Source organism: Spermophilus citellus (assembly GCF_964194105.1).
Source record: "Spermophilus citellus genome assembly, chromosome: 8".
NCBI lineage: Eukaryota > Metazoa > Chordata > Mammalia > Rodentia > Sciuridae > Spermophilus > Spermophilus citellus.
The window spans coordinates 123,233,476-123,305,564 of NC_138189.1; positions in this window are offsets into that span (position 1 = coordinate 123,233,476).

Below are 72,089 nucleotides of genomic sequence, written 5' to 3' on the forward strand. Positions count from 1 at the left end.
GGCTTTTATGTGAAAAGGGAATTCATATGTATTAAAGGACTACAGCATGTACTAGGCACAGGAATTATACTAGGAGCTTCAAATTAAAACACAGAAAATATCTGTAGTCACTATGAGACAGAATATCAGATGATACATCACTTTAATATTTTCATGAGATTTGAGAGTAATATGAAAAAACTCATGAAATAGGCATTTTATAAGATTTAAAGATTCTTTTGATGGTAGGACACAACACACTGACACAAATAGATGAAAAGCAAAGAACCCTTTGTTATGTCCAGCTCCAAAGCAGAGAAGGCTGCCTATCAGGCCAGACAGAGGGCTGCACACAGTGCTGGGGTAGCAGCCAGCTGGAGTGGTACAGGATATTTTTGCATGACAAGCAGGATGAGTTAGCCAGGATTCCCAGGCTTCCTGTTCCCTGGTTGCTGGAATAATTTCATGGGCTCTGGGACAATGAGGCTGGCTCTACTTGTCTGGTATCTGGCCACAGAGAATGAGACCCCAATAGATGAAAGAGGTAGTCTGAGGGTATGCACACTGTTCTCTTGAGAATTGGAGCCTGATAAGAGAGAGAAGTGATTAGAGATGGGAACGCAGCAAACCGCTTGTGAAGTAAAACCAAGAGTTTTAGTTAAGACTTCAAAACTGGGTCAACTTAGTTCCGGAGAAGCATAGCATTAAAATTGACCCCTGGATGTCTTTTCTTTTCCACTATACTTTTATTGGTTCTTTTTAGTTATACACAATATTGGGATTCATTTTGACATAATTGTAAAAGCATGGAATAAAATTTATTCTAATTCAGTCCCTAGTACTTCCCCTTTCCCTCCCTTCCTCTTTCCCTTGTTCCCTTCCCTCTATTCTACTGAACTTTCTTCTATTAACTTGTAGTTTGTTGGTTTGTTGGTTAGTTTTAATTAGTGTTATGTGAATGCACATGTGATGGTGAGTTTCACTTTGGTATATTCATATAGGTACACAGGAAAGTTAGGTCAGATTTATTCCACTGTCTTTCCCTATCCCAACCCTCCTTCCTTCCCTTTATATATCAGTTTTCAGCTCAATTATTTGAGGCACTAGAGTGGCCTGAATAGTATAGGAGACTTCCAGAGTATTTATTATTTTACAAAAGCAAAAGAAAATCATAGTAAAAGTAAGAAGCACATAGAAGCATGAAGGACCACCAAAACTCAGTTTTTGTTAGGCTCCTATTGGTTGCTAACTGGGAGACTAATTCAAACATGGCAGAGAGCTCCAGGAGTATTTGGGTAGAATTATGAAGTAGGTTAAATTCACAGGCTATGTTTCTTATGGTGATGTTACAAACACCTCTTTGAATCATTGATAAATAAACAAGTGCCAATTTATCGTTAAAATTCTCTGGTCCTAATTATGTGAGGCAGGTATTTGTTGTACTTTAGAATATGAGGTACTAGACCTGGGCCTTTATAGGTTAGAATCAATGATTCTTGATTGCTAAAATGGTCCTTATGGTAGTTCCATAAATCCTAAAGTAATAGAGAGTTCTAATACCGTGTATATGAATGTAGCACATCTCTGACATTTGTTCAAGGATGAGGAAGAAAGAATAATGTTTATCTAAATGCTAAAGTCAAGGTCAAGGTCAAGAAAGGCCCAACTGCATTAATGCAGTGTGTGTCTTGAGAATAGAAAGGCAAGGTGACAGGATGAGTGCCCTGTTTGTTGGTACTCAACATAGCCCTCTTTGGTATTATCTTAAGGTTTAATTGTTGTATCTCATTACTGGATTTTAGGTAAATAGAAATTATTAAAGAATGGTACTGGAGGACAACAGTAGGTTTTTTGTTTTGGAGGGGTTCTTTTGTATGTAGGTTAAAAGTACAGAGTCCTCTATTAGTAGCTATATGCTATTATTTTTTGCTGTGAGGGAGCAACCATGGTGCAAAGGAGACAGCAGTTTGGAAGAAGTTTCCTGATATTTTCCACCTCTGGAACACGTATCAGCTGTACAAAATGATGAGCTCTGTAGAACAGGCTGATGGAAAATCCCCCGGTTACAGATAAGATGGATGAGAGACTTGTTCAGTTAAATGCAAATTACACAGATGAACCTCTGTGTAAATATCAAAGGGACTGAATCATGAATTTATCTTTTGGAGGGCAAGAGGCCTAGGTACTGCTCAGATGGGAAAGGCTGAAGTAATTCTAAAGTAGTAAAACTTCAGCTTCCCAATTTAGCTTCTCATCAGCCACTCGTCATTTCAGATCTTCTGGGTGATGGAAGGAAAACCTCCAATTTCAAGTCTTTTTGTCCACTTCAGAAGAGTGAGGATTCACATAGAGTCTCATTGCCTCCCTCTAAGAAAAGGTAATTGGTCCCTTAGCACAAAGAATAGCCACTTTTAGCATGTTGGTATGCAGTGGCGCTTAGTGCCCATGAGTGTTTAGCATTGGTTTTCTGCTGTTTGAGTAATTAGATCACTGCTCAGACTAAAGTTTTGGGGGATTCAGGATGTTCATTCTTTTCTCCACTCTATAAATTAGACAGTGGACTTCAGTAGTGTGATCCATGATGTCCCTGGGAGCCTGGTAAGCAAAAAGTTCTCTAGCAACAGCAGCAAGCTATGCATTAGCAAATAAAGCAAGTGGAAAATGTTAGTAAGAAGAACATTTCTCTAACACAGGGACATCCAACCAACACTTACTTTCACAGGAGTTTTTCCAAAATAGTAATAAGCATCAATACCAACAAAGGAGTAGAAGACTTGTGGTATAGATCTCTGCCAAACAAAATCTGTGACAGGCTTCCAATTCTGGAAAGCATGGCTCAAGTAGTGTATTGCTCCAATTGCCCTAAGATAAGTCCCAATCTGGAGAAATATCCAGTTCCCAGAATATAGCCAATCAACCCTATTCATATTAAATATTCATATGCCAAGGAAATTCAGGTATGGAGGACTATTACCATCACCAGCAAACAGAACCCCAGACAGCACTAGCTATGGGCAAGCTTACTGATGGGCAGCAGTTTCATCCAAAGCTGCTTTTGCTCTGATCTGGACTCAGCAAACCAAAAGCAATCTGCTTAAGAAGCTATTCAAACGTAATTGTCATGGTCATGCTGTCCTGCTGACTTCACTAACTGTTTTATAATATTTAAAGATTCTTTTGGTGACAGAACACAATACATGGAGAAAATCATATAGAAAAGGCAGAACTCTTTGGTTACTTGTGGCTCAAAATGAAAAAAAAAAGAAAAAAAAAAAAAACAACTTCCAGTCGTGCCAAGGACAACAGCTTGGAGAAATCAGCTTCTGTATGCAAGCTGAATGGGGCTAGCTTGTGTCCCCAGACCCTTTGTGGATTGGCTAACTTGTGTAATTTTATGGGCTTTATTGCACCATTTGTCCTAGTTGTTTGGTGTTTGGTCCAAAATGCAGGATCCTACTAAAATGAGTTGGGTGGGGTGTATGTAGAGAGGTGCTAGAGAGTGGGAGCCTGGCAAGGGAGGTGATTGGAGCTGGGGACTCCGCAAACCACTTGTAAAGGAGAATTGAGAGTTTATAGCCATGGCTTCAAAAGTAGGCCACCAAATAGCAATTGAAACCTTTTATACTGAAATAGCTGCCCTTGATTCCATTATTCTATCAATTTCAGTACATTAGTGAAGCCTTTACTAATGGTACAGATCTGGGAAAAATGATACATATTCTCTGTTTCAATTTTAAAACATGATTTTCCTCTTCTCATGATTTCAAAAGATGCAGAAGGTAAATAATACAAGGCAACCAGAGGAGCATATTTTTTCCTAGTATTTTTTTGTTGAGTACCAAAATAATAAGCAACTTCTACTTTATCAGGAATTGTATCATTAGATCATTAGAATCAAATTCATTAGAATTTGGGTTTTGTGGGCTGGGGATGTGGCTCAAGCGGTAGCGCGCTCACCTGGCATGTGTGCAGCCCGGGTTCGATCCTCAGCACCACATACAAACAAAGATGTTGTGTCCGCCGAAAACTAGAAAATAAATATTAAAAAATTCCCTCTCTCTCTCTCTCTCTCTCTCTCTCTCTCTCTCTCTGTCTCTTTAAAAAAAAAGAATTTGGGTTTTGCTTATTTTTTTTCCAGGTTTACTCCATGAATCAGTTGTAAATATAGTTACTTTTACTGTTAACTAATCTTGCTTTATTTGTTGGATTCTATCAGATCAAATATTTACATAGTTCTATCTGGTCTCCTTCATTTAGGACTATTATTGTCTTATACTGTACAGAATATTATCACATTATATTTTAAGTTTGTAGGTCAGATATTATAGAGTACAGCATTCTAATACTGTTGTTTTCATTAAGTTGTTCATTCACATTATATTATGTTTAATTTTCAGGGTGGCACTATTTACCATCAAAAGATGGAAAATTAAAATGTCTTTCAATGAGGGAATGAATAAATGAATTAGAGTATAACTCTGTAACTGAATGCTATTCAGCAATAAAAATACCACTATATTTGGATATACCTCAAAAACGTTGTAAACTGAAAGAAGTCAGACAAAAACGACCACATTTTATATGTACCATTTATGTGAAATATCCAGAGTAGGCAAATAGAGAAAGTGGATTGTGGATTTGTAGGCTGGCAGTTGGAAGCAGGAGTGACTATAAAAGGGCAGGACATTCTTTGTGTGGTAGTGAAAATGTTCCAAAATAAGATTGCGGTGGTAGTTGAACAATTCTGAAAATATGTTAATAGTAAATAAATTATTTTACTAAAAATGGGCAACTTTTAAAAAAATTATTTACTTATTCTAATTTGTTATACATCACAGCAGAATGCATTTCAATTCACAGTACACACATTGAGCATAATTTTTCATTTATCTGGTTGTACACAAAGTAGAGTCACACCATTCGTGTCTTCATACATGTACTTAGGGTAATGATGTCCATCTCATTCCACCATCTTTCTTCCCCCATACCCCCTCCCTCCCCTTTGCCCTATCTGTAGTTCCTCTATTCCTCCCATGTTCCCCCCAACCCCATTATGGATAAGCACCCACATATCAGAGAAAAAATTTGGCTTTTGGTTTGGGGGGATTGGCTTACTTCACTTAGCATGTTCTCTAACTCCATTCTGCAAATTCCATGATTTTAATGCAGAGTAATATTCCATTCTGTATATATACAACAGTTTCTTTATCCATTCATCTTCTGAAGGGCATCTAGGTTGGTTTCACATGGTATATTCATGGTATATTTAATATAATTATTGTGAATTGTGCTGCTATAAACATTGATGTGGCTGCATCACTGTAGTATGTTGTTTTTAAGCCCTTTGTGTATAAACCAAAGAGTGGGATAGCTGGGTCAAATGGTGATTCCATGCCAAGTTTTCTGAGTAATCGCTATACTGCTTTCCAGATTGGTTGCACCAACTTGCTGTCCCACATGCAATATATGTGTATGCAACTTTTATAACCCTAGATTTTAGCAAAACAGTTTAAAAAGAGTTATATTCTAGATCTGAATAAATAAAACTATACAAATAAATGATAATTACCTATATTATAGTAGTAATAAGCTGTAACAAAAAATAATAAGTAAAAACAGACATGTTATCTGCTTTACTGGAACTTATTGTTTGCTTGGAAAATATCGACACAAATACATCCAAATGTACCACCAACACAGAGCTATGCCCAAGGGTATTTTGCCTTGTATGTGTGAACTACCAGCCCCTGCATGTTCTGTCCCTCTTTGTATATCTCCCGTCTCAACCTGCTTTACTGTTTATGTTTCAGAAGATAATAATTACTTATTTTTCCTTGGGATATATTATGTGCTATAATTTGAATATACCATGTGCTATAGTTTGGATCTCAGAGGTCCATGTGTTAAAAGCTTGGTCTCCAGTGTAGCATTATTAGGAGGTGGTAGACACTGAAGACATAGGGCTTAGAGAGTGGAAACTAGGTTACTGGGGAAATGCCCTCAAAAGGGGACTGTGAGACCCATGTCTTTTCCTCTTCCTCATTCTTGTGTTCTGGCCATGAGGGGAGTGGATCTGTTTTGCCATGCCTTCCTGAGATGATGTGGCAGGCCCCAAAGCAAAAGGCTGATAAATTATATATTGAAAGCCTCAAAACTGTGAGCCAAATAAATCTTTTGTAAGTTGATTATCTCAGGTATTTGTTTTAGTGATGGAAAGCTGACTAAAAATAATGTATCTTATTATAGGCTTTTATTCCTCCTCCAAATTTTATTCACTAATTTCCAACTTTAGCCATTTTATTGATTTGTATACGATAAGATTGAGCACATTTTGTGTGCACATTTTGGGGAGCTGAGTCAAGTCCTTCTTGTCCCCTCTTCCCATTGCATATCTTACCTACCCTTTTACAATACGGTATTTCACACATAGCTTTGAAATGATTGGCTTATATTCTATTGCCTTTCCTACTCTGTTAGCAGCTTATCTCTCATTCATGTTGATGTTCTCTGTTTAACCCAATACCTATGAAAGAGTTGATACATGTTAGAATCTCCAACGTGGGATATCCAAAATACCACTCTCCTTTGCACTTCCTAATATTGAAGAGGTTAAGAAACAAAACTAAGAAAAAGGATAAGACCAAAACGTTGATCTTTATTACTTTTATGACCTTTATTAACAAACTTCAAGTAGTCAGGTGCTTATATATACAGGCAAATGGACTTCACTAATACAAAACTCCTAAATGAGACATATATATTCAGTCGTAGGAAACACTGGACGGCAGCAGATCACTGTAACCTTAATTATAAAGAATATGAAGCAAGCCTGGAGTTACACTGATTGAACTTCACTCACAGAGTGAAAAAGCCATGAGTGGGAAGAAGCCTTCTCTATTAACAGGGCTCAACAATTGTGCTGTATAATTGAAAACAAAATAGTGTAACTTGCCTTGAGGAAAAAGAAGACTTACAGCAGGGAAGAGAAACAAGGTTATTAGAAATTATCATATAAGGATACCATCAACATTTCATTCCATTAGGTACTATTAATTTAAAACATGTATTAATATATTAAATATTAATTTCTTAAAATGACTTTCATTCCCCCACATAAATTGAATTTCTTCAGTGATCATCCATGTATAGCAAATGTAACCTTCCAGCAGGCTTACACTTAGAGTAATTATTTAATTTTAGGCTTCACAGTTTTTACTTTGGTTTCTAGGAACCCATAGGAAATTCTGTTAACAATAAACAGTTACAAAATCCTGAAATTATGGACACAGCAAAAATTGCCTAGCAACAATCCAATACACTGAAGCTTAATTTTGGGATCAGTTAGCCCTGAAGGAATTGCAGAATTAATTTTTCTTACTAATAATTTTAATTAATATCTTTTAAAAGTGACCAATGAATGTCTAAAATGTTTCTCCTTTCTCAGTTATCCAATCTTTCATGGCTTCTTCAAGCACCAAATTATGCTTGCTATTTATATATCTCTTAATATTTGTTACAAAAAATAAAAATTTTATTGTTTTATTCCAAGTGACCAGATTATTTGAGTAAAATCACATAGTTATGAAGAAAATCTTTTAAAATATGACATTTTTCTACTAAAGCATTTCATAGCTAGAGAGGATGTCAAGAAATAGTTCACTAAAGGCTAATATTGTGTTATTTCCAACACAGGCAGAGTTCAGCATTTTACATGAACATCTTTTTTGAAAAACCTCTCCCTTCCATTCTTGCAGTGACATTGCTCAGAAAAATCACATAAAGTTGTAGACATTTATCCAAACCCACTATTTTAGCTGTCAAAATGGTAGTTACCAGAACAAATTCTCCTTTCTTGACTTTGAGTGATGGTAAAGAAAAAAAATGTTTCTATTTTGTTCATTCCACCATGAAAATATAAAAATGAGAAAAAAATCACATTAAATTTTTGACCAGCTATAAATCTATAAAAGTGATAATGTATAAGAAAATTACTAAGGCATTTCTAAAATGGCATTAGAAATCCTTAAAATTTGGATAAAAATGAATTTATGTATCAGCTATGCAAAAGTACATATACATTTACGTGTCTATTAAATAAATGTAAAAACAGCATTTTGAAGTCATTGAAAATCTATTATTGGGAAGATTGTACTACACAATGCATGTAGTATCATAGTGGTTTGCTTGAAGACAATTTCTAGATCTCAGTTTAGTTTTCAACTTGAAATCAAAACTATTTTAATAAAGTGTTTAGCATTGTTATATGGAGTTTCTAAGAAAAAATGGGAAATAAACTCCCTCATTAATAAATAGTACAAAAATAGTTGAATTCTTGGCTAAAACATTGTTGGAATTCCATTATTTATGGGATTCTAATACAGAGAGCAAGCCCCTAGTGAGAGTACAAATTAAAAAGACAGTATAAAAAGAATTCAGTAACAAAATGAAATTCTGGATAGACAGCACATTTTATCTGCCAAATATATCTATCTTTGCATTTGGGGGGATGTGTTTCACTGTTTCTCAGGAGTCTAAAGATGGAGCTATATGTTCCTCCTGTAATGAGTCCTAATATTTAATCTGCTTTAGCTTAAATATGATCAAAGTTAATTTTTACTCATACCAACTTTCCCTTATTATAGTTTCATTTTGCTTCAGCAAAGCTTATGGGATTCAGCTTAATGCCCAAAGTTTGCTGAAGGAACTTTCTGTTTATTGGTTTCTGCTTGTTATGAAAGTAATGCATGCTCAATTTAAAAAAATCATGACAAACAAAAAAGTTAAAAAGTCGATAAAGAAGATGTTAACCACAAGCCAAACACACAGGGAAAACCATGCAGTTTATTGGAAAACTTTTCATGGCTTCCCTGTGCATGGATTTGTATATTTATGTTATTTAAAAAAAAAAGATCCAACACAACTCCTTGACAGTATTTTTCTCTTAATAAATCATACACGCAAGAAGTATTTGTGTTGAAGATAAACTTACTTGCTGTAAAATATTCCATTATATATGGTTAGATTTCCCTTGATAGTTGAAGTATCTAAGAAAACCAATGTAAAGGAAGAAATATTGCTTTTGGCTCATGATTTCAGAGATTAGCCCACAGTCACCTGGTCCCAGCACTGTGGAATTATTGTAAGTCAGAGCATCATGGTGGGGAACTTATGTTGGAATAACATTGTTAACTTCATAGTACTTGGAAGCACACAAACACAGAGAAACAGACAGCAAGATCCCAATATACCCTTGCTTCAAGGGCACGCTCCCAAAAACCTTTCTCCCATTAAGCCCCATCTTCTAAAAGTTCTGTAAAAGTAAAATTTCTAAGCTGATTCTAAGCTGCAAGAGTCTGAGTTAAAGTGTAAAAGACTGGGCATTGTAAAGTTTCTAAATTGAAAGGCTTGGGCTAAAAATATAATAATAATAATAGACCAGGTATTGTTAAAATTCCTCTGCTACCCCCGGAACCTGTAATCTCTGTAGTTGTTAGGACAGTACCTGAACTGCCCAGTAAATATTTCCATTGATTCCCTGGTTGTTTATTAGCTAAGGGCTCCAAGTAGCTCGGCACGTAAGCATCCAGGCTCCAAAACCAATCAGTTTAAATGTGTACTCCGCTTAGGAGTGACCAATCACCCCTGCCCAGTCTGTTCCCGCCAATGAATGTACTAATCATGGCTCAGAGTTGTTGTTCAATTTTCCCGCTCCTCAAGATGATTTGTTCTGATGTATGCAAAGCCCCCCACCCTCTCCAAAAAGTGTACTTAAGCTCTGATTGACCTCTGCTCTGGGCTCTGGGCTGCTCTCCTTTCTCGAGTGGGCTCGGAGCCCTAGCATGCTGGTTCAATAAATCCCCTTTTGCCAATTGCATGGAGCTAGTCTCTTGTGGTCTCTTCCTCCGACGTTTCACCGGTCCCTTACAGTTCCATTACCTCCCAATAACTCCATCAGCTGGGAACCCAGCTTTTAGCACATGAACTTTTAGGGCATTTAAGCTCCAATCCAAAGCATTCTGTCTCTAGCCCTCAACTGCTGAGGTCCATTTCTCAATATAAAACACATTCAGTACATCTCCAAGAGGTCCCCAAGTCTTAATAGTTCTGACATTAGTAGAATTCCAAACTCAATGTCTCCTCTGAGATTCAAGGCAAACTCTTATCTGTGCAGCCCTATAAAAATTAAAACAAAAAAGTTATATACTTCCAACTTATGCACATGATAAATTCACATTCCAAAAGAGAACAATAGAATACCAAAGCAAGATTTAATTACATCAGGGCAAACTTCAAATCCTGCAGCCCATACTCAGAATCTGGGGAATGTGGTGGCATGATGCAAGTTTCAAAGGACTTGGGCACTGCACAAACTGTGGTTTTGCCAGTTACAACCCAAAGGTCCACTCTCTGGGGATAGGTGTGCTTTTATTCTGTGGCTTCCCTTGGCAGGTGTACCTCACTGCAGAGATTTCTAACTTCCTGGGGTCTCCATTGCAGTTTGGATTTCATTCTCATAGCATCACCCTCTCAGGGGATGACCACAGAGGTTTTAAGCCTGCCACTCATTGCCAGACCTCCTAGGCCTTCCTTTGAAATATAGGTATATATAAACCTGCAACTACAGCATTCTGCATGACTGCAAAACTAGCATCATATGGATTATGCCAAGATCATCTGTGAGTAGAATCAATAGCTAGGCCCCCTTGGACCTTGCTATTGCAGACAACTCTAAGTGCCTGCATGACTAAAAATGGGGAAGTAAATCCCCACTGAGTGAATAGTGCTTTCCAGAGCTCATTTCAAAAAGCAAGATGTTTCAAAGGAGTTTAAACTTTTTAGTTCATTAGGACCTAACTAAATAGAAGGGTAGACAAAGAGGTAGAGGTATCCTTTTTTTTCTATTGTACTTTTGCAAAGTATTTGGCTTCTTTGTTTGTTTGTTTTCTAGATATACATAAAATATATACCTATTTTATCATATTATACATACAAGGAAAAAGTATAACTTGTTCCAATTAGTATCCCATTATTATGGTTGTATATGATGTGGAGTTACATTGGTTATGTATTCATATATAAGAATAGGAAAGTTGTATCTGATTCATTCTACTGTCTTTTCTATTCCCGTCCCCCTTTCCTTCAATACTCTGTCTAGTCCAACGAACTTCTAATCTTCCCCTTCCTTATTGTGGGTTAACATCCACATATCAGAGAGAGCATTCTGTCTTTGGTATTTTTGGAATGGTTTATGTCACTTAGCATGATATTATCCAGTTCCATCCATTTACCATCAAATGCCATAATTTTATTCTTCTTTATGCCTGAGTAATTTCCATTGTTTATATACATCACATTTTCTTTATCCATTTTTCTACTGTAAGGCATCTAGGTTGGCCCCATTCCCAGCCCTTTTTTATATTTTAAGTAGAGACAGAGTATTACTGAGTTGCTTAGGGCCTCATTAAATTTCTGAGGCTGGCTTTGAACTTGCAAGCCTCCTGCCTCAGTCTCCTGAGCTGCTGGGATTACAGTCTTGTGCCATAATACCCAGCCTTGGCTTCTTTTTAATGGTGCTAATCTCTTCATAAACAACATTTTCCTTGGCCACAACTTTAAATCATTACTTTTCTGGCCAAGCTGAAAGTTTTAAAAATATTTCTGCTCTGATTTTTGCTCATGATTATAAATCTGGCTAATAGCATACACCAATACTCGTACCACAGCCTGAATAATGTTGTGCCTTGAAATTTCCTCTGTCACATTAACTAGTCTATCATTTTTAAAATTCAGCCTCCTATAGTGTCATGGACAAAATGTAGACATTTTCTTTTCCAGATTATAACATGGGTGGCCTCTAATTCAATTGTCAATGGAGTTCTCATTTCATCTGAAACTTCAAAGGCACTACCTATAGTGTCCACATTTCTATCAGCATTCTGGTATTCTGAGCTCCACCAGAATTCCCCATTAGGCTTCACTTATAGCATTTAAGTGCCTCTCTAGCCTGAATCTAGTTTCTTCCCACATTTTTAAACTCCTCCCATGAAAAAATTACAAAGACTCTGAACCACATCATCAGATATAAAAATAGCAACAATCTTACTTCTCTTTTCCAATTTTCTGTTAGTCAGTTTTCCATTGCTGTGACAAAATACCTGAGAAAAACAATTTAAAGGACATTTATTTTGACTCATGGTTTCAGAAGTCTCAGCCATAGTGTTGTTGGCTCCATTGTTGTGGACTTGTAAGGGAGAAAATCATGGCAGGGAGCACATGGTGGAACAAATCTGGTCACCTCATGAAGGCCAGGAAGCAGAGAGAGATAGAGGAAAAGGACAGAGGTCTCATTATCCCCCCCCCCCAAGGTCAAGCCCACCCTAATGGCCTATTTCCTCCAACCAGGTCTCACCCCTCCTAAAATTTTTACAACTTCCCTTACTGAAGACTAAATCTTCAACACATGAGCTATTTTTTTTTGGGGGGGTGGAAGTGGGGGCGGGGGGGGACGACAGGGGGGCGGCAGGCTGTGAGGAGGGGGTTAAGGTCCAAACCTAAACATATGGCTATGTCCATTCTATATTTTTAACATAAATTTTAACTACAATATTTTATTATTTTAAATATTATTGGAATAAACTTTCTTTTATATTCTTCACTCACATTGTTATGAAAATTGATTTATTTTTAATTTTTCTTTAATTTTTGTTTTGAAATAATCTTAGACCTTCTCAAAAATTGAAAAGTAGTTCAGTATTCCCAGGTCTCCTTCTATTTCTTATGTCCTTTTTCAGTATCCCCATGTTCCTTTCATCTTTTACCCTAACTATGAATTTTAAATAACCATACAAGATCAAAAGCAGAAAACTGAAATTGATATAACATTAACCAATATACAACTCTTATTCCACTTTCACTATTTGATGCATTAAATGGTCTTTTTATTGTGTAGATTGAATCCAGAATTACATATTTTATTTAGTGGTCATGGATCTTTACTTTTTCTCATTTTATGACAGTTCTTTAATCTTGTTTTGTCTTTAATGACTTTGACCCTTCTAGAGAATAGGAGTCAGTTATTTGGTAGACTACATCTCAATTTTAATTTTTTCTAATTTATACATTTTGTGTAATATAATTCTTTTGAATAAAATAATTCTTAGTTAACTTGAAATAGATGAAAATGTTGGTTGATGATATTAATATAAACCGTAGACAGCAATTTAACACAGAGAAAACTTATATATATAAATGTAACTTCTTAAAAGATTTATCACAAACACAGACACAAAATGTAATGATTTTTCCTGAGTTTACTGCAAAAGTTTACTTAAGGGAATAAGATTACAAGTTATAGCAAATAAATTTTCTGATTTTTCATCATTAAAAAAAAAAAACACGGAATGTAGAGAAGCAATGCAGTGTGATTTTTAGCACATCAGAGGAACATGTAAAATATCGTATTTCTGGTGGTAATTGTGATGCTTTGTTTCATTCAATATCTGCCAGATTTATTAATTGTCAATATATGGCTTTTTCTTTTTACTCATGAGTATCTTGCATAGACCTATTTTGATACTTTGCATAAATGCTATTTCTTATCATACTTTCATTCAATTATTTTTGTATCCATTGATTCTTCTTGTCTACAAAATATCATTGAGGTATTTTTTTTACAGTTATTGCCTATTTCCATCATTCATTTTACATTTATTAATTGGAAATATTCTTTGAGGAACAACTTTTCTCTCTGTCTTTCTTTGTACAGTTATCTACACAAATTTATCCCAATTTTGTGCTACTGGGAGTTTCTTCAATGGGCTTCTGTCTTTTCAATCAGTCCCCATCATCATTTGAGCACCTCTTTATGTTGGTATCAGAATATTTCAGACCCATAGTGGGTCCTCTGCATCAGCTCTAGCATGGATTTCTCCAAGCCAAAAATGTGTGACTATGCATGCATATTGCTACTGTAGTGTCACTCTTTCTTCACCCTCTTAGCAGACAAGATAGGAAATACAGCCATGTGTACTAACACAAATCTATCTAGAATATATATATATTTCTATATTAATCAATCTGTATTGTATACATAACTAAAACCATAAATTTATACCAATTTTTCTAATTCTGATTCAATACAACAAGACTCACTTTATCCAAAATTTTCCCATTCCTTACTTGCAAGTTCTTTGTTTCACTATGATAAACATTCTTGAAGCAACAGAACTTTCTGGACATTTATATTTAAAAACAAATAATTTTTGATCCAATAATATTATTTATAATTATCTCACCTAAAAATAAACTTCTAAAATCATGAAAATATATATTCACAGGCTATTTAAAAATTAAATGAAATTACAAAGTATTGGGAAAAAACAACTGTATGTTTGTGTGTGTGTATTCCTGCATATATTTTAAGTTTGAAATCTTTGTTCAGTCTTAATGAACACAAAGATAGTTTCAGTGTCTAACCAAACCCCTGTTTAAAAGAAGATTCCAAGTGAGTGACTGAAGAACATTTGAAGTTACTGAATAAACTTTAGAACTAAATTGTTAGAAATGAGTCTATAGAGGGAGAGATTAAAATAAAAGTAATAAAAGCAGCCAAGCACTTTTATTGCACATGCCTGTAATCCCACTGGCTCAGGAGGCTGAGGCAGGAGGATTGTGAGTTCAAAGACAGCCTCAGCAATGACAAGGTGCTAAGCAACTTAATGAGACCCTGTCTCTAAATAAAATACAAAATAGGGCTGGGAATGTGACTCAGGGGTCAAGTGTCCCTGAATTCAATCCTCAGTACCCCTCCCAAAAATTAATAAAAGCAAATAACATTAGCAATACACATGTATAGTTTAAAGGTTATTTGTTCTTTTATTTACTAAACTCAGTAATTAGTTTTTATAGGAAAAGGTGGGAGCATGGGAAGAAAAAGAGAGATGTTACTTTTATTTGTCAATTCATTCAATCTAATGGTTAAAATTATACATGGCAGAGTAAGGGGGAAAAGATTTACTTTTCCTCTAATATTAAATATATAATACATTAACTTTCTAATATTTTTAAAATATTAAAATGTCAAGTTGTTATTTGTGTATCTTGAATGATTAGCTTTCTGAACCGATATCATTTTAATAAGAAAAAATGTATTTAAAAACATGTTCTAACCAGAATACTGTGCATTGATGAACATTTCTCATTAACAGCAAATGTTTCTTTAAGTTTTCCAATAAGCTTAATGAACCTCACACATATATACAGTATTATTTTATCACCCCTAAATGCAATCCTGTATCCCAAAGCTAAATATGGGCTCTAAAATTAGAGTTTAAGTAAATCAAATTATTCACTGATAAAATATTTTTCTTAATAGCATGCACATGTATTTTTATTCTTCCACAATATACCTGTCTTTATCCCAAGAGAGGGATTTATAACTATTATGTCTGTTTTTCATTACAGGCTGATAATTTTATTCCTATGAGGGGGTGAGATAATAAGAAGCTTAATTCCTGCTATTATATAGGTTAACAGTAACACATAGACCTCATGTAAATCACTGAATAAGGTTTTATTCATGCATTTGCCTGATTTGTTTTGGTCTTTTAAAGAGAACATTGAAGATTATAGGGAGTTCTAGTTATTTCTTTATTAAGGCATTTGGGAAATGCATCAAAATGAAATTGTTTGAGGATATTCAATACAATGTGATATGTGCATATGTTCATCCAGATTGTTTAAAACACTCTCAGGAAGTTTAGTTTTTTAGGAGGACAGTTTGGGGAATTTGATTTCTAGTTAGTGGAAAGAATATCTTCTCTTTATGAGAGCTAGAATGTAGTAAAATGAGCTTCCTATTGACAAGATGACACCACTGTGGTAACTCCTCATTCCTTGGGTTGTGCTCACATAACTGATATTTTTCTTTTCATGTATAAATTAACATACATTGCAATTCAGTTTATCCATTTTCCTGTTGTTTAATTTTATTGCAAAATAGTATCTTGTTTCTGAGTGAATTTTTAATATACTTTTTTTTTCAATATACTCATTTGAAACAACTGTTTTAAAAAAATGTGATCCAGAGACTCCTTAGAGACCCTCATGACTTGTTTGTGTGAGTTTAAAACTATTTTTTATAATAATATTAATGCATTATCATTTTTCTTGATTCCCTAATGCTTGATGAATTGAGTTTTCAAGAGACTATATATAAAATATAACCTTATTGCTGGAACAATCACTAAAATATGCAATTCTGAACATTTGTGTTTTAAAAGATTCTCAGCCTTAATTTTTAATCTGTAAATAGTGATTGATATAATTCACACAGGATCAAAAGATTTTAGACTCTCAGTAAATTTCCAGAGTATAAAAAGATCCTGAGAATACAGTTTGAAAACCACCAACCTCAAATTTTCTCAATAGCATTCAAGGACAAGGTACCTGTATTAATCAGTTTTGTATTGTAATGCAAAACTGGCAAAAGCAACTTATAGAAGGAAAAGTTTATTTTGGCTCATAGTTTCAAAGGTTTAGTTCATGGTGGGCTGACATCATTACTCTGGGCCCAAGGCAAGGCAGAACATCATGGCAGAAGGGTATAGTAAAAGAATACTGCTTACCCCATGGTAGCCAGAATGCAAAGAAAGAAAGAAGTAGGGCCAAAGGATAATGAACCGTTTCAGAGTACACCCTCAGTGACCTTCCTCCTCCAACCATGCCTCTCCTGCTAACTTTATCACCCAGTTAGTTAGGTCATTTAAACTAGGATGGATTGATTGGGCTTGCATAATCTATTCATTTTTACCTCTAAATATTTCTTTATTAGTATAGAAGCTTGGCAGGGGGATAACTCATATAAAAATTATAACATTCTGCTGCTACCCCTCACAAGCCCATATTTATCTCACAATAAAAATGCATTTAGTCCACTTCCAGAAATTTCCATAGTCTTACCAGTTCCAGCATTTTTCCAAAAATCCAAGTCCAGATTTTCATCTGAGACCCAAGAAAAACTGAGAGTCAAGACAAGCCCCTGTGAAAATCAAAAGCCAGTTACACACATCCAAATACACTGACACAGAATAAACATTCTTACTCCACAAAGAAGGAATAAGTTCATAGAAAGAAGGGATTGGATCAAAGCAAGAACAACCCCTGGGAGGGGCAAACCAGTACTGTAAGTCTGTGTATAGCAGTTTGGACACTTGGTGGCGAGTTGTGCTCTCCAAAGGGCTTGGGCAGATCCACCACTTTGGCCTTGCTGGTTGCAGTACACTTGGCACTTTTAGCCTGTCTCTCTCCATAGGCAGTAGTTATTCTTGGCAGACAGTCCACATTAGTGGCATCTTTTAATTCCTTGGGCCTCTACTTCAGCATTAGCTTCACCTTGACAACTTTATATATCACTCTCTTAGAGGCAGCCTGCAAAAATTCTGACCCAATTACATTGGGCCTAGTCCTTGCTTTGAAATCTTGATGAAAATTATAAGACCTCTTAACTCATCATGCATCCAGTATTCCTGCAAAACCAGCACCACATGGATGACACCAAGATCTGACTCCAGTTCATGGAGCAGCTAGGTTCCTTAGAATCATGGCTACAGCAGCTTCTGAGATCCTAGGTAACTGAGCACAATTAAACAAATTCTAGGACCCTTGTGTAAGAAGGGTGTCCCCAGAATCTCTACTAAAAGTTATTTTCTCTTCAGGACCCTTGAACCTACAACAGTGTGATCTTACAAATCCCCCAATAACCTCAAGGCATTTTTTCCAATTTTCTCTGTGCAAAGTTACTTAACATCTCTTTAGTAAACATTTTTAGAATCCTTCAGCTCTGCTTTCTGCTCCTGATTCTCATAGTAAACCTGGACTAAAGCTTCTAGAAATGTCCATTCAACTGCCTAAATGCTGCACTACTTTGATATTTCCTCCATCAGACTAATTGGTACACTTTTTTTTTTTTTATTCACACTCACACAGAGTCTCGGGTTGTGGGCAAAACAGACGAGTTTTTTCCAGAATAAAACATGAATGGTTTCTAATCCATTTACTACTAGAGACTTCATTTCCCTCTGAAACCTCATGAGCACAGTCTCTATGTCTGCATTCTGATCTATTGAATTCCCACCAGAACTGTCTATTGAGCTCTGCTTTTAAAAATCTAAAGCTTCTCCATCCTTTATCCCAAAACCATGCCAAACTGTCCCTACAAACAAGCTCCAAAGGTTTCTGAACCACATGATCAGGTGGGATATAACAATACCACTCTCATTATCAATTTCTACCCTAGTCAGCTTTGCATTGCCATGAATAAAATACTTCACAAAAATAACTTAGATATGGAAAAGTTTATTTGGACTAAGATGTTCCATTCCACTAGAATGCTTCAACCTCCAGGGATCTCTATAACAGTAAACTTTTACAGGGACGCAAGATGTCAATATTCCAATTTTGTTCCCAGAGGTTTAGTCCATAGTGGCCTAAATCCATTGTTCTGAGCCCAAGGGACGCAGAACATCATGGCAGAGTTTGTGGTGGAGGAACACTGTTCACTTTGTGGGAGCTGGGAAGCAGGCATGGGACAGTGGGGGGGGGGGTAGGAAGCTACAAGGAAGATGAAACTTTCTAGGACATACCTCCAGTGACTCTCCTTCTCCAGCCATATCACACCTGGCTATGGTAATCCAATCTGTCCATTTAAATTGTGATGAGCTGTTAGGTTAAAGTTCTCATAATTTAATTATTTTATATCTGAATATAACTGTGTTATAACAGGAACTTAGGAAGGATACCTTATATACAAAACAAAGAGCCTCACATATTATTTTATAACCAGGTAGTTATAAGCACTATAAAAAAAATCACATTTCTTGTACCAGAACCTTCCCTTGGAAATAGGCTTTTTGGTACCTCAAATTCAAAATAGATTTACATTTCCAAATGTACAGATAACTTGCATGACCCTTCACAATACAAAAGTTTTCACAGTTGCCTCTGTTCTAAGCATTTCTTCACGATAAAAATTTACCATTACATTTTTGTTTGTATTTTTAAAGAATTTGTCTCCACACCCTCATCTAGAGACCTTCTTTTCCCATGATAAATGTGCCCATTTAGTTAACATAAAGCAGACAATATATTCTGCTACTACCTTAAGTATAAATGAATTATAGATAAGAGTTCATAGTTAAATACCTACTACAAAATATCCAGAGAAAGCAGGAAATTACAAGGAATGCAGAATAGTATTCCATTCATCAAGGAAAGAAAAGTCAAGGAGAATATAGGTAAAGAAAATTTAAAGTATTAACTCTGTGGAAACATTAACTTCTAATCCTTAAAACAAGATACTGACTATAAAAACCCACAACAATACCTGAGAATCCTTAACATTTTAGATAGATTCTTAGCCTAAAAAAAAAATCTAATAAATTTAAATGATTTGGGTTAAAATTATGTTTTTAAATACAATGTATCTATACTTATGTGGTAAGAGGATTCTTAATTTTAGCAAATTTTTTCTTATTAGTCATACAAATAGAATTAAATACTGTGAAACTTATTTAGTGATTAAATAATTAAATAAATTGGAAATTTGTTTTTGATTGAAGCTCCTGAAATGCAATGTGTCAACATATGAATGTTTCAATCATATTTAAGAATCCATTCACCTCCAGGTTTCTCCATAAAAGTAAACATTTAAAGGGATGTAGGATGTCAATATTCTCAATATAAATTTCTTCCAGTATAAAACATTTTTGAAGAAAATAGTCAACAGTTAAACAACAAGAACAAAACTGCTAATTATGAAAATCATGACATTTTAGTAATTGGCCTAGAAACCCCAAAAGCCATGCATTTCATCCTAAGCTATTTGGAGAAGGTGTTGGATGAGATTTACCCTTAGAGTTCTTTAGGCCCTACAATTACCTCATGTAATTCGTGTCAAATAAACTCAGACTGTGTCATATAAACGCAAAGGTACAACCTAGTAACAAGAACAAACATTTTCAATCATCCATTTGGTAGCAGTTGAGGATCAGAGAAGGAGCCTTGCTCTAATTTTCATGTAGCTATATCCTCCTTGGAGAATTGGTGGTGCATTAAAGAAGAATAAGTGGAAGCTATTTGGGGGCATTAAGTCCCATTGTACCCTACCTATTGTTTCTATTCTAGTCTTCTTAGGACTTTCTTTTTCTGTCTTTTTAATACCAAGTGTTGTGTCTGAGGACTAATTTTTCTCTCTACACCTTAGTTCAATTATGGATAAATGGATATTGGTATAATATCTTGTCATCTAACTACTAAATTCTATTTCATGGGAACAATTATTGGAGGCAGAAGTGTACAAGAACTGGACTTGAGGAAAATTCAAATTAATATAATATGAGTAGATAAAATGTAAATTTAGGTTAATACCACTGTCTAAGAACAGTGAGATGTGTCCATATTATGAATAACTATGAAGAATAAATGATACAATGACATTTCAACTTGTCACTCTCCAAGCCACTCTCTACTGGAGCACATAGAGATGAATCATTTGTATCATTTGCCTATTGCATTTATATCTGTAAGAGTTGACACACTGTCATCTTTGTTTAAATATTTTTCATTTATCTATTTATTGAAATGAGAAAAGGCATGCTGTGTTCTGAACAAAAGATAAATAAGATTGAGTTATGCTGCAAGTCTGCACATTCTAAGCATGATATTTAGGCTTGGACCTCTAAAATTGGAATTAGGTACAATTTTAACAAAGTGAAAAAAAACAATATGCAGAGGTTACAGAGGTGTAAAAGGTGACTAGTGTGAAGAAGAAATGGTAAAAGATGGTCATGAGGACTAATTCAACTACTGTATTTCAAGTGCAAACTCAAAGTCCTATGTCCTTTCATATTCCTAGTTACAAAGTAGACATCTTATAAATACCAGATTCTCTCAATTGAATCAGATTGGAGTTAGTTAAATTAAACAGTAGGACATGTGTTTTTAAAGTGTATTTTTTAAATATACCAGTAATTTTGTTGAGTACTCACAAAGAATTATATGATTTAATTTTTACCAAAATAGTATGAGATAACTTATCTTTTTCTAGTGTGGTAATTATAAATACGTTTCTATGTTAACTATATGTTGTGTTGAAATTCAGTATTAAAGCCACATTATTCTGTCTTTCAACTCCCATGACTCACATAAAAAGAGACACATAATTCTGTTTCAGAAAGAGAGAATAGTATTAACATAATATCAATAATATGATTTGTTTTGCATTGTAAATATGCAGGCACTATACAAAATATTTCAGTATGTTATGTGATTTAATTCTTACCCCAACCTTAGAATGATGCTATTATCATTTCATTAAAAAAAAAGTGATCAGGGTTTTGAGCAGTTAAATGATGTACCTTACTTGAGGTCTTATAGTAATAAATAATTAGGCCAGAATTAAAAATAAGACTGTTTAACAACAAAATGATCAAACTATACTACCAAAGCACACAGATGGAAAGGAGAGATATCCAGTTAACATTTATTAAGCACTTAGCAATGTACTAAAATCTTGACAAGATTTCTACTAGTTGGCTATCAAATTTTTATCTCATATTTTTATTCCATATACACATTGATATGATAGAATCTTAGCATGGTAATAATGCACATATATCTCACTATAGCAAAATTGACAGTTGATTTCCTAAAAAAAAAAAATATTTTGTTTCTCAAAAATCATTCCTAGAGTTCTAAATAGGAATTCTTGAGAACACCATTAATTCTTGTCACTCACTTATAGAAGGGGCTCTATAAGCTCCAACTGTTTATCCACAGCAAAATGAATGATTGAATAAATGAATACTCAAGTTTATGGATAGAATTGTTAGTGTAAGAACAAAGTTTACAAATGATGCTGTATTTTCCCATAATTTTTGGAATATTTTGTTTTGGGTTTATTAGTCAATATAGACTATACTACAGTTTGAAATTAAACAAAGTTTTATTTCTCACTCACATTATGATGCAGGTTGGAACTTTCCTGGACTAGTGTAAGAAAGCAAGACCTCATGCTGGCTCCCAGCTTGAAACTTTGTCTTCACAGTGTACTCATTTCCATGCACACAAGTGAAATAAAGAATGAGCATGAGCAGATGTTACATCAATTCTTAGTGAATTTAGAATGAAAGTAATACATCGCTTCTGCTTATATTTTATTGAGATTATTAAATCTGTGACACAATCTAGAGGCAAAGGGACTGGGAAATAGGTAAAGTATCATGGATAATGGGTGTACAATAATAATCTCTTCCAAACTCTCCTGTGGGCTCTGGGGTCTTCTTCCTTTCCAAACATACCGAGAGGTCCCTTGCCTCTGCCTTACTGTAGTGCCTTATCCTAAGTCCCAAATGTGTACTTTAAACAGAATTTTTTTTTCAAACCAAACCAAAACTGTAACAACATCTTAGAAAATAAAACAGATTCTTAGTCTACTGCAAGTCACTTTTCGTGACTTATAATATGTAAGTATTTGAAGTCAAAACCCAAACAACTACGAGGTTGTTCATTTACCAGTAGTGTCCTCTACTTGACTCATCTGAGATTTCTTTGACAATGCAGTTTTTTATTTGAGAAACCAAGAATACTGACATCTTATTCCTGGTCCCTTTACATCAGAAATCAGCTGAAATTCCACTGAAGTTGTAGCAGAAGACAACAACATCTCACATGTCAGTATTATTCCTCAAGGAAAATACTTTTCCCTATTCATGATCTTCTCTTTAACTTATGAAAGCTAGAAAAGGTAAACACCCATAAGAGAAAAGAAATTTATATTCAAGAAAACTATTTAATTACCTTGCTATTCTTTTTTTCAAGAAAAAACTAATCTGATTGCAGCTGGAAATTGATAATAAATGTAAATACCCCAAGGACACTCAGTTCATGAAATAATTAAATAAAGTGTATGAAAATATTTATCAAATCAAACATTACATGATTTAGATGAGCATTTTTTTAAAAAAAAGTGCATTCTCAAACTTGTTCCAATGTGCATTCTCAAACTTGTTCCAATGTGCATTCTCAAACTTAGTCCCAGTAGACTTAGTCCCATAGAAGACTTAGTCCCAATAGACTGTCTTCTATGAATGTCATTTTCTCATCAGCATGCTATCATGGATATGGAACTTGATTTTAAGCTGCAATCATTTTTAGTCCCTGGAGAAAACATGTTCCTGTAGGCTTCCTTCTCCTCCTCCTCCTCTTCCACCTCCTCCTGCAGATCCTCCTCCTTCTTCTCCTCCTACTCTTCTTCCTTCTGCTGTTACTCTAGTTATATTCCCATCCTTCTTTCTTCTCATGCTATGGGACTCCCATGTCTGACTTTTCGTAATATCTCCAGAGACATATGCCATCTATGTTTTCATCTTTGTTTATACAGTTTACTTTTTTGGACAGGGTTGACTTAACTCTTCTTGTCTTACAAATCTACTATTCCATCTCTTATTCTCAGTTCACATGAGCAGTATCTCTGTGAAAACATCCTTACCTACCCCAGAGAATTAGCTGTTGTCCTGTAGGCACCACAGAACCTACTACTTAAAACTATTGTTAGAATAATTTGAACACATGAATTCCTTAAATGCCAAAATATTATGTTATTTTCCCCCTTTTTACTTATACATTCATCATTTGGGAACTTGAAACTCAAAAGAGATACAAAGCATTTTTTTTCCAATTTCTGGCTACTTATTTTTCTGTATAGCTAGCTATTCTCTTAATAGTTTTCATAAAGTTATCTCTGAAATAATGGAGAGAGCAACTTCTTTTTTTCTACCTAATCCAAGGAGTACTTTTTTTCATTTTGTATCACAAATATACATATAATTATTATTAAACTCTCTTTAGTCTAGCATGGCTGTATTTATTTTGTACCATTAAAATATGCCCTTTATTCAAAGGATTCATTATATGTTTTCCTATGACCTAATATATGCATATAGATATTATTATATACACACAAATAAACATGCATATCTTGATAATAATCAACAAATTACATGTGTAAATAGTTATGACATTATTTTTATTAAATATTTTTTTTAATTGGAACATCACTATTCTAACTCATTTGGTAAATATTAGCCAGTTTAACAACATGGGACTGAAATAAAACAAAGGACAGGATGTTTTAAGAGATTATAAATGGAGTAAGAAAAAAATTCATATATGTTGGCATTACCTTAATCACATATCAGGGGCAGTGTATGTGTTTACTTTTTAAAATTTTATTTTGAAATGTGTTTTGAATACCTCCTGTTTGATGTACTGTTCTGCATTTTGCTGGAAATCTAAAAGTTATACTGTCAGATTCTTCTGTTTCACCCACATATTTGATATGCAAAGATATTTATCTAATCAATAATCTCATCATAGAACTATTGCATATACAATTATAATGTAAATTAGCACTACATAACTAAATAATCAGAAAGTTACATAATAGCATGGCAAATAGAAAAGTGACTTCATCTGCAAAACTAATTAAAGGTACTTGACAGTGTGTCATTCAAAATGTTCAACTTCTATGTTATAACTTCCCTCTGCAGGACAGTTCTTTGGATGGTCTTGGACCAGCTCAGTCCTCCCTACCTCCACTTCCACTTTCCTGCTTGTAACTCCTAGGAATAGCTGTTGGATGTGCAGGGAATACAGCATCCTGAAATAAGAGAAAACTGACTGGAACAACCTGGGATATATCTCCTCGCCATTCCCAGGGTCTCCATGGCAGAAAAGGATGACTTTCCATACTCTAGCCCACTGGTCATCTTACCTAAGTGGTCATCTTACTTCAGTGGTCATCTTACCTCAAGTTGTGTAGAAAACCTACAACAGGCTGCATTTGGGGATCTCTCAGCTGCGGCATAAGAGGCACAACACATTTGAATTCCATCCACCTCTAACTATCTGCAACCTTTTTAAGACTTGAGTGACCAGCTAGTGATATAATCCTAGGCTTTTGTTGCCTCATTCTGCCAATTTGCAAGACAAATCCACCTTCTGTAGCTTGTTGCATATGAGTGTGTCTCCTATCACTGGGCTCAAACAAATTTGTAACAGTATGTGCTGAGTCTGTTTCACACTCTAAGAGTAGGTGAAGGAAACAGAAAGTGTCTAAATTCTCATGGATGTTGTGCCCTCAAGGAGAACACATTTGATCACACACATTACTTAATTAATTAAAAATGTAAAGACAAATATAATCAGAGGTATAAAATACTCAATCCCTAAAAGATAGGTAATGACCCCCATGAGAATCACTGTAGGACGAATATTCCCTGAAGAAGAAAGCACAGAGTTCTAGAGATGAAAACTCTTAGGTTAAGAACTGGAATCCTAGTCATACTTCAATCAATAGTTTAGTTCATGATAAAGCATAAAGTAAATAAAACAAAAGAATTATATATAATGGCTTCCTCAGTGTAAGTGTAAAATGATCTATTTAATAAAATAATTGATGATAAATCTAGGACTGAATACTCACATTTTTATTATTCAAATTGTTAAAAATTTTTAAAAATATCTCTTCAATGAGAGGGATTAATTATTCAGTGAAGCCCAGAGGGGAGAAATAGAGTATGAGTAGAAGTGATAAAGGAGGCAGATTTCAGGACAAGGTATGAAAGAACAACAGCAATCACAGCTATGCAAAATTGATATAAATACTGAAAGTACAGATTGAGCATAGCCTTATCTGAAATGAATGGGACCAGCTTCCTCCTCCTCCTTCCCCTCCTCCTACTCTTCCTCCTTTTAAAATTTGGGAATATTTTGCATATACACAGTGAGATATTTGGGGGATGGAACTCAAATCTAAACATGTAATTCATGTATGTTTCCTGTACATTTTAATCACATATCCTGATGCTAGTTTTATAAAGTATTTCGAGTGCACCTGAGTAGTGAATAGGACTTGTCTGTGAGGTCTGGTGTGGAAGTGTCCACTTGTGGCATCTTGTGGATGTTCCAAATATTTAGGAATTTGGAGTATTTTTTACTTATTATTTCTCAATGAATGATGTCTAACATATAGTAATAATAACTTTTTATGGTATTTAGCAGCTTATACACCATTATCTCCTGTGCATTTTAGTATTATGAAAGAACTCTGTGGCCAACATCATATTACTATAAAAAGACTAATAAAACTCAGTCTCTTACTTCAGAGTCTATCAAGATTCCAAGATGAGTGATGTAGCAAAGTAACCCAAATCACAATTTCACTTATGAATATGACTCTTTAAGAAGGATTTGTGGTTAGATGATCTCCTGAAGGATTGCTGGTAAGAAAGTATTGTACCCACAACTAGGCCAATCCCTGCAGGAATCAATTCTGTCAGGATGATTTTTTTCATTGTCTCCATTTTACAAAGCAGAGAATTAGAGAGATTAGGTTAATTCTCCAAGTCATATCTAGTAGAGCTAGAGTAGGACTTAGTTACAGAACTTATATTAAACCTATGATAGAGTGATTCTTTGGCACTGATATAATTCAAAAAGAGGCAAGAAATCAATTGTTGAGAATTTTTCAAATCAGACTTAACCATGAAATATAAAGTGAGTATCCAACTTCTCAACACAGAAATCAATAATTTTATGATCCCTGGGATTTGGTGACAATTCTGATCTAAATAGAAGTTCAAGGTTTTTAAAATCAATGTCTCTTATCTTATATTTATATCTCATTTTGCTTGGGTTAAGAATTTTGATTCCTACCTATATTAACAGGTACTATATTCTTATTGGCCTTTTTCCATCATTATCAAGTCATATAAACAGTATGATGTCAAAATAAGAATATCAATATTATTACAAAAAAATAAACAATCAAGAAAAATTTCAGGGTTTTTACAGTTCTGTTTTTCTTATAAGCCATTCAGTTTAGCAGTTCCATTTTCAAAATGTCTTGAAACAATTTTATTTTTCTGTATGATATGGAATCAGTTTAATATATAGTTAGGTTTGCCTCTATTATTTTTTATTTTATTCTGTACTAAACCCTCTTTAAATTTTTTAAAACGTAGAGTGCTTACAGCAAATATATTGCTGATAGAAAGGTAAAATGCCTTATGAAGAGCAACTGAAAATATTTAGCAAGGTATAGTTTATTGTCCTTGGCCCCAGCAATCTAACTTAGAAGTATCTATCCCAAAGATGCATGCAAAAATAACGAATATTTGTATGTAGCTTCTTCACAAAAATTATTAATGAAAAGAGAAACTAAAATTATTAAATAAGAGTAAACTAACTAAAGTATCCCAATATATGAGTGCCTTTTCCCCACCTATAGCTTTGTCAATGATATTTTCAAACTTTTATATTTTTTGCCAGTCTTACAGATGAATCATACCAGCAAAGTACACTTTTAACATGTATTTTTATTAGAAGTGAAATTGAGCAGTATTTATATATGCAAATACCTTTGGATTTCCTTTTCTATGAGTAGCTTATTTATGTCTTTGGTCCATTTTTAAAATTTAATTGTTGGTTCTCTCTTCCCAATATTTAATAGCTCTTCATATATTTGAGAACTATGAAATGTTAACATTTTTCCTAGTTTTACATTTATCTTTTGATATTGCTAATGCAATTTGAACATATAAACATTTATCTGATTCAAATGCAGTTAAGTTTAGCACTCTTATTGCTTTTGGAATGGCCCTAATCCTAATGAATTTCCCACACTCCACCAGAAAAGAGACTGAGACCATATTTCTCAGATGGACCAATTGACTTCTGACCCAGGGGCATATCCTGTAGAAGTTAGCCCATCAATAGAGTCTTCCACTTGAAACTTGAACTAGTAGGCAATAACAATTTTTAAATTAAACCCCTAGATTTTTGAATGAAAACAATTTTGGTATTGTCTTGTTAGCAGGAAAAATTAGTTAACACTTTATCCAATGTTCCTAGTAATATTTATTCAACTGTTCTACTTTTTAACCTATGAATTTGCCATTTCACATTCCCATAAAAACCTGAATTTATTTAGGATCTCCTATTTTATCCCATCAATTCACCTGTAAATACAGATTCAATTAATATGTGTGAAATATAGAGGCTTTTTGCATGTCTTAATATCTATAATTGCCTTTTGGAATTATATTGCTTCTCTAGCAGTAGTAAAACTTTCACAGAGCTCCTATTTTTCATTGAATAAATTTATATTTTAAGTGGAGTCAGAATCGGTAATCAGGAATATATTTCATTTAGTTAATGTGCTTTGAGGCCTACAGGCAATTCAGTATGCATAGAGGGAATATCATCTCACCAAAACAAAAAAAAATTTGGTCTACAAAAAAGCATCAGTTGTGTATGGCAACTTATTAAGAATACCAAACTTTGAAAAATATTTCAAATAACATAAAAACTTGGAAATAATCAGAATGTATTAGAAAAGTATCTTCAGAAAATAATATAAACACGGTATTAGAGGAAGATGGAATCATATATTGATTAAATGAATATGTGATGATTACTTTGCTTGTGTTGTTCTTTTAGTATATCAATTTTACTAAGGGTTAGTTTGCATAAAATAAAATGAAATAAAACCTGTGTTACAAAAAGAAACAAGTACTGCATGATTTCACTTAAATAAGGTGACTAAGATGGTGGAATACTTACAAATAAAAAATAGAATATTGATTTCTAAGGGTGAGGAGAAGGAGGAATGGGGAGTTATTTTTTAGTGGTTATAGAGTTTCAGGTTTGCAAGACAAAAACAGTTCTGAAAGTGGATTGTGGTAGTGATTGCACAACATGAATATAATGTGGTCAATTTTATGTTATATTTTATTTTCACAACAATTTTTTAAGAGAACAATGCATCCATTTAAGCATACAATTAGGCAAGTTTTACAATTGCTTATCTTTGTGTATCCACACCCACATTCAAGTCATAAAATTTTACATACTTCCAAAAGATAAATTCTGTTCCTTTGTGGTCAATTTTCTCTCCTAGCCCCAGGGAATCTCTGATATACTTTCTCAAGCAGATTATTCTTAAAAATTTATAAATAAAATCATAAAGTATATATACTTTTTGATCTGTATCTTCTATGTACTAAAATGTTCTTTCAAATTCATACATGATTTTACCTGTTCTAATAGTTCTTTTATTTACTGAGTAGTATTTCAAGGTTTGAATATCTAATTAATGATTTTTTTTTCAATTTTTGGATTTATGAATAAAACTGCTTAGAAAAATAAGCAGAGTTTTAGGTCTTGGATTGTGGCTCAGTGGTAGAGCACTTGCCTAGCATGTGCAAGGCACTGGGTTCGATCCTCAGTAACAAATAAAAATAAAAAAATAAAATAAAGGTATTGTGTCTATCTACAGCCAAATATATATATAAAAGAAAAATAAGCAGAGTTTTAGAAGATCTTAAAACCTGAATAAGTATTTTTTTAGTTTTCTACAAATTCTAGGATTTTTTTCTATTTGTATGGAAAAAGGTACAGATATTAACAATATTTTTCTAATTCCTAAGCACTGTATAACTTTCCATTTTCTTGTGTCTTCAAATTCTTTGATTGGTATTTTATAGTTTTCAGTGTACATGTTTTCATCTTTTGGTTACATTTATTGTAATGTATTATCATTATTTACAATAATGGCTATTGTAAATATGATTTTTCTTGGTTTCCTTTTCAGATAGCTCATTGTTAGTATGTAGAAATGCTACTGATTTTGTAAGTTGAATTTGTACCCTGTAACTTTACAGAATTTGTTGAGTAGTGCTGACAGTGTTTTGGTGGAATCTTTAGATTATATACACAATAACTGTGTCTTCAAACAATGACAACATAGTTTCTGTTCCAATTTGGATGGCTTTTATTTCTTTTTCTTGATTAATTGCACTGACTAACACTTCCAAGACTGTATTGAGTAAATAACTCAAATGGCGTTCTTGTCTTGTTCCTGATCTGAGAAGAAAAGTTTTCAGTTTTTCAACATTGTGATATAATCTCTGGGTTTGTTGTACATGACTTTTATTGTGTTCATGCACATTCTATCAAAATCTAATTATCTGAGAGTTTTTATTGTGAAAGATGTTGAATTTTGTCACATGACTGTTCTGCATCTATTTAAAGGATGAATGTCTTTTGCCCTTTGTCCCATTAATGTTATCACAGTTATAGATGTACTTCTGTTGAAATGTTTCTATCTCTTGGATGAATCCCAGTTGACAATGGTGAATTATCTTCATTTAGTTTGCCAATAATTGTTAAAACATTTTTATACCTACACTCTTCAATAATAATGGCTGATAATAAACTAGAGTTTGTTTTCTGTTTGTTTCCTACTGTGTCCTTTTGGTATAGAGATGATACTGGCCTCAGAGTTACAAGAATTCTCTCTTCTTTAACTTTCTGGAATAGTTTGTCAGAATTGATATTTAAAAAAAAATGTTTGGTAGAATTCAGCTGTGAGATCATCAGTCCTGGACTTGTCTTTGAAGGAAGACTTTTGATTACTCAATTTCATTATTTATTATTGGCATGTTCAGTTTTTTGATATCCTTGTGATTCATTTATCATTATGGATGTCTAAGAATTTCTTCTAAGATATACAATTTGTTGCTATATAATTGTTCATAATAGTCTTATAATAGTTCATAATCCTTTGTATTTCTCTGGTATCAGTCATGATGTTTCTTCATTCATTTCTTATTTCACTTATTTGAGTCTCTTTTTTCTCAGTATTGCAAAAGATTAAAGAATTTTATCTTTCCAAAAAAAATTATCTTCATTCCATCAAACGTTTTAATAGTTTATCAATTCTTTATTTAATTTATTTCTAAAGTGGTCTTTGTTATTTCCTTTTTTCTGCTAACTTTGAGCTTAGTTTGTTCTTTTTTTTCCCTAGTTTTTTGAGGTGAGATGCTAGAATATTTGTGATTTTTCTTCTTTTTTTGACATAGCAATTATTATTATAAACTCCCTTTCTTCAACTGATTTCACTGTATTACATAAATATTAGTAAACTGGATGTTTGTTTTAACTGTTTTTTCCTCATTCTCCTTTTAATATCTTCTTTGACCCATTTTTTGAAGACTTCAAATATCTCAGACAAAAAGAATAAGTTAGAGCTGTCACTCTATTCAATTTCAAAATATATAACAAAATTATAGTGATCTAAAAGGATGGTAGGCATAAAAACAGACACAGATTATTTTAGTAGAAGAGAGAACAAAAAAATAAATTCTCACATTTAATATCAATTGAGTTTTGACAAAGGTGCAAAAACACACAATGGGAAAAATACAATCTCTTCAATAACACTACACGTTTACACAGAGATAAATAAAATTAAACTCTCATGATAAACATATATAAAAACAAGCTCAAAATTGACTAAATACATAAACATAAGACCTGAAATTGTAAGGGAAATATAGGGGGACATTTCCATAACATTGATTTTGGTGATGATATTTGGATAAAGCCTAAAAAGCATTGGAAACTAAAGAAAAAAATAAACAAATGGGAATACCTTAAGCTAAAATGCTTTTTCACAAGCTAAGGAAACAATCAGTAGAGTCAAGAGACAAACTAAGAATGGGAGAAAATATCTCTGATCCACTTATCTAATAAAGGGTTAACATATAAATTACATAAGGAACTCAAATCACTAATAATAAAAACAATTTTAGCAGTCTTCATTATTTTGTACAATTATGTACCACTCTTCATGAGCATGAACTGTAGTATATTCAACCACATTTTGCTTATAAGAATTTATTTCAATATTTCAAATACTTCCCAATTATTAAAATAAATTATAATAATATATTTCTGAAAATAGGCTTTATTGATTTTTTATTTGTTATTTTTAGATATACATGAAAGTAGATTGTATTTTATCATATTATACATACATGGATTATAACTTATTCTAATTAGGATCCTATTCTTGTGGTTGTATATGACGTGGAATTACACTGGCTGTGTATTCATATACAAGAATGGGAAAGCTATGTCTGATTAATTCTACTGTCATTTGTATTCTTGATAATTGCCATTCTGTCTAGAAGGAGATAAAATCTCAATGTAATTTTTAATATGAATTTCTCAAATTACTAGTGATGTTGAACATTTTTTCACATATTTTTTGACCATTCATATTTCTTCTTCTCTGAAATGACTTTTCAGTTCCTTTGCTTGTTTATTGATTGTTTTATTTGGTGTGTGTGTGTGTGTGTGTGTGTGTGTGTTTTGTGTGTGTATGTTTTGTGTTATTTGTATATCCTGGAAATTAATGCTTTATCTGAGGTGCAGGTGGTAAATGTTTTATCCTATTCTGTAGGCTCTCTGCTAACATTCTTGATTTTTTTCTTTGCTGTGAAGAGACTTTTTAGTTTGATACCATGCCATTTATCGATTCTTGATTCTATCTCTTGTGCTTTTGGAGTCCTATGGAGAAAGTCAGTTCCTAAGCTGACATGATGTAGAATTTGGCCTACTTTTTCTTCTGGTAAGGGAGGGTCTCTGCTTTAATGCTTGGCCCTTTATCCACTTTGAGCTGAGTTTTGTGCAGAGTGAGAGATAAGAGTTTAAATTCTACTGCATATGGATTTCCAGTTATCCTAGCACTATTTGTTGAAAAGGCTATCTTTTATCCAGTGTATGTTTATGGTGCTTTTGTCTAGTATGAGATAACTGTATTTAAGTGAGTATGTCTTCTGTTCCATTGGTCTTCATGTCTATTTTTGTGCCCAAACCATGCCATTTTGTTACTGTAATTTATAGTATAATTTAAAGTCTAGTATTGTGATGCCTCCTGTGTCATTTTTCACAGTAAGGATTGCTTTGGCTATTCTGGGTCTCCTATAATTCCAAGTGAATTTCATGGCTGCTTTTCTATTTTTATAAAAAAATACCACAATTTTAATAGGAATTGCATTGAATCTGTGTAGTTCTTTTGGTAGGATGGTAGAAATAGGCTTTTGTTGTCATAAAAGTCCATCATTAGTCCTAGGGATGTAACTCAGTAGTAGAACATTTGTGTAGCATCTTGCAAAGCCCAGGGTTCTATCCTCAGAACTTCCACAAAGTAAAATAAAATAAAATGGAGAAAGAGGAAGAAAAGTCATTTTTCAAAACTATTCATTTATTAATCTGCACAATTTATCAATATTTATTTATAAATAAGCAAGTCATATCATATAAACTTACTTGTATTTTCAATGGGCTAAAATACAAAAGTCTTGCTTGTATATTTATCAGTAAAATAAAGAATGGAAGCTGCATAATGGTAAAGTCAGATTAGCCATTAGTTAGTTGGCAGTATTTACTGAATACTGATAAATAGACCAGTGTGATCAAGGATAACATGAATGAAGTCTGTTTATAGTAATATATTTTTTCTATTGTCATTAATATCTCAAAAAGTGCAATTGATGCCCATCAAGTTTTTAGAAGACTTGAAAATGGGATAGTCAATAAACCAATTGGCCTATTAGTTACATCTTTACAGCAGAGTCATTACTAAGGAAAACAAATATTCTGAATTTTAAGACTTTATTCAGGGTCATAATGATGTGCGTCAAGACCAACAAAACAGAGAAAGAGATCAGGCTCAACTCTGAATAAAGACAATTCAGGTTTGTATCCTAAGAGCAAATTGAGGGGGTCAATGGGTGGAAATCACTTAGAGGAGATATCAATAGTATGAGGATTCATGCTAAAAGGGCCTAACAGGATTCTACATGAAAGCAGACCAGAGTGATGAGATATTGAGGCTGGGGAGAGAAAAATGTAATCAGATGTGAAGGTGGGGGTGGGGAGGAGGGGAGGTTCTCTGTGAATTATTATTAATTATTATTAATGATTATTGCTACAATTGGGCTTTGCAAGTGTAACAAGCATGGGGCTAAATTTGAGGCTTGGTTCAGAAAATAATATGGATAATGTTTGATCAAGAGGAGTCTTTGTCATTGAGTGGTTGTATAACATTACACAGACAGAGATGACAAGAGAAATAAAGCAGGAAAATCACATAAATAAATGAAACAAACAAAAAAGTATGTAAATTCAGATCAAAATATTTTCTGATAGCTGTCATAGATAACACTAAATGCCCCTGTCAAAATAGAATTTATACAGTGATCATATTGGTTATTCAATGATGGATCACTATTAGGGGCCATAAGCACCAGGAGAGATTTATGAAAAGAGTAAAGGGTATTTGTTTGTATATTCATTATTGAGGAGGGCCTGAAGTGTGCAGATGGAGAGAGAGGTCTAGTTTCTATTTGGTGTCATATCTTTGTGTAAGATCAAGAAAAATGTGGGAAACTTTAAGGCTATTAAGATGCATAGATTTAAAGTGATTAATAATTTTCATGGTGACAAACTGAAATATTCAGAAAAATGCTCATTTATAACTGACACAGGAGAATCAACTGACTTTGAGGTTTCTCATGCTGGCTGTCTCCCTGGTAGAAGTAGGAGTAAGAAATATTTGATATGGAAGGGTTAGTGAGCAATCACTCATCATTTGCACACAGAAAAGCAATTGAGTTTGTCAGACTCAGGTCATTCAATATCATCTTTCTGCATATTGCCATTAGTTGACTAGCTGCATGAGGATTTAAATAAATTCTTGCTTCATTTCATAGAAAATCTATAGAAAATGAGGGATTCCAAAAACTCATCTCAGTAAAATATCAGCTATTAAATATTCTTAAATTAAGCAAATGGGAAGATCAATTGCCATGTCATTATTATGTCATGACACTGCATCATAAATATTTAACCCAAATATTCCATCGGACAACAAATAAATAGATAAATATACATGAAGTCTGGGCAGTATATCATTCAGGGGTCAGTCAATAAAAGAGAAACCATTAAAGATGTTTCATTAAGGCAAGGATTTAATACCATCAATTAAATGTTGACAAAACCCTGAGACAGCATTGAGATTGAAGGTCAATGAGAGCTAAAGCAAGCTCTCCAGCTACTACTCTCTTCACCGACACAGAAAGTGACAGAAACCACTAGCAAAATCCATCCTGCTTCCTGTTCTCAAGCAGATGATGTCTAGGAAAAAAAAGCTGGAAGGTTTTTGCAAAATAAGACTTCTTTTGTTCAGTTCTACCAAAAGTATGTCGAGACCTTATTTTCTTCCAGATCTCACATAAGAGCTTTTACTTGGTGAGATCCTATCAGATACTCTTCATCAGGGCTCTGCAATAGAAGGGAGAGTGTAGATGGAGAAAGATGGTGTTGGGATGTCAGAAATAACCCATCAATGTAGAGCGATCACATTCTGGGTTCAGAGATATTGGTAAAGAGAGTTAAAATGTAATTAAACATGAGTTTTTATTATAGCATTTCTTACTAAGAAAATATTTTTTCTAGGCAAATTAGGTCATAATTATAGTTATTGTCACAGATTATATATATAGTTATTGTCACAAAATCCTTATCAAGGTATATATGATGGTGGGAATAACATTGATAATACTTATTTTACATCATCTTTTCAATTATGCCTTGAAGATAGAATATTATCATTCGTGAATTTATTCATCGTAGTCACCATATTGTTAAAATGGATCTATTCTTTTTTAAAAAAATTATATATCGCTGGACCTTGATTTTATTCATTTAATTATATGTGGTGCTGAGGATCGAACCCAGTGCCTCATACCTGCTAGGCAAGTGCTCTACCACTGAGCCCCAGCCCCAGCCCCAAAATAGATCTATTCTTAAAATAGATATCCAATAAATATTTTCTGAATAATGTATAGCTATTTTTCAGTTGGAGAAGTTATGACAAAATATGCCACCCACGTACCTGTCTTCTACATTCCTTCCTCTGTCATTTATCTTTTTGTTGCTCAGAGCTGACTTACACTGAGATTAAAAATATACAAGTATATTATGTTTCTTTAAAAGACAAAATGAAAATTGGAATGCAAAACTATAATGTATTCAAGAAGTTTTAAAAAAGGAAATGTACAGAATCAGTACAAAAAGGAGAAAAAAAAGACAAAAAACTTGTTAAATTTTTTCCAGACTGCATATTTAAAAAGGAAACATCTAAATAATTTTAATAATAAAAATATTGTCAATTCAGAAACAAACTAAAATTTCCTTTATTGTTAGAATAGGTAAAAAGCATAGGAAGGAAATGATAAACCCCCAAACTCAACTTATCAAAGGTAGCTAGAATCTGCTTATATTTCATTTTAAGAAAGATAACAGTTTCAGATAACTTGTATACAGGTTAACAGTGATATGGATAACAGCAGGAAAAAACATCTGTAATATATAATAGAGGCAGTGGAAGATGAGGGAAATGTAGCTCACAGACAGAGCATGGATACATGGGATACCCAGGTTCTAAATCTTTTTGTATGTCTTTTTAGTGTGGTGCCCCATGTACAAATGTATGGCTTCTCTGCATTTTTTTTCAGTCCTGGGCTTGAAACCATGGTCTTGAGCTTCACCTACATTCCCAGCCCTTCTTATATTTTATTTTGACACAGATTTGATTAAGCTGCTGAGGTTGGCCTGGAACTTGCCATCCTGCTGCCTTAGTCTCTCAAGTAGCTGGGACTACAGGTGTGCTCCAATGAACCCAGCAATACAGTATGTTTGAACTGAGTTATCTTGGGAAAAGTGAGAATAGTGTAAAGGAAAACTGACACCAACAAGTTGTACAGCAAGTTTTTATTTTAGAACAACAATTTTAACATCTGGTAAGTAATCAGAGAGAATGTATCCAAGCACATGCATCTATTTTGGTACTAAACACAAAAGTTGTTTGTATTTTACCATAAAACAAACAAAAATGGCTTTCACATGAAAATGTGCCAACTCAACTCATATCATTGACTACTATGAGAATCCCTGATCTGGGTCGTCAAGACAGAAGATATTTAGAATGTCATCGCTAAAATGATGGTTATGCACATGTTCTGTCCTCTTCTCCCCCCAGAACTCATTGAAAGTTAATAAGTACAATAAGAAATAGAACAAAAATGTTCGAGACATTGGTAACCACAAAACAGAGTATGTTAGGAAAAGCTGTCAAATATGCAAAGATGTTACAAGAGTGTGGCAAGATTCCAAGAGAGGATATGGTTGACAGCTGTGTTAAAAAAATAATAATATTAAGCATATCCCAAAGTCCTCCAAAGGAAACTGAACTGAAATCAAAAGCAGAATAAAATGAAGATATCGTTACTAGACATTACCCTGGGATGATTTTGGTACTAGGAGAAGGGCAGGAAGCAGGGGTCAAGAGGAACACAAACATGGCATCATATTAGAATGCCTGCTATCTGCAAAATGTAGTGTGCAGAAGGAAGGGTAAGCCAGAGATGTAATGCACAGGTCATGTCTGCTGTCTGGGAAGAAGCCACACCTGAAGGACACAGCCTCACACAACCTCACACAGCCTCCATGTCTTTCACTGGGAGCTCTCAAGCAGAGTCCAGTTATGTTTTTTGCATTTGAAACTACTGAAAACAGTGCTCTCCAAAAGAGTTTATTTCACTGAAAGATGAATATATTTGAAGAGGAGGTGACACAGAAGATGGCATTTTAAAAGTGGAACAGAAAGGTGAAAAGAAGAACACATGAAAGACCAAGAATAATATTGACTGGGAAAATATTGTCAAGAAGCAGTGAAAAAAAATGCAGTTTCCTTGAACAAAAAGAAAAATGTGATGATTCACTCACCATTTGTTTAAAGAGGAACTAGAAGTTGTAATCCGGAAAGATCAGTGAAATAGCAGATGGGTTGAAACTTCAGCTGACATTGTGTAGGAAATAAGTAAGAAATAAATTATCTTCACAGAAATGAACACCATGTTGAATACTGCAAGGAGAAGATGTAATACTAGGAGTATTAAGTACAAATAAGGAAACAAAAATAATAAAGTTAAAAAGTTTTCAAAAGATTATAGGTAAGGAAGTGAGACAGAAAGGAATCAACTTACAAAGAATAAGTTTCCTTGAATAATAGATCTAAATAAATAAAAGAAATGCTAGAGTATAAAGAGTGTATTTTCAGAAATAATACTAGTCATAAAGTTAAACATAAAAGGGGAAATGATTTTCTGAGAAAAAAAAATTGACTTGAATGACTGACCTAACATAAGTCTCAACAAAATTCCTGGACTTCAATTATAAAGAAAGTTTTAAGACTGGGGTGTAGCTCAGTTGTATAGCACTTAACTACCATATACGAGGCCCTGGGTTTAATCCCTTGCACTGCAAAAAGAAAAAAAAAAAGAAAGAAATTAACTTTTAGACATCCTAAGCAATCATTGGTAATAGGAAGAACAACAGAAGCTTGCCTTACATTTCACCACGATAGTATTCTTCATACCAAAAGACAGCAAGTGAGAGGCTATTGGCTACCTGGAATATAACTTTATATCCAGCCAAATTTTACTTTTATTATATATAAAGAAGACATGTTTACTCATAGGGAGGAAGCATTTCATAAGAGCTTTGAGAAGATAAGACAAACTGCTGGCTTCAAATCGTGAAAGATGAAGCTACACAAATATATGTGAGCATGAGCATTGAACTTAGTTAACCACAGGTTGCAATCTGTGAATGCTCAGTGAGCAATGAACAATGCAACTTTGGAAGCAATATAACCAAAATGTTAAAAAAAAAATGATGCAGGAGGCAGCATATCTTTTAATCAAGTGGTCAAGGAATATAATTTTAGAATGGGATATTAAGGCACTTAAGGAAAGAAATAAGGTTCTGTTGCAATTTATCTTATCTTCAAGACATAGTGAAAAATTTTAATCAATAAAAGTAGTATGCTCCATTGAAAATGATGACTACTTTATTATCGATGGAAATTTATTTATTCTCTTTCCAAACTGGGAAGCCCAAGGTCCCAATGGCCACTATATTCATGTCTGGGAGATAAGTATTTCTTTGCTAATTTAAACTCAATTATACTTTTTTCTACCAAAGTAAAAAAAAATTATACAGTTCACAAATGAACCTTATATAAAATATCAGAAGAAAAACATCTGAGTAAAAAGAAACTGGGATTATAGATTATATAGAAAAATTATTGCTAGAAAATAGATAGTAGATATCAAAGCAAGAAAGAAAAATGTGTAATTATTCCAATGTCATTTGTATAATTGTTGATGATTGTACTTAATATCTTCCTTCTTCCATTACCCCGTTCTCTGTTCCATTGTATGCAGAAACTTGAGTAGATCATGAACTTCGTTTCCGTGCTGATCAAGAAATAATATATCAATTAAACTGGAAGATACTTCACAGGAAACAATGTGTATCATACCACTAATCATTTATTTTCAGCGGGAAATCTGACACTCTAATATACCAATCAAATTTCTATCTTTGGGAGAAATTACAATCCTGACTGTCCTTCAAATTTACATGAGTAAAACAGGATGGCTACTCAGTCTACTTCTTGATATGTCACTTAACATTATCTCCCAACCTGGGAATCTGCTCACAGAATTCAAGTGTCAGTCTGAAAATTATCTCATAGATTTTCAATGAAAAAGACCTCTATAAAAACTACCACATGGGTGGCAGTATAGAAATCTTAAATCCAGGTATTGCCTTACTTTTAGATTTATTTTGATTCAGTTTGTGCATTGATAGCAATATCTAATTTGCATAATAATGGTAATTATTAATTATATGATGAGCCTATATTTGTAATGAATTATTTTCTTAGAGTTCATTGAATGTTAGAGTTTCTTAGATATTGAACTTTATAAAGATAACAACACTTTAGTGAAATTCTAATTCTTATAGATTCAAGTGGGAAATGTCAAAGTCTATTTAAAACAGTACATAACAGAAGATATAATAGTGGTAGTTAACATTATAAATATGTAAACATTATAGTTTTACCTTTCTTGTTGGCATTAATTAAACATGATGACCTTTTATGCATATTAAGAGGAAATGATTCTTAATGATAATAAAGAACCCTATATAATAAGAATTAATAACTCACTTGTGTATCCAATGAATTGTTTCACTCTCATGAACATTAATTCTTTAAATTTTATCATAGGAAAGTATTTTATAGCATGTTAATTAAGAATCAATGTTTTATTAGAGCTGAATAAAATAAGTAAACTTATGGCCTTTGGAACAATACAATGCAATCATGTAGATGTAAGATTCAAAAGAAAAACGAAGGTTTTAAGAATAAATGTATTTTTTGTCATTTAATGAATACTGAAAAGCGTGTTGTAAATAGTCTAATTCCTTTCTTAATATGTAAATCTCTCATATAAAACAAGGTTGCTATCTGTGTAGGCTGGCCTGCAATTGAGCCTTTCTTTGGTAGCAGCATCTGCAACCAAGTGCACACTAACACCCTTTTTTTCCTTTTTCAATGTCCTCTGGTGCTAATTGAAGATTTTTGTGATGAGCTTTGAATGCGCAGGAAATGCCTAGTAGGAGTCCAGACATTTGCAAATGGAATTTCTGGCTAGTTTATTATTCCCTATCTATACTAGCATTTGAGCTTTATTCGTATTAGACTTAAATCCCCTCTGTGCTATTTAAGTCATTATTTGCCAGTTTTAAAATTGAATACATAATACTTGTAATCTGAAATATGTGGCTTCAGTGTATTTTGTTGAAGACTCAATCGATGGCTCCAAGTTGAAATATAAAAAAAAAAAAATAGAAAATAATAAAATGCTTACTTCAGAGGAAAAAAACTTCAAGGTCATGACATTAATACTGTCATTTTCATTATACTCATGAATATATTGCATTTAAATGATGTACTCTTCAACATTAAAAAACCTTTCTAATGTTTTTAAAAGAATAAAATACCTGAATAGATAGGATTTTAATTTTAGAGCCTAAGAGTTTTAGCTTTCAGAACTGTCATGTAATGTAACCATTTATTTATTATAAGTAACTATGAATTGCTGGTCCAACAAATAAATTCATTAAAATAAATTATTAAAATAAATGCATTAAAATAAAAAAGAATTTGGTTCTCTGTAAGAGACTGAGGGAGAATAAAGGTTTTACTATTGTCTAAGGCAAAATGATAGGATGGGCCAGAGAAACTGGAGTGGAGGAGCGCAGGAAAGGTAAAGAATGAATATACAAAGAGTAGATACATTCTGGTTCAGACTACCACAGACTAAACAGCCCCTTTTTTGGCTTCCCTCTCCAGTTATCATGGCAACTTTTACTAAACAATAGGCTATTATGAATAGAGTCCTCTATTGCTTGCATACAATCTCACCAACCAATCAATGGATCTTCAAAATATCAATTAATTAATTGGCAAATCAGCAAGTCAATAAATTGATCATCTCCTGTGGGTAAGACATTGGCTGACTAGGAAAACCAAGGCCCAAGGGCTGATGCTGATGGCCATAATCAAGGGGGAAATCCCAACAATATTACCATAATCAGAGCTTCCCAGAGTGACCACACTGAAAGAAAACACACATTTGATCATTTTTTTTAAATTTGTGATAAGAAAAATTAACATGATACCTCCCATCTTAACATTAAGTATTTAATGAACAATATGGTATTGTAAATTATAGTCATAATACTGTGCCTCAGATCTCGGTAAAGTGATTACCCTGAATAACCGAAGCTTTTATACTTGTCAAGCAATAAAGGAGAACTGGGTTTTGTTTTATTTGTTTATTTATATATATATTTACAAGACATCTGGAAAAGTCATATGCTTTAAAAAAATAACCACACAAGATCTAAAACCCTCAGACCAATCTTTGCCTTTCTCCCTTCCTTTATATCACTACTAAACCCTAATTTGGTTTTGTTAGATTTGTCTCCAAACTATGTCCTTCTGTTTATTTTTAGCACTATTATTCTAGTACTTCAGGTATTTTTCACCACTTGATAATCTATGACAACATGCCGCTACCTGATTTCCCTGCCTATGAACTACTCCCTTCAAGTCCATAGTTTTTACTGCACATTGAGCATTCTCTCTTTAATTAGGGATTATCAAGTATTTCCTTTCCTTATAAATTTGGGCTGTAAAAGAAATGTTCATCAAATCATGCCACATTCACTTCTTTTCTTGTTTTTATTCTCATTATAGCTAGAAAGGACTAATTTTTAATAGAGATATGAGGAATTTTTAAAGTTCTAATTTGTGGCTTCCTAATCCCCTAGGTTTTGAATTAACCTAATTTCTTAATGCCCTAATTCAGTGTCTGGCTAATCATATATGCACATGTTAAAGGAAAGTGACAGAACAAATAACTATTAACATAAGTTTTGAAAATACCAAGATGGCTATAATTTTTTTAAATTATATTTTTTTCCCAAAGAGTTAGCAATTTTATTAAAGGTACTATTTTGATCTTAAAAGTTCTCCAAAAGCCCACATGTTAAAGGCTTGGTCACTGACCTGAGACACTATTAGGGAGTAGAGAAACCTTTAGGAGGTGGGGCCTAGTGAAGGAAGTTAGGTCAATGGGTGTGTGTCCTGTCATAAAGCCTGCCCCTTCCTTTCTCTCTCTCTCACTTCCTGGCCACTGAGAAGTGAACATCTTCTTTGCCAAACACTCTTGCCACGATGTTCTGTGCTACCACAGGCACAATGCAACAGGATCTGACCATTATGGACTGAAACTCTGACCTAGAATAATAGATATCAACAAATGATGTTTAGCAAGCTTGCTTATACAATAGAGGAGCATTTAATTTATTAATTGTCTACATTTTATTCCCAAACTTAGACATTTTCCAGGAAATCATGCCTCAAAAACACACAGGATCTGAGTTTCTTTCCTAGAGCTTATTTACTCATAAGAGTTTTACTTATGCATTTATTTCAATTTATTTATACTGAACCAGGAACATCCTATTAAGGACACACCTCAGGTAATGACTATCCTAGTGGACATTTTATCTATTTTCCCATTGGTCTAGTTATGTTGACTAGGAGATTAAACTGGGCCAAATGCCTTCTTTTCTTCCCTCAGGGGCATTCCCGGTAAGTGGAATAATATTGGATCACAGGTCAGTTGACTCAACTCCTTCCTTACAAACAACCAACACCTAAAACAAAATTGTGGAAAACATGTTAGTAATTTGAGCACTGCATTTTATTTTGAAAAGGGCTGTAAGTTCTCAAACTTCAAGAAATCAATGAAGATTTTTTTTTTTTTTTTGGCGGGTGGGGGAGGTGGGGGGAGCATAGTTTGGAGGTTTTTTTGTACTCAGGATACAATGCATTCTGGGATAAAAAAACTGACTTTGCTAAACCCTGAACACTCTTAAAAATTCAGAAAGTTTTTTAAAAAAGTAAATCATTTATTACAGCAAAAACTCTCTCACCAGTCTGGAAGTTGCAGAGTTCCTACATATGTGAAATTATATCCAAGACTATGTATCCAAATTCTTATACACTGTGGTCATGTAAATTAGAACAGTCATTTTGCAGAATAGTATGAAGGTCCTTTGAAAAACTAAATGTAAATCTACCATATGATGAAGCAATCCTACTTCTGGGTATATACCCAAAGGAAATGAAGTCAGCTTATCTAAGCAAAACTTGCACACCCCTGTTGATTATATTACTGTTCACCATAGTCAAAAACAAGAATCAACAGAGATGTCCATTATAAGATGAATTGATAAATAAAATATGGTATATATGCTTAATATAATATTAATTAGCCATAAAGATGAATGAAATGCTTTCATTTGCAGCAAAATGGATGGAACTGAATGATAATAAGTGAAATAAGCTAGGCACAGAAAGACAAATGCAGCATGTCTGCCCTTATGTGGAAACTAAAAAAGTTAATCTCAAAGAAAATAAAATAATGATTACTAGAAGTTAGAAAGGATATAGAGGAGGGAGGACAGATAAATATTGGATAAAAAAAATTATCTAGGGCTGGGGATGTGGCTCAAGCGGTGGCGTGCTTGCCTGGCATGCGTGCAGCCCGGGTTCAATCCTCAGCACCACATACAAAGATGTTGTGTCTGCCGAAAACTAAAAAATAAATATTAAAAAAAAAAAAATCCCCCCCCCTCTCTCTCAAAAAAAAAAAAAAATATCTAATTCAATCATGGCTGCTGAAGCCTGTAAAGAATGTTTCATTAACATTTGCTACAATTTTATGAGTGATGTTATGTGTTCAACTCAGCAAATCTATATTGAGGCAGATGGTAGAGGACCTGCCAGGCTTACTCTCCAGCCAAATAATATGTCCCAACAAGGTCCCCTTACAGGAATTTAATTCAAATTTATGCCTGAGCAAAATTATATAAATATCTACAGGGCACATTTTTTTTTGGGGGGGGGGACTCTTCCAACTATTACTTGAAACTAAAATATCAATCTAAGGACAATCTGAGAAGTTCTATTGTCTTGTGGAGCTAGAAAGTTTTTCAATAGAGAATTACTTGGAAGAAGAAAAGTTCAGAACCTTGATGCATTTTAACAGCACTGGCTTTCTCTTCTCTATTATTATTATTGAGAGCAATTGTTTTATAATGGAATTAAATGTAGACTTTAGGTTCCTTTTCCATTCACCTAAGTAAAGTTGCTTCCTGAATTTCCTGAACTATAGATGGGGAAAAGAAGAAAATGAGACCAGTGGGAGAGTCTTCATATTAATCAAATGTTGAATTATGGACAAACCCCAACCTTCTTCACCTGGGTACACATTTACACTGTGCAACACTACAGTGCTTACTGGTAGGTGTTTCTATACCCATGTGGCAGGATAACTTGATAGGATGATAGCCACAGTACAGCTAATTATATTTCAATCTCATTTTAATACTGTTTCAATATAAAGACAATTTACTAATAATTAAAACTTAGGAGAACAAAAATACATTTTCTGTGACACATTTTTAGCTCTCACCTTGACTAATCTAGCAATAATATTCCACAGGTTTAAACTCCCCTTCCTTTAAAGATCTGTCTTCATAAATATTACAAATATTTATTCCACATTGAGCATCAGCTCTGTCTTCTTTTTATCCTTTGTGCTTGCATTTGTATTGTTTTTACTCTCTGTATTTTTGCAGGAATCTTCTCACCCATTTGCCCATTTTTATGAAGTAATGTATCATTAGCTCAGAATTTCTTATGATCTGCAGCTTATTGTAAAGTGGTAAATAAGCCATTGAATGTCTACTGATATTTAGAGCAAACAAAACTAATTGGCTCCTCCATTTATAATATAGTTTCTGTCTCAATTGCTTGAAGAGCTATATTTAATATTATGAAATCAATCAAAGAAAAAAGATTAGCCAGGACATTCTGTAGTCTTGTAATTGTCTTCTATCATAACATATTCTCCTCATCAACAAAATGTATTGATAAATAATCTTATATTATACTTTTCAATATTACATTTAAAGAGCAGGGAAAAGTACCTTTCTTTATCTCTAATTTGTTATGATTTATGATATATCACAACCAAAAATATAAGACTTTAAAATGTCCAAGCAATGTTTATATGCATTTTCTTAGTTGTAACTTAATGCGTTTTTTACGTTATGAAAGAATGTGAAATAAATAAGTGCATTCAATACTGCTAACCTAATTTAGGGCCTCACCATCTCCTGCCATAACACTTTAATGGACTATCATTGGCTCTCTCTGCATATACCCTCTGGATGTCTGCCAAAGTGGGCTTTCTGTAACACCTGCTATATTATGTAACTGCACTACTTAACACTATCTTCTTCTTAGATGGATAAGTCCATTTGCCTGATCATGATATTAAAGGCTGTCTCTAGAGTAGAGTTTAATTATTTCTTCAGACTAGGACTTAAACTTTAAGCTACAGCCATACCAAATGCTATAGATTTTTCTAATAAGTTAGCAACTTCCTATGTCCAGATTGATTCACTGGCTATTAATTTTTCTCTGCCTTACACTGGGCCCAGCTTCTGCCTCTCTCCACAATACATCACCAACATATTTATATTTTAAGGCTAAGTATAGCTTTTATACCTATTCTCATAAGATAAATCCTTACAGAGATGCAATGAGAAGGATAAACACCTTGTCCTTGCTCAATCATGTACTCTGACCTTCAGTTAGACTCAACTGGGACTGCTGAACAAGCCTAAGAGGAAAATTGAAGTCAGGGAATATGTTGATATAATCCAGGTGTGAACATGATAGAGAGGTGGGAACAGGAGTATGGAAGGTTAATCTAGAGGAGAAAACAGAATATATTCAACATAATATACAAATTTGGCCCCCATCCCGGGCCAGGTCTCGAATCTCAAAACAAATAGGAAGGGTAAATTTTTATCACATACTTTTTAAACCTAAGAATATAGTTTGAGACATTTTAAGCATAAAGTCCAGAAATATTTTCTCCCTTAAGTGTAAGATCAAATCAAAATAATATACATATGATTTTAAGAATTAATGAATATTTAAACAAGAAAAATAATTATATTTTGGAAAACAATCAGAGAACAGCTCATTCCTTAAAAAGAACTCTCAATAAATGAGAAAATTTTGTGAGCTGTGGCTTATTTTTATTTTCTTTTTTGGTCTTAGTAATTAAATTCTGTTTTCAGTCTTGGTTTCTTATATAAATCTATAATCATCATTATCATTGTTCATTTGGGCCAATCATGATTTGTCACTTAGAACTAAAAATTCCAACCTCAGGGAAAAAAAATTAAAGCCAGAAAACGAATGAATAGCAACTGGATAAGCAACTGGTGTGTCATCTATAACCATTAAGTATTTAAAAATATCCTCTGCTCTTAGTTATTAAATTTAAAGAAAAAAAACCCTTATTATCATGATACCGTCATTTACAATAATATATTCTGGTTTATTCAATGTCCCAAGTTGGCTTATAGTAATAAAGATATGACAGGAAGTAACAATATACAGATAGCAGATTATTAATATAATAAAGACACCTGCAAGGTAAGCTAAAGAAGCACTTCAAAATGGTGCAGAGCTGGCCTTCCAGAAAACTGAGGCAACACAAAAATCCACCCTTCAAACCCCAATACTTTTGATCAAGTCAGAAAGATTTTCTACAAGTCACTCAGAGTAACAGGAATGAGTTTATTGAAGGGATAAGAAAGGGAAAATAGGACACACTCAACAGAAAGAGTGGGTGAAAGATAGTGTGCCTCTTCTGCACTCCACTTGTATTGGGGATCCCAGGGTAATCTCCAGAGTCCCCCCTAGGTCCACTTCTTGACTTTTGAGTGGCAGCAGAGTAACATCAGACATTTATTCCCCACTACCATGACAACTGTGTGTCACCTTGGCCCATTCTGAGCCGTTCTAATTGGATTCTTAATGAATTTTTACAGATTTTTATGGTTAGGAAAAATCACCCTTATCTACCATTTCTGTGAAAATGGTCACAAAAATCTCTCCCTTCATGGGCTGGGGTTGTGGCTCAGCAGTAGAGTGCTCACCTAGCATGTGCAAGGTCCTGCGCTCAATCCTCAGCACCATATAAAAATAAATATATAAAATAAAGGTATCATGTTCAACTACAACTAAAAAATAAATATTCAAAAAAAAAAAACCTCTTCTTTCAAATTAACTTGGGTTTCTCTTATCAACATTATTTCCTACCTGGATTTCCTTGCAGATAACAAGTAGTTTGCTGAGGAATGTGACATGGCCTGTCTACTTAGGTGAGGCAGGGATGCAGATATATTGCTTTATGGCAAAGAGAACATATGCATGTCAGCACAGTGGACCCATTTTATAGAATAATTATCTTAACCCCATTTTCCCGCCATGCTTATCTGACTGTCCCCTAATAAAAACACTTCCTCAATTTATTGGTTAAATATCTTTCAATGCATTATCACTATTCTGACATTCATTAAACATGAGTTCTTGAGTTCTGTTTCCACTGTATGTATCGTGGAGCAACTGACCTGCACCTAGGTGAGCCTCAGTTTTCTTTCTCCTCTCAGGGACTTTGCCCCAGGGAGCAAGAAGGAACAGATATACAGGGGCATGAACACAGGACAGATAAAACCTCAAGAGAAACCTAGGCTTTGTTTTCATACAAAGCAGAGAAAAGTTCCCCTGTGGGCTATAGAATACAGCTGGATTTCTTTAAGGAAAGAACTAAAGAAAGAGTTCCCCTAATTATGTTCAACAAATATCTCATCCTAATCCTATATTTTTCATAGTTAGGATAGATCTAAATCAGCACAGAAAAAGTTTAGAGAACTGAAATTAAATTTATTTTTTTTTGAACAATTAAAAAAATTTGTTTATTTTTGTACTAGTGTTTTAATTCAGGGGCATTTAACACTGAGCTATATTTCTAGTCCTTTTTTTAAAAAAAAAATATTTTCTTTTTTTTTCAATTGTAAAACTTTATTTGAGGTTCTATAATGATATCTTAAAGAACGCTTTGCTTATTTTCAGAAATGTAATCTCTTTTTTAGTGTTTGGGAGTTTAGAATTACATACTGGAATATAGTTGTAAGAAGATTTGAGAACCATCCTCATAAACCTGTGTTCTTTAGGGAGAAATTCTTTCTTAAAGCCTTCTGTGTATTTGGTGGTATCTATCGGTGATTTTCTATACTTATACACTAAAAAAGAGATTACATTTCTGAAATTAAATTTAAATCACTATACACAGAAGGCAGTTCAAAATTTATGATCTCAACTTAACTAGACGTGTTTTCTGTCAATACAAAAACATAAACATTCTACAGGGAGTGGAATAGGACTCGGATACTACAAAAGAATATTCCCCAATATTCAAATACAAGTTTAAACTGTTCAATGTACAAAGAACTAGTAAAATGTTAACTAAGTCTAATGGAAAATTATTAATAGGTGTCAGATTTAAGACAATTATGATGTTGGAGATAACAAACACATATTTATCCATTATAAAACCTTGTTTCATAGGATTAATAAAATTAATTAATAAAATTACACTTGAAATGTCTGAAAAATAGAACTTTTGGGGAAACTCTAAAAAAGGACCAACAGAAAAAATTTAAACAAACATACAATGACTAAAGTAAAAATGCAATGGATAGGCTCAGCAGTAGATCATAAAAGACAGAAAATGACAATACATGTGAAAGTATATTGTAGAGTTTTTTTTTATCCTATTTGAAGAATAAAGAGGAAAAAAAGATTAATAAAATGAAAAGAGGCTGGAAAAAACATGTATATATACACATATATAAACATATGTGTAATTAGAGTCCCAGAGAAGAGGATAAAAAGAATAAGACACCAAAATGAATGAATAAATAATGGGCATAAATGTTCCAAACTTGGAAAACAGAGAAATTTATAGATGCAATAAACTTAGCAATTCTAAGCAGGAAAAACTTGAAGAAATCTATACCTTTTATGTGCATCCTAATCAAGTTAATAAAAATCAAAGATTAAAAAATGTTTTCTAAGCAGCTAAAAAAATTGGATTTACAGTACAGAAACGATTCATTTTACAAATGCCAATGAATTTCTCATCCAAAATCATAGAGGCTAGAAGAATGAGAAACAGCATGTTTAAGAAGTTAAAAGAAAAGAACTTTCCTTTAGAAGAAAAATAAGCCAATATATCTTTCTATTATCTTCATGGTATCCAGTTGGGATCTAGGTTCTTGGTTCCCCCCAAAAAAGAATTGAGTGATATGCAAAGAAGTGACAGGTAAAGTATATATTTATTGAAGGTAAAGGTGGAAGTAGCACTCCATAAGGTAGAGTGGAGTGGGCCAACCAAAAGAGAGGCTCAAGGCCCTGTCTGGATATTAGTGTCTTATATACTGAGTTGTAAGGCATTCTCTTTCCAATCCAAACCTGAGTGAAGGCCTTATCCCATTTGTTTCCATTGGGATTTTCACTTTATCTACATTGGTTATTTTAGAATACCAAACCTGTGGTGGGAATTAGTTATCAAAGGCAATAAGCCCTCAGTGGTGAGAGTTGTCATAGTAAGTAGACTTACATAAACAGAGATATAGTGACTCATCTCCCTGTCTTGTCCTTCAAGGGCATTTTTTATACCCTGCCTCCATCATCTTGGAGTCCCTGAACTATTACCTAATACTTTATAATAAATAAAAAATAACTACAATTTTCAAATGAAAAAAATTCGAAAACATTTCCCTCAGATCTGGACTTATAAGAAATATTAAAGTACAAGTTTTAGCCTAAAGGGAATGAGTCAAAAAGAAAATTGATTTTTAAAAAATGAAAGAAAAGCAACAAGTAGGTAAATAATGAAGTAAATGTAAAAGACACTTTTTCATAAAAGTGAAAAAATATGAATAATAAAATGAAATACTCTAGTGTGATTTCGACTATCTAGAAATATCACACATAAAATCTATAACTTTAAAACAACCTATATTATATAGAAGTCTCTGCATTTTATATCTAGTAGACAATAACAATTTAGGAGTATGTTTATTAATCCACAGAACAACCACTAAAAGAATGTATGATGACATACAGCATGAAAGCCAACAGATTAATTAAAATATACCTAAAATATTTAATACAACAAAAGGAAGAAAATTTAGAATAGAGAAATAAAAAAAGAGGGGACAAACAACATTAATAAAATGGCACTTCTAAATCCAAATTATCAACCATTGTACTAAATAGAAATGGTCTAAACATTCATATAAAAGGCAAGATATGACAGAGATACATTTTTTAAAAGAATAGAAATGCTAAAACTCTACTAATAATTAAAAATATATGAGCAGAAAAAAAACAATGCAAGAAAGAGGAGAGAAAAAAGACTGCAGTAGCTTTTATCATCTGTTACAACAGACTGAGGTCAAACCTCTGCTGAGAAATATGGACTATTTGTAATAAAAGAAGCTAAGTCATCAAGAAGATATATTATATATGAATGAGTATTTGCCTAATAATAGAGTCTCAACATATATTGGACAAAAATAGGTCCACAATCATGGCAGAAGATTTTAATATTTCTCTCCTGACAATTAGTAGAACAACTAGACAAAACCAAAAACAAAACAGTAAAAATACAGGAGAACTGAAAAACAGTACACACTAGTTTGGTCTATAAAAATCACTTTAGCCCTTGTGTACAAGGTATATTCATCAAGATAGATCTATATACTGGGAAGTATATTTAAAATGACTCTCTTTTTGCAATAAAATTTATTTAGAAATTAAATTAGCATGTTATGAGAAAAATAAAATTTCTGGGATTTAAACAGCATTTCTCTAAACAATTTAGAGATCAAACGTGAAATCAGAGGGCAATTTGGAATTATAATGAAAATATATCAAAATTTTTATAAGGAAGCTATTGTGAGATTAAGAGAAAACTCATACTTTTAAATACTTACAATAGGTAGATGAAAGATTTTAAAAACCCAATGACCCAGGTTTCATTTACAAACTAAAGAATAATACAAAGTCAAAGAGTAGAGAATAAATTACACACACCATAAAAAAAAGAGCAAAAATAAAGGTAATAGCTCAGTTGGTAGAGTGCTTGCCTCACATGTACAAGGCCCTGGGTTCAACACCCAGCACCATCAAAAACTAAATATAAATAAAGGGAATACAAAAAGCCATTTTTGAGGATTAGCAGAGATTCATTGATTCTTTAAAAAGATCAGTGATATTGACAAACCATTAGCTCGACTTGGAATCATCCATATCAGGAATGGAAAAGAGATTACTATGACAGATCCCACAGTGAATAAACGGCAATTATTGAATCTTGAAAAACTTGATATCAAATTCATCTTATTAGAAGGAAAGAAAATTTCTTGAAGAGTACAACAAACCCAAAAGACAAAATAAAAAACAGAAATAAATAGTCATAGGTAAATTTTTAAAAACATGAATTTGTTATTAAAATTCTGTTCAAAAAGAATATAGGCTGATAAGCTTTCACTGGTAAATTATATCAAATATCTAAGGAATAAATAACACAAATGCCTTTATATATATGTGTGTGTGTATATACACACACATATATATGTCATATATATAATATGACATATTATATATGTCATATATATTATATGTTTATAAATATGTATGTGAAAATATAGAAAGAATCATTCCCCTACTCATTTTATGAGATCTACACAAACTTAACACCAAACCTAACAAAAACATTATAAGAAGGGAAATTCAGACTAATATTTTTTTTTAAAGAGAGAGAGAGACAGAGAGAGGGAGAGAGAGAGAGAGAGAGAGAGAGAGAGAGAGAGAGAGAGAGAGAGAGAGAAAGAAGTTTTTAATATTTATTTTTCAGTTTTCGGCGGACACAACATCTTTGTTTATATGTGGTGCTGAGGATCGAACCTGGGCCGCACGCATGCCAGACGAGCTTGCTACCTACATCCCCAGCCCCCAGACTAATATTTTTAATGAATAATTCTCACCAACGTCCTAACAAATTAAGTCCAACTACACACAAAAAGACACAGAAACTTGATCAAATAGGGTTTATCATAAGAATGCACAGTTGAATTAATATCAAATTTTCAATTCAATGAAACTCAACATACTGACAAAGAAAAAAGAAGAAAGGATACATGATTAATTCAAAAGTGGTAGAAAAGAGTTTGGAAAAGAATCATCACTGATTCATTAAGATCTAGGGGCAACAGATAATTTCCTCAGAGTGATAAAAAATATGTGTGAAAAAACTTTCCCCAACACCATACTCTTTCCCCAGAGGTAAGAACAAAGTAAGAATGCTACTTTCACCACATTCATTCAACATCACTCTACAGAATTAGTCATGACAGTAAGTTAATGAAAAGAAAGGAAACTAATTCTATGTGCTGAAAATAGGCTATTACATGAGGTATCCCAGGAAATATATAGAACAAATACTGGAAATAATTTATTATAGCAAGGTCACAGAATAAAAGGTTAACATTGGAAAAATAGCTATACTCATATACATAGAAGAGAAAATTTGGAAATAAAATATAGGAAATAATAAACTTATAGTAGTAGAAAACCATGCAAAATATTTTGAAATAACTTAATCAAAGGACTTCTATGTCAAACCTAAAAATAAATTGCTCAGAGGTAGCAACAATCTGTAAAAAAAAAAAAAAAAAAAAAAAAAAAAAAAATGGAAGGACTGGGGGTGCAGCTTAGTGGTAAGTGTTTACATGAAATCATGAAGCCCTGCATTCTATCCCTCAAACTGTCAAAAATAATAAGATATGGTGAAGAAAGATGTAAGACATTCCTAGATTCAAAAATTTAACATTGTTAAAAGGACAATTATTCTAAAAAGGAATTATGTCATTAGCACAATTCCTGTCAAAATTCTAGCACATTTTTTTTTCTGCAGAATTTTCAATCTGACTCTAAAATTTGTGTGGAAATGTAAAAAGGGCTTAATATGATCAAAGCAGTTACATATAATTATTTAAAAATCAACATAAGTGATGAACTTACCTGACCTGACTTAAAGGCATATTATAAAGCTATAGGAATTGATCATTTGGTATTGGGAAAAAGATAAACATACAAATTGAAGACATATATACAGAATCTGCAAATAGATCTACATAGATGTAGCTAATATATTGCTACCAAAGATATAAGGATAGCTCAGTGGGATGATGAAAGTATTTACAACAGATGGTGCTGGATCAACTGGATATCCATATGGGGAAAAAATTAAAGAACATTATCTTAACCATAAATACAAATTAACTTAAATGAATCACATTCCTAAATTTAATATATAACACTAGAAATTCTAGATAATAAAAATTATCAAGATCTTGGGGAAGAGTTATGTTCCATAGAACTTAAAATGCACAAAACAAAAAGCAGAAACTTGATAAATTAGACTTCATTTAATCTAAGGTATTTTGTTCTTGGAAAACACAAGAATAGAATATAAGGCAAGCCATTATTTAAAAATTCACATCAATTTAGAGAACTGAAGATAAATAACAAAAGAATTGTCTAAAAGGGATGAAAACACAGGGGAATGGTGAGGAAGGGCAGCAGACACTGTGTCATATAATAAACCTTGTAGAAACAAAAAAAAATGTTAGATAATAAAAAAAAGACCCATAGAAGAGTAACAGATGATTAGGGGAAGGGTGAGAAAAAGGGAAGGGGGGGTGCAGGGAATAAAACAGACCAAATTATGCCAGTGCAGTTGTGAATATAGCACAATGAATCACACTATTGTGAATAATTATAGCAAATGAAATCTTAAGAAACAACACCACCAAAAAATTCATAGTAAACATATCCAGATAAAGATTGTATCCAAAGTACACTAATAACTCTTAAGACTTCCTCATACAAAAAAATTACTTATCAGGTAAATGCAAATTAAACGCACTGATTGAGTAAATAAATAAATAAACACACAGATTGAAATATCACTACCCACTGATTAGATGAGCCAAATATAAGAAAATTGTGCAACTGAAATTTTCATACACTGCTGAAGGAAATTTATAAAGATAGCAACTATCTTGGAAAACAATTCAGAATTTTCTTAAAATGCTAAGCACCCATATCAAGTGCTTCAGCTCTTCAGCTCCTAGGTACTCCCCCAACAGAAATGAAAATGCATGTATTGTACGCAGATATTCTAATAACATTCATGGGAAGCCCAAACTGGAAACAACCCACATGATTGCGGGAAAATAGAAACAAATCGTATATATTCATATGATGAAATATTACTAAATGATAAAAAGAAATGAACTGTTGATACACACAGTAAATGGATGAATGTCAAATGTATTATGCTGAGGTAAAGATAGGTAAAAATAGATTTTGCATTATAGGACTTTTATTAAAACAATTTGGAGACATCATTTTGCCTGAAAACACATTGCTACCTAGAATTGGGGTTGAGGAAGAAATAGAATACAAAGAGAAATAAAGAAATATTGAGACGAGAGGGTTATAGAAATGTCCCTTGTCTTGATGTTGATGCGCATATATATGTATGTATAATTTAATTGTATAAAATACTTTACTTGAATTAAAACTTCATAAAGTTGAGAAATAGAGATGGTTGATAGAAATAGCTTCCCCAATGAATACTAAACATTAAATAAAACATATTATTTTTCCTCTTGGACTTTCTGTCTTATAGAAAAGATAGTATCCATCCCTAGAAGTATAACAAAGTAAATTCAAATAAATTTGCAGTGCAGTGCAGGAAAAACCACTTAAAAGATGAAGAAAATAGTGTTTACTTTCATCTAGGAAACCTCAAGAGTTTCATGCAAGAAAAAGACATAGTCTTTGCCTTGATATTTGGGTAGAAGTTTTGACAGGAAGATTTTTCAATAAGGAGTCAATTATGACTAGAGGGTACTCTGACTAGAGGTGTCAGCAAAATATACTAGGAAACAATTTAATGTAAAAAGGAAGGCTTTAATGTAATAAGTTTTAAAATAGGAGGACAAAGACTTCTATACAAAAAGAAAATGCTCTTCAAAGGGGCAAAGAGAGGCCTGATCTTTGTAAAGAAAGTGCCTGCCCAGATTCCCACTTGGGTGGGCTATGCAAATGAGAGGATGCAGGCTTGTGGGAAGTTCAGTCCTGATTGGTTGAAGGCAGATGGAAGATCACTGGTCGATCTGAGTGGCAAAATCAGCTGTTTATCTTGACCACTCAAACAGGAACCTGCAGAGCAAGGCCTGGGAGTTTGTTGTTCTTTCAGTAACACATAGGACATGTGACCCCCAAATCAGCGAATGGCTATCAGATTCCATTTTTAAGTGAGGTGCAGTTAGTCACCTGGAACTCTGCTTGGAGATTCAGCTTTTCTTAAAATTCACTGAAGGAAGATCAAAAGTAAAACTACAGCACTAGAGACAGTTGTGATGACGATGCAGTCATTGAGCATGACACACTTATGTCTGCTTTGGACAACTGAGGGCATATCATCAATTTTTGTTAAAAAATTACTTTGACTTAATTTATTTGGCAGTGAACACTTTTAAATATTTCCTTTCAAAACCATGTTATTAAATACATAGATAGCAGGATGGTGTTACATATGAGCATTCGTAAAGGGTCGGGATATTGTTGCAATGGTTGGAATGCAAAAGCTAGACTGGATATAAGATATAAAAGTAGTTTGAAAAATCTTGAAAGTCATTAACATCAGGTACTGAATGCTATCAACAGAACTGGAGAGCTAAAGGAAAATATCTGGGTTACTGGAAAGAAGGGTTTGGGGACAGCAGAGGTGATTTCATAGCATCTAGGTGAATAACTCAGTAGAAGTGTGAAGGAAAGTTCAAGCTGGGCTATTGTTTTTGGTTTATCTACGTAGAAATCACATTTCAATGTGGGTAATAATCATGGGGTATAGTAATAAAGGTGAGTCTCATTTCTATTTCAATATGTTCCTAAATACAAGTGAGAAACTAAAATACCCTAACATATTTCAGCTGATTTTACTGAACACAGTAGTTCAAGGTGGCTTTTGCTGAGATGTTCTGCTTTACAAAAGCCACTCCCAGCAGGGCATGGTGGCACATGCCTGTAATCCCAGCAGCTCAGCAGGCTGAGCCAGGAGGATCACAAGTTCAAAGCTAGTCTCAGCAAAACCAAGGTGCTATGCAACTCAGTGAGACTCTGTCTCTAAATAAAATACAAAATAGGGCTGGGGATGTGGCTCAGCGGCCGAGTGCCCTTGAGTTCAATCCCTGGTATCCCCAAAAGAAAAAAAGGACCAGCACACAATGGGTCACCACTGGGCCAATGGTTACTCTCTTTGCTTCACAGTTTCCCTCTGAATGGTACAGCATCAGCACATAAATTCACTTTCATCTAGTGTTACAACAATGCGGGGATTAAAATGTTAAAGACTTCATCCTTCCATGGGATCCCCTATTAGATTAGGTATTATTAATGGCAACAAATACTATTAGAAGTTTAGCTAAAAAAAAAAAAAAAACCAAAACACCTTCCATTTCATTCTCACCATGACCAGATAAGACAAAATAAAATGCTAGATCTGTTGAAATGTCTACAGGAAAATAAAGTACATAACCATCCCTCTGTAATTTCCAAGTCATTTCAAACTTCACCTATGTGGGGAAAAAAGAACTTAAAGAAACCACATGTAAATTCTTTCCCTATCTGATCCTACACTGAGCAGAGACTTATGAGCTAAAGGGTGCTTTCATTATTGTAGCATTCTTTAGAACACAGAGATTGATAGGATAAAATATGTTTTCTGAGATAGGATAAGACACACATAATGCCTCACTCAATATTGAAACTCTCTGCAAAAGCTGAACAATATATCCTTTTACGCATGCTTACTGTATACTTTTCATTGGATTTATCTCAAAGAGCTAGCAAAGGCTGAGCACTTAAACAATATTGTACCATATCTTGGATAAATATGTCATATTTATCTATTCCCACCTAGTTCCATATTATTCTTACAGGGTGAAAGAAGGTTGGGAATGAAATGGGGAAGAAAGTGACTTAGATTGTTTTATTTTAAAACAACAAAGATAGTTTAATATTCTCCAAATCATTACATTTCCATTAAGGTCTTGAGGGTATAATAAAATTAAAAAAAAAAAAAAACTATAGCCATCTGTAACTGGAGGTCCAGAGCTCAGCCTCCAAGGACTTGAAACCACTTACAGTTTTTAATGCTGCAATTTAATCTTCACTAACCTAGACATCATCACTATTCAAGGGGGAATTATAAACTTCAAAACAATTTTCCAACTTATGAAACATATATGATTCTAAAAAGACTGATTTGCTTCCTTCACAAGTCACATTACCATTCCTAGGCAGCTCAGTTGAGAAGCAGTATGGATGGGAATGTTGATGTACCTTGACAAAACACATTACACGTTGTAGGGAGGATCCTTCATAATCTTTACAAATAGATATACATCCTGCACAATAATAATCCTATGTCCTTGTAATTGCCGGTAATGTATACATTGTAAAGATTAGAAATTTCTCTAATCTTGTTGGCACTATAAATGAAAAGCAATAAAAGTGAGTTATCAATGCAAAAACGAAAATCCAAAAGCCCAGATTTTATACTTTATGGCTTCCGCAAACACATCTCTCTGGGTCCCAATTTTTTTTTTTTTTTTTTTTTAGGTAAAGGTTGTAGCTTAGAGGATGCCCAAGAGCACTTTCAGCTATAACACTAACCATGCCCATGCTTCTAAATCCCTTTTCTGTATTAATTTATAGAATTGAGTCAAAAGAATTAGACATCAGCACTGTCATTGGAGAATAAAATTTACTTATTTTCATAAACTTTGCTACAAATTACAGAAAAATATCACCAATCCTAAAATGAATTTCACAGCCTAGATTTTCTTTCCATCAGATCTTCAGAGAGTACTTCCACCCCTTCAATTTTTAGGTCTTTAGTGAAGGAATTTGCTGCTTCTTTTAGAAAGGTCAGTATACTTCCCCACTAATGAAATGACCTGGAAATATTTTTTTTTTTTAAAGAGAGAGTGAGAGAGAGAGAGTGAGAGAGAGAGAATTTTAATATTTATTTTATTTTATTTTATTTTTTTAGTTATTGGCAGACACAACATCTTTGTTTGTATGTGGTGCTGAGGATCAAACCCGGGCTCGAGGCACATCCCCAGCCCACCTGGAAATATTTTTAAGGAAATGAATTTGAGAAATTCAAGGAAAGTGTCTTTTTTACAGCTGAATTTGAACAACATCCACAAAATATCTGAGATAAAAACATAACTTCAAACTTTGCCTTTACTCCTTACTATGCCCCAGGAGACAATTAGTCCAGTAGTTAAGATGGTAGATTTTGGGGTCAAGTGATCTCAAAACTCTCAACTAATATTTTACAAAGCTTTTTTTTTTCTTTCTTTATTTTTTTTATGTAATCCTTTGTTTCGAACTTGCAGAGATGTTAAAAGTCATCAGTTGTAGTTGTACACAATGAGGAGAGAAAACGTCCTGACATTGAGATTGGTAGTTGACCATGTAGGAAATAAAAACCTTCAGAGTTATACTGACTACAGAGGCAGCAGCCTTGTAACAGAGCAAGAAGGCCAGAGAAGCAGCTGTTTACATATCTGGATCATGAATAAAGTACAATTCTGGGCTATATTTTTTTAAATCAATAGTTCATAAAAATATATGTATGGTATCAATTTTATTTTTACCCAGTCTAAGAAAAGTAAAACATATATCTTTCAAAAGTTGCCAAAAAAAACCCCCAAAAACTTAGATCTTCATAGACTGTGATTCAGTCAAAGAATTTGGCCTAGATTCAGATTCTCATGTATATGCAATGGAATGCCATTGCCAGGGAGGTGATCGCTGATCATCACTAAAGGTGTATAGTTTTGGGGATGGATACACTCAGGTATTGGTAGTGAGTTGAAGTTCACTTCTATAATTCCTTAAAAATGTTGGATTTTATTCTTATGTGTACATTTTCCTGTTATTCTGGAGCAAAAGATACTAAGTAAAATGAATGTCAGTGTTAATTAGGAGGGATACAAACAAGATGTTTCAAATGACACATTATCCTAACTAGTGCTCAATTATGCTAAATTCTTTCCTATTTGAAGAATTTCATGAATATCATTTAGTGTGTCAATCATATAATATCCTATAGAACTTCTTAAAATACAGAACTTCTTAAAATTTTTCTTATCAACTGTCGTTATCCGACTACTACTGATCCATTTAGGTAAATAGAACATAGTTAAGCAAGTTTGAACAAGTCTGTTAGATTTGTATTGTTCCATTCTGATTATTAATTGCCATTGTAAATTGAAGTATTAAATTAGCATTGCATAGAATTACATATTTGTATTTTTTAATAAGTATAGAATTTAATATTCGGAGAATTATCTTTTTTCTTTTCAGTATGGATTTGCTTCCTAAAATATGAAGGTATATAAAATATGCATGATAAATATATAAGCTATAAACCCAAATAATGAAATAAATATTAATGAACCTAACAATAAACTTAATAAGTAGATACTACCACCTTTTTTGATTATTTATTTATGCCTCAACACTAATTTGTTCCAGTATTTCATATCAGAAATTAACATTATTATGATTCTTTTAGCTTCTCGTTTTTGCATTAAAAATAATTTGAACACATATTTTATATGCATTCACATACAAAAATACTCACAATTTTCTAAACTAATGATGAAACACACTTAAGAGATTATTTTAAATGCTAATGTATGAATTGCTGGATCTTATTGTTCATATTTCCATCAGATTATTCAACCTTTTTTTACTGATTCTAATAATTTGAACATATCTTGTATATATTAGGAAACTAATTCTCTCCATTTGCTATTTTATTCTATATGACTGTATAATTTTGTAATAATAATTATCAACTGAGTCATAATTTAAATTACAGTTAAATAAAATAATATGCTGCTTGCAGTAGTTTGATCCACATCTGTTTTTTATATACTGTTTGTGGTTTGGGCCAGTTTTGCTATCATTTTGCATTATTTCTCATTTATTCTTGTTTTTATAAAAGTTTGCATAAGGCAATCATCTATAAAATAGTCTCGCAACTTTGAAATAGTTGTGAAATAGTCTCACAACTTAAAGGAAAATGTAGATCTGAAATCTGAAAATAACTGTAAAATATGTTCTTCAAAATTTCCCATACAGGTTTGAACTTCTTTCATCATTAATAAATTTTAACAAATTTTAACAATAATTATTATATTTGTCTGAATTTCTACCTCATTAAAAAAATTATTTTTACAAAACTCAAAATTGACAACATATATTGGAAAGCGATGAAGATTGTGATGATGTTTTCAAAGGCTGATTTTTGTGATCAAATATCCATCAGCATGGAGAAAACCAGACAGCCAGCCTTCAAAGAGAATTTTTATGAAAGTTGTCTTTCTATTCCCAGAAGGACAAATCCTGAGAGCAATATCTAACCTTTCAAAGAGTTGGCAGAAACAAAATGTACACTGAGATTTAGGCAAAAGACATTATTATTTCTACATGCCTATTATAATTTTTATCAGTAAATAATATGACTGTGCCTACTCTGTTAACTGAAGGGGAAATCTAAAGAATTGAATTAATGATATGGATAATTCAAGCAAGAAACATCTCAATTCAGCCCAGTGGCACTAATCTACCATGTTTTTATTTAAAATCAGATGTTTCTTTGGGTCTATAAATATTTATAAAATATATTAAAATCTCTAAAATCTCATTTCTAACTTTAGTCTGCTGAAATTAATAAGAAGTTATAGTGAAAGCAAACATTTCTCTCTTTTAGCTAATGCAGAATAAAGAAGTCAGTCTCCAAAGAAACTGGAAAGTAGTTAAATAAGAAAAATGTTTTAAATGGGTGACAGAGTCATTCTGAGACAATTGGCAAAAGGAGGAGAAGAAAAACCAAAATGCTTTGATTAAGCACCTAGACATGCAATTTTTAGCAAAGAGAAAAAAAAAAAAAGAAATAAAGCTGTTGGATCATAAGAACCTCTGGAATTCCATGATAAGGTGTGGGTGGTTAACTCTCAGCTACTTAAGTCTAATTTAGGACCAAATAGATTTTTTTTCAGTTGGAGTGAGTAGTGGCTGTATTAAACATTATAGGAAAATAAACAAGATAACTATGAAATATAGTATTTCAATTCAACTTTTTAAAATTAAATTTCTTTTGCAAATGTGCTTTTCCTCTAAATTTAAAGGCTTTTAAAAAAGATTTATGTTTCTATACTGAAAAGTAGTGAAAATTTTATTTTTAATTCTCTTATGTGATGAAACACACAGAGAGAACAAAGATTATGTAGACCCTAAAATCAATGTCTGAAAATTAATTTTAAAAAGAACAACAAAGTATGTTGACAGGACAAATTCCAAATAGATATATTTTAGCAGTAAACAAAAGCAGACTAAGTACAGTGATTTAAAGAAAAACACTCTGCTGTAGTTTGAATATATTTTATCTTTTCTGAAACATGTTGAAATTTAATTGCCACTATAGCAGTGTTTGAGACTGGGGGTCAGTGGGCTGTGTTTGAACCAGGCTCAGAGCCACCACAATAGATTAATGTCTTTCTCATGAGAATGGTTTGGCCATTACAGGATTTGGCTACCTTTTCTTTTTTCTGCATGGTCCACTCTTGCCCTTCTGCTGTCCACTATGAATTAAAGCAGCTCAAGGCCCTCACCAGACACTGCCTTTTAAGGTTAAAATCCCCAGTCTCCAAAACCATGAGCCAAATAAACCTCTTTTCTTTATAAATAATCCAGTTTCAGGTATTCCATAATGGTAATAGAAAATGAAATAAGACACACTATTAACTTATTAAGTAAATATAAGTTATTAGTTATTTTTAAGTAATCTGACAAGAAGCCCAAGACAAGTTGAAAAGAAAAAAAATGGTCAAGGACATCTCAAGCATATGAAAACAAAAGGAAAGTAGGATCATGTGTTTAATATCTAGCAAGTTTGGAATCAGTAGTTAAGAATCAAACACAACAAATATGAATTATCTAATGGTATGCCATATAATACAGTGAAGATCTCAATCTTTGCACACCAAAGCAGCATAAAAATATTTAACATGAAAATTATAGAAGAGGTAGTATAATTATATTATTCCTAAGATACATCAATTCATTGTAGTCCATGATAGATCAAGTGGATATAAAACAAACACATATACAGAAAAATTAACATAAATTACAAATTATGCAATCAAGGTACATGAATAAAATATAATATAAAAACTACATTTTATTTAAAAATACATATTGTAAATGCAACATATTCACAAAAACTGATAATAAATCAAGCCATATAATAAACCAACATAAAAATGACTTGTATACCCTATTATAGTTCATGTAAAATAGTTTTACTCCCTAAAAATCCCCCACATTTCACCTATTCATCACTTATATAATGATTATAAAGAAAGAAAAGAAATAATACAGGTAAAATATATGAGCATAATCCAGCAAAATTGGAAATTAATAACAACGTTTCAGCTAAACCAAAGATGAAAGGAAAAGCCAAATGCCCAAAACCAAATGTTACAAACTAAAATAATATAAAACTAAAAGAACATTCAAATGAAAAATTGCTAGGTAAATATATTAACAGTAATGAAAAAGGGAAACTAGGTTAACAAAGTTGGAAAAGAAACAAATATATTTAAAACAGAAATGGTAATGAATACTAAAGAAGAAACAGAGTAATTAGAAAGATAAAAGAAATATCTATCAACTCATAAATAAATCTCAGCTTGACTTTGGGGAAGCGTAATGACAAAAACAAATCTGTCATGCAAATAGCTAATTTCATGCAGGAAATAACGGGAAATCACTAATGTACAAAATAAGAACTCAGAGTGGACAAATAATCCCTTATATATAAGAAAGCTGAACAACAGTAAAAGCTATTTCACTAAGCTTTTTGGAAATACACTTGAAAGCTTGGATATAATAAATGATTCTTCTAAGGAAGTATACACGAGCACAATAGAGATCTAAAAAAGAAAAGAAAATAACTTTAGCCAATGAATTTCCATAGAAGAAACAGAAAGCTATGAGAAACTACCTCCTAACAAATGGCATGACCTAGAGGATTTTTGTGGGTATTCTGCCAAATTTGTAAAGGATAGATCATGATTAATGGGTCCAGGGATAGAAAGAAAAGGTCAATTTTATAAATTATTTTCATGAAACAAACAATATTGATGGGGAAAAAAGGAAAATAAAATATTAATCAAGTGGGTTAAGCAGCACATTATAATGCCACAGAATAGGGAGAAAAGATAATGTGTCAAATGCTAATTGAGGTAGCCAAGTACAAAAAAACTAAATTTGAGTCTCTCCCTTACAACATTTGCAAAACTTCAAATACATCGAAATTTAAATGTAAAAGGGAAACTAAAAGTACTATAGGAAAAGGAGAAATTTTTTTTAATGAAAAAAAATCAAGAAGGTTTTTCTAGGTATAATACAACACAAACTCCTGAAGTCATAATTTTTTTTAATTTTATTTTTTTATTTAATTTTTTATTGGTTGTTCAAAACATTACAAAGCTCTTGACATATATTTCATACATTAGATTCAAGATGGTTATGAACTCCCATTTTTACCCCAAATACAGATTGCAGAATCACATCGGTTACACATCCACATTTTTGCATAATGCCATATTAGTAACTGTTGTATTCTGCTACCTTTCCTATCCTCTACTATCCCCCCTCCCCTCCCCTCCCATCTTCTCTCTCTACCCCATCTACTGTAATTCATTTCTCTTCTTGTTTTTTTCCCCATTCCCCTCACAACCTCTTATATGTAATTTTGTATAACAATGAGGGTCTCCTTCCATTTCCATGCAATTTCCCTTTTCTCTCCCTTTCCCTCCCACCTCATGTCTCTGTTTAAACAGGGCAGAAGTCATAAATTTAAATACTGCAAGCTAAACTACATAAATTTTATTTTCTGCATTGCAAACTCATGAAAAGAAACACAAGAGGGCTAGTGTTTAAGGTCAGAGGTGGAGCACTGGCCTAACATGGGTAAGGCCCTGGGATGGTACCTATCCTCACCCTCACTGCCCCCCCACTAAATTATAATCAAATAACCAAGGTTAATAAATTTAGCAGAAACTGCACAACTAGTTCAATCATTTATTTATTTGAAAATATTAATACTAAATAATATTAGTATTATAAAATGATTCTTAGGCAAAATGATAATTTCATATGAATATCTAAAATTATTAAATAAGTGTATCTCACCAATTGAAAAATGGACAAATGATATGAATACATTTGTGGTAGGAATAGTCTTTAAATAAATATATTTTCAAACTAAGATGCCTCATACTGTGTCTAAATAAATTTTTTTAGATATCTGTTAAATAAGTGTGCCTATGAGATTGATTAGGATTATATTTGATAGTAGAGTGAGTTGGGAAAAAAAGGAAATACAGGGAATCTAATGCATTTAATGCATTTCTCATTGGTGTACTTATTTGTACTCTGAAAGGCAATTTTTCAATATATATGAGAGACAAAAGTGGCTATATTCATTGACGACCCAGAAATTACACTTCTATGTGTTTTTGCTACAGAAAAATTACTAATGTATGCAATTAATTTAGTTATGAATGTTCATTCATGCACTACTTGTAATAGCAAAATATTGCAGATTACCTAAAGCCATATTAATAGCAATTATTGAAATAATTTTGCCTCTATTCATTAAATGGAATATCATGCAAATTTTATAAAGAATAAATTAGATGTATTGAAGTGGAAAAATAAAGGTAAGAAGAGTATTAAATATGCTAAAATTTTTGTGGAAGAAGCAATTAACACATGTATATATTTAAAATACATAAAATGACTTAAATAGGTGGACTTTGGGACTCTGAACTTTTGGGTCATCAAGTCAGGGAAGAAAGAAAATCTTGTATATGTGTGTGCAATTTTGTACCATTAAATATTTAAAATATTACCCACAAAAAAGGTACATGTATTTTAAAATAATAAAAGTTCTGAAATAAGAAAAAATTAGTCAATAATAGTAAAGATGTCCTAACTACACTAAGATTTAAGTGAAGCCATATATAAAGTGTACGGTAGGAAAAAAAAACAATTCTAATACTGCAGTACTTATCTATTTATTTTTTATCACAGCACTTTAAATGGCCCTGTGATCCTGACCATCACACACACTCTGGACATGGGAGATACATTGAACCCTGGGAATCAGAAGAACTGAGGGCTATCAAAAGAGGAAATAGAACCAAAGTTTGAAAATGGCTGTGAAGCCATTTCTCAAGCTCACCCTGTGCTATGAGCATTTTTTTCCTAGGTGCTTCTGTTAATTATTGTCAAACATATGCAGGTAGGAAGGTGGAGAACACAGATTTCCCCCATATGAAATTTATATTAGGCACTTCTTTTAGAGTTGGCATGAAGCAACATTTCTAGTAAAGGAGATATTCCTCTGCAAGTGGGAACAGATAATGAAGGTTGTTAAAAGCAAAGAGCTCATGTGTTAAATCATCTTGAGGGAATGTTAGAGCAATGGTGCTCATTAGAGCTCAGATTTTTGTTCACTGATGGATATGGATGGTTACTGATATCAGTGTGAGTGTGTGTGTGTGTGTGTGTGTGTGTGTGTGTGTAGAGCAAGGGAAGGATATGCAATTAAAACAGGTTTGAGAAGTTGTCATAATTGGAGTTCCCATAAAATACAGGATGCTCAGCTATCTTTAAAATTCATATGAGCAACAAATAACTTTAAAAAGTAAAAACAAGAAAAGTAAAAACTTTAAGCATGTCTCAATTCATGGAGTAAAAATTTGTATCATTTCTGAAAAAGGCAATTTTTCACCATCACAATTAAAAGTTGGTTATATCTATTGACAACAGTGATTTCACTTATGTGAAATATGTTGCAGGGAAAATACTTAAACAAACAAGAAAATTCTTGTTGCTTCTCTGAAATTCAAATTGAACTGTGTCTAGTTTTGGGTTTTGTTAAATATAGTAACGTTGTCTATTAAATTGCCTTTTTCCTTCTGATTCTATATAAGATTTTTTTTATTCTCATGACAAAAGAGATGTCATGAAGACAATAACTTCCCCCCAAATTCTCTTAGACAAATTATCTACCACTTAAATTAGTAATGCACATTCCTCAAAACATTGAGTCTATAACTGGTCATGTTGGGTTCTAGCTGGTCAAAATTGTAAATTGAGAAGCAGCACATATAGAGTCATAAAAATGTTCTTACATTTTGAACAAAACATTCACTTCTGGAAAGAGAAAAATTTTTAAGTGTAATATTTAAAATTATTTTGCTATCTAAAATACAAACAAATGAAAAATTAATATGAATTAGGTAAATAGATACGTTAATTGCTCACCAAATGGAATATCATATAGCCGATGCATTTGAAATTAAATATATTATGTAATGATAAGAATTATTAGCAATTATCATATTAAGTAAAAATGAAAGAGAATTCCACTTATAAAATCTGACATAAAAATTATCTATTTAAGATCTTCAATAATACCTTATTGTTCAAAAGATAAATCTTCAGCTCTGCTCCTAGATGATCTTTTGAGCATTATTTTTTCACCACAGCATGAACCCTGCACCTATGTTCTTCTAGATTAATAGCAGGTTCCTGAATAGGTCAGTTTCTTTAACATTTCTCTATCTTTGAGAATCTTTTATTCCTCTTGTTCTGATGTGGTCTGTCTATCTTGATTTCTTGGATTTTCAATTTTCCAGGTTTTAAGATTCAACTTAAATGAGACTCAGTGAAGCCTATCCCGTTCTTCTTCCTGGTGGGGCTGGATAATCGCCTCCACCTTCCTTTCTAGAAATTTATGCTTTCTGACATTAGCAAATCTACTAAGCCCATTGTAATGATTTGTTTTGGATTTGTTATGGTTTGGATATGTGGTATTTCACAAAAGCTCATGTGTGAGACAATTCGAGTATGTTCAGAGGTGAAATGATCAGATTATGAGAACCGCCACCTAATGGTGAATTAATCTACTTAAATGGATTAATAGGATGGTAACTGGCAGGTAGGGTGTGGCTTGGAAGATATACATCAGTGGAGGATGCCTCAAGGCTTTATATTTTGTCTGTGATGAGCAGAGTTTGCTGTCTGCTTCCTGGTTGCCATGTCCAGAACTGTTTTCCTCTGCCACAGCATTCCACCATGATCATCTATCTCTACTTTGACCCATAGTTGTAGAGTCAGCCCACCATGGACTGAACATTCTGAAAGTTGTTCTTTACAGGTCTTTTGGACACAGCAACATGAAAGCTTACTAAAACAATATTTGTTTCCCTTGCTAACCTGTGAATGACTGAGGCCAGTTCTATGCTTTATTAATCTTGTATCCCTGTACCAATGGCTTGTTTATTACAAACAGGTAACAAACAATGCTTGTGGTCATTTTTCTGAATGAATGAATTATAATTATGCAAAATTTTTACTATGTAGAAGGATTGACCAAAAAACTAATTAAGAAAATGTAAAAATAGTTATATAGTCCCCCTTATGTCTAATAATGACTGTTATGATCTAAACTATCGATTGAACTAATCATGCATGAACAGTGCTAGCATTGCAATCAAATAAGTGAAAACTTACATTTGCATATATTAAGTGATATTCATAGTTGATGTAGTGCTACGTGATAATTAACATCACAGATATTTATTCAAAAAGAACATAATCAGCATTAGATATGTCAAAAGCAAATGAACAATTGTTGGCATCATTAGAGGGAGACTTAAAGCCCTTAAGATAGCCCCATTCAGCCAGCCATAGAAGCTGATCTGGTAATCTATTTCTCAAATGAGTGTGTTTACTGGACTTACAGTTCAATTTACTGGAGGCGAATATAGATGAATATATAACAATGTTAATAATATGTTTTGCTTTGCTTTGTCTTGCGGGTTGCACCTGGGACACTTTTCCACTAAGCTACATGCAGCCCTTTTTCTTTCTTATTTTGAGACAGACTCTTGCTATGTTGCCGAGGCTGCCCTTCAACTTGCAATTCTCCTGCCTCGGCTTCCAGTTACTGGGATTACACTCATCTGCCACCTCATCCAACTCAACTTATTTTATTTAAAATAAGAAACCTAAGAATCAGGGGATCTTTCTAGTCCTGGTTATTGGAAGAAAGTTTAGAAAGTATCTACTTAATCTAAGAAAATTTCCAGCATAGAGTTTCCCTGTTGACAGGTAAAAAGGGTCCTGAATGTTTATATTCTCAGCATTGTAATTTTAGTATTCAGGGGAGGCCCAAAGGAATTTGCCATTCACAAAATTTTCTCTCTGCATTTCCATGTAAGGATTTTGCTTAACTTTGTGACAGAGTGTGGAACCCAGGAGAGGTGGTTGTGGAAGTGGGGAGAATGGATAGATAGCCAGTGCTCGCAGGGGGGTTTCCTGACACCTACACTATCTCTCTTTTTTTTTTAAGACAACGTATTTCCTTGTGTTTTGGCAAATGTTTCTTATTATAGTCATCAACAACAAAGGTGTTTCTAGAATCCACCATAAGTAGAACTAAGCATAGATCTTTTGGTATACAGAGGCATCAGATGGAAGATTTCTTTAAAATGGATGTATGTTTTTTTTTTTTTTTTTTATTTGCTGACAATGGAATAGTCTACCTAGTTTGAAATAAAATGGATTTATTAGGGGCTGGGGATGTGGCTCAAGCGGTAGCGCGCTCGCCTGGCATGCGTGCGGCCCGGGTTCGATCCTCAGCACCACATACCAACAAAGATGTTGTGTCCGCCGAAAACTAAAAAATAAATATTAAAAATTCTCTCTCTCTCTCTCTCTCTCTCTCTCTCTCTCTCTCTCTCTCTCTCTCTCTCTCCTCTCTCACTCTCTCTTTAAAAAAAAACGAAAACTAAAAAATAAAGATTAAAAAATTCTCTCTCTCTCTCTCTCTCTGTCCTTCACTCTCTCTTTAAAAAAAAAATAAAATGGATTTATTAAAAGATGTTTGAAACCTTATAGCTCCCTAGGAATACTGTAGGGTAACTTCTGGAAATAGGAAGCTGCAGAGCACAGAAGTCCCAGCCTCTGGCTCCATCAACACCAGTAGCAAGAAGTGACTATCTCCCTTTTTGTATTGATAGATAGACTCAAGGGACTTCATAACTGTGTTTCTAGTTTGGGCATTTACAGAAGGCTTGCAGAAAGGATTCTATTGTCAAGGCCTTCCACCCCACCCCAGACTCTTATAGTGAGTGAGAAGGAGAAGGTAAAAGTCTTTTGTACACAGCATTAAGTTACCCAAGCAAAATATAATTTCTTTAGAAGATCTGTACTCATGTTATTTAATATTCATAAACCTCTGTGCTGCACATGTAGAAGATTAGGAAGAGCCAGAGAGCCATTTTCTTTGAACTGATAAAGTTCACAGTCTAGTGAAAAGAATATGACTTTTCCTGGAGCCTGGGCAGGCATTTGGGTCTTACAGTAGGTCTGACCTGAAGTGTTTCCTAGAAGAAGGAAAGAAGGACAAATTTATCTTCTCCACAAGAAACAGAGTGCTAAGATAGAAAAGGGGCATACAGTGAGAGGAAAGAAGACCAGTGTGAGTGAAAAGTAAACAGAGGGAGAAGGACACTTGAAGAAATCTCAGTAATTTCATCAAATGAAGTGCAACTGATTTATTGGAGTACAAAACATTAGATTTGGAAGAGGCCTAAAGTAGAAAGAAAAATAAAAATGACTTTCAATGATCACATTTAAAGATGAAAAACTAAAGCACCAAAGCCTTGTGGGAACTTAGTGACATCCCCTTCTGAATCATTTTTGAGGTCTTGTGAATTATTTTTACATGTATGATACGGATGCATATGATCATTATTCAGAATGAATTTTAAAACTCCTCTGTCCTGTGGAACTACTGATTTGTTTGAAAATGGAAATAAAGTGTCATAGCAAAGCTTGTACCTTCTGTCTCATTCTTTTAATACTTTACATATGCGTATAAGTCTTATTTCTAAGGTGTTGAAACACATATTCAGAATCAATTAGGATGTCCAATTTATGTTGGGGAGTAATCCTATGGAAAAAGTAAGTGTGCAGAACCATGAAATAATTTATTATAAAAGACAAAACAAGAGAAAATCATAATACCTATGGCATCCTTAAATTAATTTTATATAATAAATATTATATGCTAATCAGTCATTTGTTTTATGATCATATGTATAATGTTGTCTCTATAAGACTGAAAAATAAAATAGAAAGAAGGTTGAGGGTTCCATTGGCTACACAGGCTGTAATCATATATGTGGTCATCAGGAGAGTCCTAGAGGTTAATTCAGTAAAGGCTTTCAGTCAGAGATGAAGCCTGGCAAAGATCACAATAATGACACTTGTTAGAAGGTCTTTGAAATATGCCTCCTTAGAGATGGTGATGGCCTCTTTCAGGGCAATAGTGAGATAGGTGGGCTGTCAAGGAGAGAGAGAAAGAGACCATTACTAGATGGAGACCCAGATCTGTAAGCATGACCAGCCATGCTGATCTCTTTTGTTAAATGAACCAAACGCACAGAGTTAACATCAGTTAGAACAAAAACATAACAAATCTAAATGTCACCACATTCAATGACCTACACAGTATGCCAGAACACTGATTTATAGGTAACTGCTTAACCAAGTACCCCCAAATATCAAATTTTTGACACAGGCTTTAATTTTCACAAAAGCTTGCCTAGGAATCTGCACCTTTCTTCCCAGAAAAATCATATGTGTAGTCACAGAGCTCAACTCTAGGTGTTTCATTAGTCTTCTTCTCTGAGAAGCAAGGGACATCAGCCTCCTGCTTTTGGGTTTGTGTATATCTGTTATTCTTTTTTTTTTTATTGGATGTTCACAACATTATAAAGCTCATAACAAATCATATTTCATAGATTAGAATCAATTGGGTTATGAACTCCCATTTTTACCCCAAAAACAGATTGCAGAATCACATCGGTTACACATCACATTTTTACATACTGCCATATTAGTGACTGTTGTATTCTGCTACCTTTCCTATCCTCTACTATCCCCCCTCCCCTCCCCTCCCATCTTCTCTCTCTACCCCATCTACTGTAATTCATTTCCCTCCATGTTTGTTATCCCATTCCCCTCGTAAACTCTTATATGTAATTTTGTATAACAATGAGGGTCTCCCTCCATTTCCATGTGATTTCCCTTTTTTTCTCCCTTTCTCTCCCGCCTCATGTCTCTGTTTAATGCTAATCTTTTCTTCCTGCTCATCCTCCCTGTTCTGTTCTTAGTTGCTCTCATTATATCAAAGAAGACATTTGGTATTTGTTTTTTAGGGATTGGCTAGCTTCACTAAGCATAATCTGCTCTAGTGCCATCCATTTCCCTGCAAATTCCGTGATTTTGTCATTTTTTAGTGCTGCGTAATACTCCATGGTGTATAAATGCCACATTTTTTTAATCCATTCATCTATTGAAGGGCATCTGGGTTAATTCCACAGTGAATTCCTTAATAGGACACCCATAG